General features: G+C 44.9%; 2 protein-coding genes and 1 long non-coding RNA gene across 4 annotated transcripts in view; all 3 read left to right on the top strand.

Moving 5' to 3' along the window:
* Window positions 1–9,154: 9,154 nt before the first annotated feature.
* Window positions 9,155–17,219, top strand: LOC142731985 (fibroblast growth factor 13-like). Its single transcript, XM_075849474.1, has 4 exons — window positions 9,155–9,260; window positions 9,856–9,959; window positions 16,423–16,621; window positions 16,704–17,219. The coding sequence occupies exons 1-4, from the start codon at window positions 9,191–9,193 to the stop codon at window positions 16,802–16,804; spliced, it is 474 nt and encodes a 157-aa protein (XP_075705589.1). The 5' UTR covers window positions 9,155–9,190; the 3' UTR covers window positions 16,805–17,219.
* Window positions 17,220–22,055: 4,836 nt separating this feature from the next.
* Window positions 22,056–47,215, top strand: CHRNB1 (cholinergic receptor nicotinic beta 1 subunit). The gene is made up of 11 exons (XM_075849475.1): window positions 22,056–23,056; window positions 24,138–24,277; window positions 33,970–34,014; window positions 34,574–34,683; window positions 34,772–34,880; window positions 35,294–35,441; window positions 35,518–35,709; window positions 36,864–37,087; window positions 37,172–37,335; window positions 42,173–42,320; window positions 46,854–47,215. The coding sequence occupies exons 1-11, from the start codon at window positions 22,999–23,001 to the stop codon at window positions 46,992–46,994; spliced, it is 1,479 nt and encodes a 492-aa protein (XP_075705590.1). The 5' UTR covers window positions 22,056–22,998; the 3' UTR covers window positions 46,995–47,215.
* Window positions 47,216–70,078: 22,863 nt separating this feature from the next.
* The window catches only part of LOC142731984 (uncharacterized), a 5,126-nt gene continuing 3,115 nt past the window's right edge, over window positions 70,079–72,089 (top strand). For both annotated transcript variants that reach the window (XR_012879336.1, XR_012879335.1), the window contains exon 1: window positions 70,079–70,175. This is a non-coding gene — a long non-coding RNA (uncharacterized LOC142731984). The remainder of the gene's footprint in view (window positions 70,176–72,089) is intronic.

Here is a 72,089-nt window from a genome sequence, read left to right on the forward strand (position 1 = left end):
CTCCTGTCCTGTATCTCTACTATTCCTGTATTATATATATATACACAGCTCTACACTACATCCTCCTGTCCTGTATCTCTACTATTCCTGTATTATATATATATACACAGCTCTACACTACATCCCCCTGTCCTGTATCTCTACTATTCCTGTATTATATATATATATACACAGCTCTACACTACATCCCCCTGTCCTGTATCTCTACTATTCCTGTATTATATATATATACACAGCTCTACACTACATCCCCCTGTCCTGTATCTCTACTATTCCTGTATTATATATATACACAGCTCTACACTACATCCTCCTGTCCTGTATCTCTACTATTCCTGTATTATATATATACACACAGCTCTACACTACATCCTCCTGTCCTGTATCTCTACTATTCCTGTATTATATATATATACACAGCTCTACACTACATCCCCCTGTCCTGTATCTCTACTATTCCTGTATTATATATATATACACAGCTCTACACTACATCCCCCTGTCCTGTATCTCTACTATTCCTGTATTATATATATACACAGCTCTACACTACATCCCCCTGTCCTGTATCTCTACTATTCCTGTATTATATATACACACAGCTCTACACTACATCCCCCTGTCCTGTATCTCTACTATTCCTGTATTATATATATACACAGCTCTACACTACATCCCCCTGTCCTGTATCTCTACTATTCCTGTATTATATATATACACAGCTCTACACTACATCCCCCTGTCCTGTATCTCTACTATTCCTGTATTATATATATATACACAGCTCTACACTACATCCCCCTGTCCTGTATCTCTACTATTCCTGTATTATATATATACACAGCTCTACACTACATCCCCCTGTCCTGTATCTCTACTATTCCTGTATTATATATATATACACAGCTCTACACTACATCCTCCTGTCCTGTATCTCTACTATTCCTGTATTATATATATATACACAGCTCTACACTACATCCCCCTGTCCTGTATCTCTACTATTCCTGTATTATATATATATACACAGCTCTACACTACATCCCCCTGTCCTGTATCTCTACTATTCCTGTATTATATATATACACAGCTCTACACTACATCCCCCTGTCCTGTATCTCTACTATTTCTGTATTATATATATATACACAGCTCTACACTACATCCTCCTGTCCTGTATCTCTACTATTCCTGTATTATATATATATACACAGCTCTACACTACATCCCCCTGTCCTGTATCTCTACTATTCCTGTATTATATATATATATACAGCTCTACACTACATCCCCCTGTCCTGTATCTCTACTATTCCTGTATTATATATATATACACAGCTCTACACTACATCCTCCTGTCCTGTATCTCTACTATTCCTGTATTATATACACACAGCTCTACACTACATCCTCCTGTCCTGTATCTCTACTATTCCTGTATTATATATATATACACAGCTCTACACTACATCCCCCTGTCCTGTATCTCTACTATTCCTGTATTATATATATACACAGCTCTACACTACATCCCCCTGTCCTGTATCTCTACTATTCCTGTATTATATATATATACACAGCTCTACACTACATCCTCCTGTCCTGTATCTCTACTATTCCTGTATTATATATATACACAGCTCTACACTACATCCCCCTGTCCTGTATCTCTACTATTCCTGTATTATATATATATACACAGCTCTACACTACATCCCCCTGTCCTGTATCTCTACTATTCCTGTATTATATATATATACACAGCTCTACACTACATCCCCCTGTCCTGTATCTCTACTATTCCTGTATTATATATATATACACAGCTCTACACTACATCCCCCTGTCCTGTATCTCTACTATTCCTGTATTATATATATATACAGCTCTACACTACATCCTCCTGTCCTGTATCTCTACTATTCCTGTATTATATATATACACAGCTCTACACTACATCCCCCTGTCCTGTATCTCTACTATTCCTGTATTATATATATATACACAGCTCTACACTACATCCTCCTGTCCTGTATCTCTACTATTCCTGTATTATATATATACACACAGCTCTACACTACATCCCCCTGTCCTGTATCTCTACTATTCCTGTATTATATATATACACAGCTCTACACTACATCCCCCTGTCCTGTATCTCTACTATTCCTGTATTATATATATACACAGCTCTACACTACATCCTCCTGTCCTGTATCTCTACTATTCCTGTATTATATATATACACAGCTCTACACTACATCCCCCTGTCCTGTATCTCTACTATTCCTGTATTATATATATACACAGCTCTACACTACATCCTCCTGTCCTGTATCTCTACTATTCCTGTATTATATATATACACAGCTCTACACTACATCCCCCTGTCCTGTATCTCTACTATTCCTGTATTATATACACACAGCTCTACACTACATCCCCCTGTCCTGTATCTCTACTATTCCTGTATTATATATATATACACACAGCTCTACACTACATCCCCCTGTCCTGTATCTCTACTATTCCTGTATTATATATATATATACACAGCTCTACACTACATCCCCCTGTCCTGTATCTCTACTATTCCTGTATTATATATATATACACAGCTCTACACTACATCCCCCTGTCCTGTATCTCTACTATTCCTGTATTATATATATATACACAGCTCTACACTACATCCTCCTGTCCTGTATCTCTACTATTCCTGTATTATATATATATACACAGCTCTACACTACATCCCCCTGTCCTGTATCTCTACTATTCCTGTATTATATATATACACAGCTCTACACTACATCCTCCTGTCCTGTATCTCTACTATTCCTGTATTATATATATATACACAGCTCTACACTACATCCCCCTGTCCTGTATCTCTACTATTCCTGTATTATATATATACACAGCTCTACACTACATCCCCCTGTCCTGTATCTCTACTATTCCTGTATTATATATATATACACAGCTCTACACTACATCCCCCTGTCCTGTATCTCTACTATTCCTGTATTATATATATACACAGCTCTACACTACATCCCCCTGTCCTGTATCTCTACTATTCCTGTATTATATATATATACACAGCTCTACACTACATCCCCCTGTCCTGTATCTCTACTATTCCTGTATTATATATATACACACAGCTCTACACTACATCCCCCTGTCCTGTATCTCTACTATTCCTGTATTATATATATACACACAGCTCTACACTACATCCTCCTGTCCTGTATCTCTACTATTCCTGTATTATATATATATATATATACACAGCTCTACACTACATCCTCCTGTCCTGTATCTCTACTATTCCTGTATTATATATATACACAGCTCTACACTACATCCCCCTGTCCTGTATCTCTACTATTCCTGTATTATATATATATACACAGCTCTACACTACATCCCCCTGTCCTGTATCTCTACTATTCCTGTATTATATATATATACACAGCTCTACACTACATCCCCCTGTCCTGTATCTCTACTATTCCTGTATTATATATATATACACAGCTCTACACTACATCCCCCTGTCCTGTATCTCTACTATTCCTGTATTATATATATACACAGCTCTACACTACATCCCCCTGTCCTGTATCTCTACTATTCCTGTATTATATATATACACAGCTCTACACTACATCCCCCTGTCCTGTATCTCTACTATTCCTGTATTATATATATATACACAGCTCTACACTACATCCTCCTGTCCTGTATCTCTACTATTCCTGTATTATATATATACACAGCTCTACACTACATCCTCCTGTCCTGTATCTCTACTATTCCTGTATTATATATATATACACAGCTCTACACTACATCCCCCTGTCCTGTATCTCTACTATTCCTGTATTATATATATATACACAGCTCTACACTACATCCCCCTGTCCTGTATCTCTACTATTCCTGTATTATATATACACACAGCTCTACACTACATCCCCCTGTCCTGTATCTCTACTATTCCTGTATTATATATATACACAGCTCTACACTACATCCCCCTGTCCTGTATCTCTACTATTCCTGTATTATATATATATACACAGCTCTACACTACATCCTCCTGTCCTGTATCTCTACTATTCCTGTATTATATATATACACAGCTCTACACTACATCCCCCTGTCCTGTATCTCTACTATTCCTGTATTATATATATATACACAGCTCTACACTACATCCCCCTGTCCTGTATCTCTACTATTCCTGTATTATATATATATACACAGCTCTACACTACATCCCCCTGTCCTGTATCTCTACTATTCCTGTATTATATATATATACACAGCTCTACACTACATCCTCCTGTCCTGTATCTCTACTATTCCTGTATTATATATATATACACAGCTCTACACTACATCCCCCTGTCCTGTATCTCTACTATTCCTGTATTATATATATATATATACAGCTCTACACTACATCCCCCTGTCCTGTATCTCTACTATTCCTGTATTATATATATACACAGCTCTACACTACATCCCCCTGTCCTGTATCTCTACTATTCCTGTATTATATATATATACACAGCTCTACACTACATCCCCCTGTCCTGTATCTCTACTATTCCTGTATTATATATATATACACAGCTCTACACTACATCCTCCTGTCCTGTATCTCTACTATTCCTGTATTATATATATATACACAGCTCTACACTACATCCTCCTGTCCTGTATCTCTACTATTCCTGTATTATATATATATACACAGCTCTACACTACATCCTCCTGTCCTGTATCTCTACTATTCCTGTATTATATATATATACACAGCTCTACACTACATCCCCCTGTCCTGTATCTCTACTATTCCTGTATTATATATATATACACAGCTCTACACTACATCCTCCTGTCCTGTATCTCTACTATTCCTGTATTATATATATATATATATATATACACAGCTCTACACTACATCCCCCTGTCCTGTATCTCTACTATTCCTGTATTATATATATATATACACAGCTCTACACTACATCCCCCTGTCCTGTATCTCTACTATTCCTGTATTATATATACACACAGCTCTACACTACATCCTCCTGTCCTGTATCTCTACTATTCCTGTATTATATATATACACAGCTCTACACTACATCCTCCTGTCCTGTATCTCTACTATTCCTGTATTATATATATATACACAGCTCTACACTACATCCCCCTGTCCTGTATCTCTACTATTCCTGTATTATATATACACAGCTCTACACTACATCCTCCTGTCCTGTATCTCTACTATTCCTGTATTATATATATATACACAGCTCTACACTACATCCCCCTGTCCTGTATCTCTACTATTCCTGTATTATATATACACAGCTCTACACTACATCCTCCTGTCCTGTATCTCTACTATTCCTGTATTATATATATATACACAGCTCTACACTACATCCCCCTGTCCTGTATCTCTACTATTCCTGTATTATATATACACAGCTCTACACTACATCCCCCTGTCCTGTATCTCTACTATTCCTGTATTATATATATACACAGCTCTACACTACATCCTCCTGTCCTGTATCTCTACTATTCCTGTATTATATATATATACACAGCTCTACACTACATCCCCCTGTCCTGTATCTCTACTATTCCTGTATTATATATATATATACACAGCTCTACACTACATCCTCCTGTCCTGTATCTCTACTATTCCTGTATTATATATATATACACAGCTCTACACTACATCCCCCTGTCCTGTATCTCTACTATTCCTGTATTATATATATATATACAGCTCTACACTACATCCCCCTGTCCTGTATCTCTACTATTCCTGTATTATATATATATACAGCTCTACACTACATCCCCCTGTCCTGTATCTCTACTATTCCTGTATTATATATATATACACAGCTCTACACTACATCCCCCTGTCCTGTATCTCTACTATTCCTGTATTATATATACACACAGCTCTACACTACATCCCCCTGTCCTGTATCTCTACTATTCCTGTATTATATATATATACACAGCTCTACACTACATCCCCCTGTCCTGTATCTCTACTATTCCTGTATTATATATACACACAGCTCTACACTACATCCCCCTGTCCTGTATCTCTACTATTCCTGTATTATATATATACACAGCTCTACACTACATCCTCCTGTCCTGTATCTCTACTATTCCTGTATTATATATACACACAGCTCTACACTACATCCCCCTGTCCTGTATCTCTACTATTCCTGTATTATATATATATACACAGCTCTACACTACATCCTCCTGTCCTGTATCTCTACTATTCCTGTATTATATATATATACACAGCTCTACACTACATCCCCCTGTCCTGTATCTCTACTATTCCTGTATTATATATATATACACAGCTCTACACTACATCCTCCTGTCCTGTATCTCTACTATTCCTGTATTATATATATATACACAGCTCTACACTACATCCTCCTGTCCTGTATCTCTACTATTCCTGTATTATATATATATATACAGCTCTACACTACATCCCCCTGTCCTGTATCTCTACTATTCCTGTATTATATATATACACAGCTCTACACTACATCCCCCTGTCCTGTATCTCTACTATTCCTGTATTATATATATACACAGCTCTACACTACATCCTCCTGTCCTGTATCTCTACTATTCCTGTATTATATATATATACACAGCTCTACACTACATCCTCCTGTCCTGTATCTCTACTATTCCTGTATTATATATATATATACACACAGCTCTACACTACATCCTCCTGTCCTGTATCTCTACTATTCCTGTATTATATATATATACACAGCTCTACACTACATCCCCCTGTCCTGTATCTCTACTATTCCTGTATTATATATATATACACAGCTCTACACTACATCCCCCTGTCCTGTATCTCTACTATTCCTGTATTATATATATACACAGCTCTACACTACATCCCCCTGTCCTGTATCTCTACTATTCCTGTATTATATATATACACACAGCTCTACACTACATCCTCCTGTCCTGTATCTCTACTATTCCTGTATTATATATATATACACAGCTCTACACTACATCCCCCTGTCCTGTATCTCTACTATTCCTGTATTATATATATACACAGCTCTACACTACATCCTCCTGTCCTGTATCTCTACTATTCCTGTATTATATATATACACAGCTCTACACTACATCCCCCTGTCCTGTATCTCTACTATTCCTGTATTATATATATATACACAGCTCTACACTACATCCTCCTGTCCTGTATCTCTACTATTCCTGTATTATATATATATACACAGCTCTACACTACATCCTCCTGTCCTGTATCTCTACTATTCCTGTATTATATATATACACAGCTCTACACTACATCCCCCTGTCCTGTATCTCTACTATTCCTGTATTATATATATACACAGCTCTACACTACATCCCCCTGTCCTGTATCTCTACTATTCCTGTATTATATATATATACACAGCTCTACACTACATCCTCCTGTCCTGTATCTCTACTATTCCTGTATTATATATATACACAGCTCTACACTACATCCCCCTGTCCTGTATCTCTACTATTCCTGTATTATATATATACACAGCTCTACACTACATCCTCCTGTCCTGTATCTCTACTATTCCTGTATTATATATATACACAGCTCTACACTACATCCCCCTGTCCTGTATCTCTACTATTCCTGTATTATATATATATACACAGCTCTACACTACATCCCCCTGTCCTGTATCTCTACTATTCCTGTATTATATATATATACACAGCTCTACACTACATCCCCCTGTCCTGTATCTCTACTATTCCTGTATTATATATATACACAGCTCTACACTACATCCTCCTGTCCTGTATCTCTACTATTCCTGTATTATATATATATACACAGCTCTACACTACATCCCCCTGTCCTGTATCTCTACTATTCCTGTATTATATATATATACACAGCTCTACACTACATCCCCCTGTCCTGTATCTCTACTATTCCTGTATTATATATATATACACAGCTCTACACTACATCCCCCTGTCCTGTATCTCTACTATTCCTGTATTATATATATATACACAGCTCTACACTACATCCCCCTGTCCTGTATCTCTACTATTCCTGTATTATATATATATACACAGCTCTACACTACATCCTCCTGTCCTGTATCTCTACTATTCCTGTATTATATATATATACACAGCTCTACACTACATCCCCCTGTCCTGTATCTCTACTATTCCTGTATTATATATATACACAGCTCTACACTACATCCCCCTGTCCTGTATCTCTACTATTCCTGTATTATATATATACACAGCTCTACACTACATCCTCCTGTCCTGTATCTCTACTATTCCTGTATTATATATATACACAGCTCTACACTACATCCTCCTGTCCTGTATCTCTACTATTCCTGTATTATATATATATACACAGCTCTACACTACATCCTCCTGTCCTGTATCTCTACTATTCCTGTATTATATATATATACACAGCTCTACACTACATCCCCCTGTCCTGTATCTCTACTATTCCTGTATTATATATATACACAGCTCTACACTACATCCCCCTGTCCTGTATCTCTACTATTCCTGTATTATATATACACAGCTCTACACTACATCCTCCTGTCCTGTATCTCTACTATTCCTGTATTATATATACACAGCTCTACACTACATCCTCCTGTCCTGTATCTCTACTATTCCTGTATTATATATACACAGCTCTACACTACATCCTCCTGTCCTGTATCTCTACTATTCCTGTATTATATATATATACACAGCTCTACACTACATCCCCCTGTCCTGTATCTCTACTATTCCTGTATTATATATACACAGCTCTACACTACATCCCCCTGTCCTGTATCTCTACTATTCCTGTATTATATATATATACACAGCTCTACACTACATCCCCCTGTCCTGTATCTCTACTATTCCTGTATTATATATATACACAGCTCTACACTACATCCCCCTGTCCTGTATCTCTACTATTCCTGTATTATATATATACACAGCTCTACACTACATCCCCCTGTCCTGTATTTCAGAGCCGCCGGTGAAGGGAATAGTGACGCGTTTGCTCGGCCGCATGGGCTTCTACCTTCAGTTCCTTCCTGATGGGACTATTTCGGGATCCGTGGATGAGCAGAGCCGTTACAGTGAGTATATAGCGTATTAACCCCCAGGTTGCTGGCTTGGTTTTTCTCTTGGACCTCTTGTTATTGGGAGGTCCCAGGTCCTGGACGTGAAGTTGTTCTCATCGTTCTCTCTTGATGTTCTGTGGGGTTTATCATGTGATTCTCCTCCTGATCGTCCCCTAGATCTGACCTTGTCCTTCCCTCTAGAGCTTCTATATTTGGATCTGTGCCTCATCAGATTCCCTTGGGCTTCATCCTTAGACCTCTCTCGTAGACCTGTCCTCCTATCACGAGGCAGAGAGAGTAGGTCACACAGTCCAGACTATAAGACCAGGTATAGGGGCGGTGAGGCTGGGGCTCTATGTAGGGTATGTATTTGGAGGGTCACAGTCCAGACTATAAGACCAGGTATAGGGACGGTGAGGCTGGGGCTCTATGTAGGTTTGTATTTGGAGGGTCACCGGCCATAGATCCTCTTTGCTCCTCTCGTATCTCGGGACTTGTTATTCACAGCCATGTTTTATGATCTGTTTTTCCTGCCTGTAGGATCTGATCTTCCATGAACCTTCTCTTAGGTCTGATCTCTGTACTTCTCTTTCTTCTCTCCGGTTCTAAGCCGTCTTTAATGTTATTCCTGTGGGTCTCCGAGTTGTTGCCATCCAGAGTTCAGCCTGTGGTCAGTATGTGGCCATGAATTCAGAGGGACGTCTCTACAATTCAGTGAGTAGTTTTTATTTCCTAGGCCACTGATGGTGGATCCACGTGAGGGTCGCCCACTCTGCAGCATCTTCTTACTTCGGGGAGATTAGGAAACCCCAGAGGTTAGATTAATGGAAAGAGATGGAAGTTTTGTTTTTTCTGCGGTTTGACGTATATACTGGGAAAAAGCTCCTGACGTATGCGGTAAAAGTAATCTGTGACCAATGCCCAACAGTGACCGTCATAGAAATGAATAATATCTCTTAAATGGATAAGTCAAGAACTGGGGTCATGAGAGGTTATGAAGTATCCATCAAAGCGATATTGTTTATGGGTAATGGATAATACTAATAGGTATCCATCACCCATAGACTATATAGGTATCCATCGCCCATAGACTATATAGGTATCCATCGCCCGTAGACTATGTAGGTATCCATCGCCCATAGACTATATAGGTATCCATCGCCCGTAGACTATATAGGTATTCATCACCCGTTGACTATATAGGTATCCATCGCCCATAGATTATATAGGTATTCATCACCCGTAGACTATATAGGTATCCACCGCCCATAAACTATATTGGTACCCATCGCCCATAGACTATATAGGTATCCATTGCTTATAGACTATATAGGTATTCATCACCCATAGGTATCTATCGCCCATAGACTATATAGGTATCCATTGCCCATAGACTATATAGGCATCCATTGCCCGTGGACTATGACTATATAGTTATCCATCACCCGTAGACTATGACTATATAGGTAGCCATCGCCCGTGGACTATATAGGTATCCATCACCCATAGACTATATAGGTATCCATCACCCATAGACTATATAAGTATCCATCACCCGTAGACGATATAGATATACATCACCCATAGACTATATAGGCATCCATCGCCCGTAGACTATATAGGTATCGACCGCCCATAGACTATATAGGTATCCATCGCCCATAGACTATATAGGTATCGATCGCCTATAGACTATACAGGTATCGATCGCCCGTAGACTATATAGGTATCGATCGCCCGTAGACTATATAGTTATCCATCGCCCGTAGACTATATAGGTATCCATCTCACATGGACTTTGACTATATAGGTATCCATCGCACGTGGACTATATAGGTATCCATCGCACGTGGACTATATAGGTATCCATCACCCATAGACTATATAGGTATCCATCACCCATACTCTATATAAGTTTCCATCGCCCGTTGACTGTATAGGTATCGATTACCCATAGACTATATAGGTATCCATCGCCCATAGACTATATAGGTATCCATCATCCGTAGACTATATAGGTATCCTTCGCCCATGGACTATATAGGTACCCATCGCCCATAGGCTATATAGGTATCCATCGCCCGTATAATATATAGGTATCCATCGCCCGTAGAATATATAGGTATCCATCGCCCATAGACTATATAGGTATCCATCGCCCGTAGACTATATAGGTATCCATCTCACATGGACTTTTACTATATAGGTATCCATCGCCCGTGGACTATATAGGTATCCATCACCCATAGACTATATAGGTATCCATCCACCCATACACTATATAAGTATCCATCGCCCGTTGACTGTATAGGTATCGATTGCCCAGAGACTATATAGGAAGCCATCGCGTCGTAAACTATATAGGTATCCATCGCCTGTAAACTATATACGTATCCATCGCCTGTAAACTATATAGGTATCCATTGCCCGTAGACGATATAAGTATCCATTGCCCGTAGACTATATAGGTATCCATCGCCCATAGACTATATAGGTATCCATCACCGATAGACTATATAGGTATTGATCACCCGTAGACTGTATAGGTATCCACCGCCCGTAGACCATATAGGTATCCATCGCTTATAGACTATATAGGTATTCATTGCCCATAGACTATATAGGTATCCATTGGCCGTAGGTATCGATTGCCTGTAGACTATATAGGTATCCATCGCCGATAGACTATATAGGTATCCATCGGCCGTAGGTATCGATTGCCTGTAGACTGTATAGGTATCCATCGCCCATAGACTATATAGGTATCCATCGCCCGTGGACTATATAGGTATCCATCACCCATAGACTATATAGGTATCCATCACCCATACACTATATAAGTATCCATCGCCCGTTGACTGTATAGGTATCGATTGCCCATAGGCTATATAGGTAGCCATCGCCCGTAAACTATATAGGTATCCATCGCCCGTAAACTATATACGTATCCATCGCCCGTAAACTATATAGGTATCCATTGCCCGTAGACGATATAGGTATCCATTGCCCGTAGACTATATAGGTATCCATCGCCCATAGACTATATAGGCATCCATCACCGATAGACTATATATGTATTGATCACCCGTAGACTGTATAGGTATCCACCGCCCGTAGACCATATAGGTATCCATCGCTTATAGACTATATAGGTATCCATTGGCCATAGACTATATAGGTATCCATTGGCCGTAGGTATCGATTGCCTGTAGACTATATAGGTATCCATCGCCCATAGACTATATAGGTATCCATCGGCCGTAGGTATCGATTGCCTGTAGACTGTATAGGTATCCATCGCCCATAGACTATATAGGTATTCATCGGCCGTAGGTATCGATCGCCCGTAGACTATATAGGTATCCATCACCCATAGACTATATAGGTATCTATCGTCCGTAGGCTATATAGGTATCCATCGCCCGTAGACTATATATGTATCCATCGCCCGTAGACTATATAGGTATCTATCACCCATGGACTATTACTATATAGGTATCCTTCGTCCATGGACTATATAGGTATCAATCACCCATGGACTATATAGGTATCCATCGTCCGTAGGCTATATAGATATCAATCGCCCGTAGACTATACTGGTATCCATCGCCGATTGACTATATAAGTATTCATAGCCCATAGACTATATAGGTGTCACGGTCTGTGGGTATGTGGACCCACTATGCCGCACTGCAGCTGGCCAAACAACAGAGCACCCAATCAATACAAAGTCCCACACAAGGGTACCTGAATAGTCCAGACAGTGGCCGAGGATTTAGCATGGATTGAGGTGGGTGCAGCAGGTTACGTCAGACGTGGCGGATGACAGCAGGTGCAGCAGGTTGCGCCAGACATGGCGGGCGACAACAGGAGCAGCAGGACACGACTCCAATCACTAACGGGCTCAGAAACAATAACACAACACGGCCTACAGGTAGCAGGGCACAGGAACACAATAACACTCAGAGACCATTTGCAAAGACCAACATGGGAATTACTAACAACACTCAAGGAGTGAAGGGGCAGAGCCCTTCTTATAATCCAGGGTGATCTAGGAATAATTAGTCAATTCTTAACATGTGTGCATGCTAGCCCTTTAAGGCCGGGAATGAGCTTGTGCGCGCACACTAGTGGTCACTGCAGGACAGGACGGCCGCATGTGCTGGCATCCTCGGGGAGGAAGACGTCAGCAGGATGGAAGGGGTCTGCGACCGTTACAATAGGTATCCATTGCCCATAGGCTATATAGGTACCCATCGCTTATAGACTATATGGGTATCCTTCACTGATAGATTATTTAGGTATCCATCGCCCATAGAATATATAGGTATCCATCTCCTATAGACTATAGCACGGTGGCTCAGTGGTTAGCATTGTTGCCTTGCAGCACTGGGGTCCTGGGTTCAACCAAGGACAACATCTGCATGGAGTTTGTATGTTCTCCGTGGGTTTCTCCCGGGTACTCCGGTTTCCTCCCACACTCCAAAAACATACCAGTAGGGAATTTAGATTGTGAGCCCCAATGGGGACAGTAAAAGAGGACCTCTGTACAGCGCTGCATAATATGTTGGCGCTATATAAGTAACTGAAATAAATAATAAATATGTATCCATAGACTATATAGGTATCCATCTCCCATAGACTATATAGGTATCCATCGCCCATATACTATATAGGTATCCATCACCCATAGACTATATAGGTATCCATCACCCATATGCTATATAGGTATCCATCACCCATATACTATATAGGTATCCATCACCCATATACTATATAGGTATCCATCGCCTGTTGACTATATAGTCATCCATCACCCATAGACTGTGTAGGTGTCTGTCGCCCATAGACTATAGGTATCCATCACCCATAGACTATATACGTATCCACCACCCTTAGACTATATAGGTATTCATCATCCATAGACTGTGTAGGTATCTGTGACCCATAGACTATAGGTATCCATTGCCCATAGACTATAGTGGTACCTGTTTAACGTACATGTCATGAAAGGCAATTGTAAAATCCCTGACGTGTATTTTAGACTTAAACATACACCACCCATGGTATAACTTTCTTTGAGGGATGTAATAGCATATTCTACTAAGAGGCCATTAGGATATATTTTTATACTCTGTCAGGATAATAGACCCCTATGGACATGTTTAGTGTATGTGGGAGCTTTCCTGATGTACACGCTAAACTCAGGGCAAAAATATGATGTGAAGAGGGCGTTAACTTGTACAAGTAGGTGGGTTTGAGCTTTGTGCGATCAGGTCATATCTGGTCCGACTTAACTACCTGGGTCATCAGATTTTCCGATAGAATTGATGTTTCTATCTGAAAACTGTGCACAGATAAAAATAAAGGTGACTTAGCCTGACTTGGTGGAGGCTCTTTGGAAATGTCTTGTCTTGAACTTTTGAAGAATGTTTTGTGTTCTTCTCGTGTGGTATGTGTTACAAAACAGAGGCTCTGGTACAATGCCTAAGACTTAGGCTCATGTGGAATGTCTTGTTGTGGGCTCAGTGTTTTGGTGGAGGCTCATGTTGAATGTCTTGGACTCTGTGTTTTGGTGGAGGCTCATGTTGAATGTCTTGGGCTCAGTGTACTGGTGTAGGCTCATGTTGATTGTCTTGGGCTCAGTGTTTTGGTGGAGGCTCATGTTGAATGTCTTGGACTCCGTGTTTTGGTGGAGGCTCATGTTGAATGTCTTGGACTCCGTGTTTTGGTGGTGGCTCATGTTGAATGTCTTGGGCTCAGTGTTTTGGTGGAGGCTCATGTTGAATGTCTTGGGCTCAGTGTTTTGGTGGAGGCTCATGTTGAATGTCTTGGACTCCGTGTTTTGGTGGTGGCTCATGTTGAATGTCTTGGGCTCAGTGTTTTGGTGGAGGCTCATGTTGAATGTCTTGGGCTCAGTGTTTTGGTGGTGGCTCATGTTGAATGTCTTGGGCTCAGTGTTTTGGTGGAGGCTCATGTTGAATGTCTTGGGCTCAGTGTTTTGGTGGAGGCTCATGTTGATTGTCTTGGGCTCAGTGTTTTGGTGGAGGCTCATGTTGATTGTCTTGGGCTCAGTGTTTTGGTGGAGGCTCATGTTGAATGTCTTGGACTCCGTGTTTTGGTGGAGGCTCATGTTGAATGTCTTGGACTCCGTGTTTTGGTGGAGGCTCATGTTGAATGTCTTGGACTCCGTGTTTTGGTGGAGGCTCATGTTGAATGTCTTGTGGGCTCAGTGTTTTGGTGGAGGCTCATGTTGATTGTCTTGGCCTCAGTGTTTTGGTGGAGGCTCATGTTGAAGGTCTTGGGCTCTGTGTTCTGGTGGTGACTCATGGTAAAGGTCTTGGCCTCAGTGTTTTGGTGGAGGCTCATGTTGAAGGTCTTGGGCTCTGTGTTCTGGTGGTGACTCATGGTAAAGGTCTTGGGCTCAGTGTTTTGGTGGAGGCTCATGTTGAATGTCTTGGACTCAGCATTTAGGTGAAGAACCATGTGGACTGTCTTGCACTTAGCGTGTTGAATGTCTAGTCTTAGATTCAGTGTATTGCTGAAGCTTATTTTGAATGTCTTGGGTTCTGCGTTTTGATGAAGGTTCATGTTGCATGTCTAGTCTTGGACTCTGCATTTCGGTGATGGCTTGTGGTGAACATGTTAATGGGAACAGTCAGGAAGTCCATATAAATTCAGACAATGAAGATGGGTGTTTCCTTGTCTTTAAACACTGGGTGCAGGTCTCCAGGAGATGGGTAGACCCAACCGAAAGGAACTTTCTCTCTCTAGGTTTGGAGGTAACTAAGTTGGGACATCTGGAAGTCTATGGGGTCATGCACTCTTTTCTCTGTTGCTCACTCTCCATACCTTCTTGTCCAGTCTCCGGCTGGGGCCGTTTCCTTCTGTTCGGAGCTCTCACGTCTTTATTGATGTCTTAAGCTTTTCCACATCTTCCTTCCTAAATCTCCTCTGCCGGATAAGTCTATTAGTGGTTATAACCAATGTTCATGTAACGTTCAATGGCTTCTAATAGTTCATTACCTTCTGATGTAGCAGAGTGCAATTTGTCCTCACACGGTTTAGAGATGTTTTATTCATGAAACCTGCAGTCCTATGTAACACCACAGCAAACACATTCTAATAACTCTATGAATCGGTATTATCGAGTTCCCCCCTCTTTTTTTCCTTCCAGATTTATTTTACAGCTGAGTGTCGATTCAAAGAGAGTGTTTTTGACAATTACTTTGTCACCTACTCCTCCACACTCTACCGCCAGTGCTGCTCCGGACGGGGATGGTACCTGGGCATTAACAAAGACGGAAGGGCCATGGAGGGAAACCGGGTGAAGAAACACAGACCGGCTGGTCACTTTCTACCAAAACTGAGTGAAGGTAATGAATGGACGGGTGGTGGTGAGGTGGGACGTACAGGAGGACATCTATGTGACTATAAACCTCTTCTTCTGACCTGCAGTAGCTCTCTACAAGGAGCCATCTCTACATGATGTCATCAAAATGTCCCCCAAGAGAAAACTCACTCAAAAACCCAGTGCTCGGCTACGAGGGGCCCGATGAAAAAGTCGAAAGATGAGGACGGACAATGCAATAAATGTTGGTGCGTCGTGGAGAGACTGGAGGAGAACTTGTGAGGAGGACTTGGAGGAGCAGGTTCTCCTCTATGGAGTGAACGTTCTTCAGACTTCTTGGACTTCTTTAGCATCTTGATTTGAGTAAAGGACCCACCGTGCTGTATCTGAGGTGGCAATAATCTCCTAATACCTCTAGGACCAGGGATAGACATGTGGACGCTCCATCACCGGAGAATAGTCCGCACCTCAGGAAGCCTAAAACCATCATCTATGTAATACAATGTTATCTGCCTATAGTATATACTCTTGTATCTATATACACTGCACTAACCTGATATCCTTATAGATGAAGACCCCAAATCATGAGACCCTCAATGTACAGGGAGAGCCACTTGTCTGCTAACCGATTATATGCAAATAAATGACTAAGTGCAAACTGGGGGCTGGAGAGTTGTGACTGATCAGGTCTGAGGTGGGCGTCATGAGCATAGTACAAGATTATATACATGTAAAGTGAGGAGAGTCCTGACCACAGGAGCTTACACTCTATTAAACAGTAGCTCGGTTCCCCCCTCAACCAGGGCAAAGATTCAGTTTGACGCTCCCCGAACCACTTTCCTGATATCTACTTCCACCTCTCCATGTTTGTTTTCTCTAACAATTAATAAGGTGTCATTTTTTTTCTACTTTTTTTTGTGCAACTCGAGCATAAAACCATTTGTACATTTTACAAGCAATATAGTTTTATATACAACACCAAAACCAAGCTCAGTACATATAGACAGCACCAGGACCAAGCTCGGCACATGTATACAGCACCAGGACCAAGCTCAGCACATGTATACAGCACCAGGACCAAGCTCAGCACATGTATACAGCACCAGGACCAAGCTTAGCACATGTATACAGCAACAGGACCAAGCTTAGTACATATATACTGCACCAGAACCAAGCTCAGTACATATATACAGCACCAGGACCAAGCTCAGCACATGTATACAGCACCAGGACCAAGCTTAGTACATATATACTGCACCAGAACCAAGCTCAGTACATATACAGAACACCAGAACAAAGCTCATACATATGTACAACACCAGAACAAAGCTCAGTAGATATATACAGCACCAGAACAAAGCTTAGTATATATATATATAGCCCCCCTCTAGATAGTGCCCCCATATAGCCCACCACCCCTGTAGATAGTGCCCCACATATAGCTCCACCTGTATATAGTGCCCCACATGTAGCCCCCCTGTAGATAGTGCCCACATATAGCCCCCTGCAGATAGTGCCCTACATATAGCCCCCCTCTAGATAGTGCCCACATATAGCCCACAACCCATGTAGATAGTGCCCCACATATAGCTCCACCTGTAGATAGTGTCCCACATATAGCCCCTGTAGATACTGCCCCACATGTAGCCCCCTTTAGATAGTGACCACATATAGCCCCCCTGTATATAGTGCCCACATATAGCCCCCCTGTAGATAGTGACCACATGTAGCCCCCTGTAGATAGTGCCTTACATATAGCCCCCTGTAGATAGTGCCCCACATATAGCCCCCTATATTAATAGTGCCCCACATATAGCCCCCTATAGATGGTGCCCTACATATAGCCCATCCCTGTAGATAGTGCCCCACATATAGCTTCCTCTGTAGATAGTGATCCCCACATAGCCCCCACTGGAGATAGTGCCCAAAATATAGATCCCCTGTAGATAGTGCCCACATATAGCCCCCCGTAGATAGGGACCACATATAGCCCCCTGTAGATAGTGCCTCACATATAGCCCCCTCTAAAAATAGTGGCCCACATATAGCTCCCCCTGTAGATAGTGCTCCACATATAGCCCAGCCCTGTAGATTGTACCCCACATATAGCCCACACCTGTGGATAGTGCCCCACATATAGCTCCCCCTGTAGATAGTGCTCCACATATAGTCCACCCTTGTACTTAGTGCTCCACATATAGCTCCCCCTGTAGATAGTGTCTCACATATAGCTCCCCGTATAGTGCTCCACTCATGGTCCACCCCTATACATAGCACTCCACATATAGCCCCCCCTGTAGATTGTGCCCCACATATAGTCCACCCCTGTAGATAGTGCCCCACATATAGCTCCCCATGTAGATAGTGCCCCACATATAGCTCCCAATATAAAGTGCCCCACATATAGCTCCCCTGTAGATAGTGCCTCACATATAGCTCCCCCTATAGACAGTGCTCCACATATAGCCCAACCCTGTAGATAGTGCTCCACATATCGCTCTCCCTGTAGATAGTGCTCCACATACACCCCACCCCTGTAGATAGTGATCACATATACCCCACCCCTGTATATAGTGTCTCACATATAGCTCCCCTATAGTGCTCCAAATATAGTCCCCCTGTAGATAGTGCCTTACATATAGCCCACCCCTCTAGATACTGCCCCACATATAGCTCCCCCTGTAGGTACTGCCCCACATATAGCTCACCTGTAGATAGTGCTTCACATATAGCCCCCTGTAGATAGTGCCCCACATATAGCCCCCTTGTAGATAGTGCCCCACATATAACTCCCCCAGTAGATAGTGCCCCACAAATAGCCCACCCCTGTAGATAGTGCCCCACATATAACTCCCACTGTAGATAGTGCCCCACAAATAGCCCACCCCTGTAGATAGTGCCCCACATATAACTCCCCCTGTAGATAGTGCCCCACATGTAGTCCACCCCTGTAGATATTGCCCCACATATAGCTCACCTGTAGATAGTGCTTCACATATAGCCCCCTGTAGATAGTGCCCCACATATAGCTCCCCCTGTAGATAGTGCCCCAGAAATAGCCCACCCCTGTAGATAGTGCCCCACATATAGCTCCCTCTGTAGATAGTGTCTCACATATAGCTCCCCGTATAGTGCTCCACTCATGGTCCACCCCTATACATAGCACTCCACATATAGCCCCCCCTGTAGATTGTGCCCCACATATAGCCCACCCCTGTAGATAGTGCCCACATATAGCCCCCTTGTAGAAAGTGCCCCACATATAGCTCCCCTTGTATATAGTGCCCCACAAATAGCCCACCCCTGTAGATATTGCCCCACATATAACTCCACCTGTAGATAGTGCCCCACATATAGTCCATCCCTGTAGATAGTGCCCCACATATAGATCCCCCTGTAGATAGTGCCCCACATATAGATCCCCCTGTAGATAGTGCCCCACATATAGCTCCCCCTGTAGATAGTGCTCCACATATAGCTCTCTCTGTAGATAGTGCTTACAATCTATAAGAGGAGATACAAGAGGTGGGGGAGAGGTAAGTGTCCTGACCATAGGAGCTTACACTCTATAAGGACTGCGGTCAGTGTAGTTGCGTGATCAGTGATTGGTTGAAGGATTGGATAATGTTGGGTAGGATTAGGCAGGGAGCTTCACAGTATAGGGGAAGCACAAGAGTAGTATTGTATGTAGAGTGCAGAGAGTTGGGTTCAGGATCGATGACTCCCCGAGTCGTGTTTTGGTGTGATCCTCCATCTCGTCTCCTCGGGGCTGTGATGTGGTGTGATCCTCCGTTTAGTCTCCTCGGGGCTGTGTTGTGGTATGATCCTCCGTCTCATCTCCTCGGGGGCCGGGTTGTGTTGTGATCCTCTGTCTTGTCTTCCCGGAGCCGTGTTGTGGTGTGATCCTCCATCTCGTCTCTCCGTCGCAGTGTTGTGATCTTCCATCTCATCTCCCCGGGGCAGCGTTGTGGTGTGATTCTTAGTCTCCCCGGGGCAGTGTTGTGGCGGGATCCTCCGTCTTGTCTCCCCAGCGCAATGTTCTGGTGTGATCCTCCCTCTCGTCTCCCCGGGGCCGTGTTGTGGTGTGATCCTCTGTTTCGTCACCCCGAGGCCCAGTTCTGGTGTGATCCACCGTTTCGTCTCCCCGGTGCAGTGTTGTGGTGTGATCCTCCGTCTCGTCTCCCCGGGGCCGTGTTGTGGTGTGATCCTCCGTCTCATCTCCCCGGGGCCATGTTGTGGTGTGATCCTCCGTTTCGTCTCCCCGATGCAGTGTTGTGGCGTGATCCTCCGTTTCATCTCCCCGGTGCAGTGTTGTGGTGTGATCCTCCGTTTCGTCTCGCCGTGTTGTGGTGTGATCGTCCGTTTAGTCTCCCCGATGCAGTGTTGTGGTGTGATCCTCCGTTTCGTCTCCCCGTGGCTGTGTTGTGGTGTGATCCTTCGTCTCGTCTCCCCGGGGCAGTGTTGTGGTGTGATCCTCCGTTTCGTCTCCCCGGGGCCGTGTTGTGGCGTGATCCTCCGTCTCGTCTCCACGGTGCAGTGTTGTGGTGTGATCCTCCGTTTCGTCTCCCCGGGGCAGTGTTGTGGTGTGATCCTCCGTCTCATCTCCCCGGGGCCGTGTTGTGGTGTGATCCTCCGTCTCGTCTCCCCAGGGCAGTGTTGTGGTGTGATCCTCCGTCTCATCTCCCCGGGGCCATGTTGTGGTGTGATCCTCCGTTTCGTCTCCCCGGTGCAGTGTTGTGGCGTGATCCTCCGTTTCATCTCCCCGGTGCAGTGTTGTGGTGTGATCCTCCGTTTCGTCTCGCCGTGTTGTGGTGTGATCGTCCGTTTAGTCTCCCCGATGCAGTGTTGTGGTGTGATCCTCCGTTTCGTCTCCCCGTGGCTGTGTTGTGGTGTGATCCTCCGTCTCGTCTCCCCGGGGCAGTGTTGTGGTGTGATCCTCCGTTTCGTCTCCCCGGGGCCGTGTTGTGGCGTGATCCTCCGTCTCGTCTCCACGGTGCAGTGTTGTGGTGTGATCCTCCGTTTCGTCTCCCCGGGGCAGTGTTGTGGTGTGATCCTCCGTCTCATCTCCCCGGGGCCGTGTTGTGGTGTGATCCTCCGTCTCGTCTCCCCGGGGCCGTGTTGTGGTGTGATCCTCTGTTTCGTCTCCCCGGTGCAGTGTTGTGATCCTCCGTCTCATCTCCCCGGGGCAGTGTTGTGGCGTGATCCTCTGTTTCGTCTCCCCGGGGCTGTGTTGTGGTGTGATCCTCCGTCTCATCTCCCTAGTGCAGTGTTGTGGTGTGATCCTCCGTTTCGTCTCCCCGGGGCCGTGTTGTGGTGTGATTCTCCGTTTCGTCTCCCCGGGGCCGTGTTGTGGCGTGATCCTCCGTCTCGTCTCCCCGGTGCAGTGTTGTGGTGTGATCCTCCGTTTCGTCTCCCCGGGGCAGTGTTGTGGTGTGATCCTCCGTCTCATCTCCCCGGGGCCGTGTTGTGGTGTGATCCTCCGTCTCGTCTCCCCGGGGCAGTGTTGTGGCGTGATCCTCTGTTTCGTCTCCCCGGTGCAGTGTTGTGATCCTCCGTCTCATCTCCCCGGGGCAGTGTTGTGGCGTGATCCTCTGTTTCGTCTCCCCGGAGCTGTGTTGTGGTGTGATCCTCCGTCTCATCTCCCTAGTGCAGTGTTGTGGTGTGATCCTCCGTTTCGTCTCCCCGGGGCCGTGTTGTGCTGTGATTCTCTGTTTCGTCTCCCCGGGGCCGTGTTGTGGTGTGATCCTCCGTTTCGTCTCCCCGGGGCAGTGTTGTGGTGTGATTATCTGTCTCGTCTCCCTGGTGCAGTGTTGTGGTGTGATCCTCCGTCTCGTCTCCCCGGTGCAGTGTTGTGGTGTGATTCTCCGTCTCGTCTCCACGGGGCCGTGTTGTGGCGTGATCCTCCGTCTCGTCTCCCTGATGCAGTGTTGTGGTGTGATTCTCTGTCTCGTCTCCACGGGGCCGTGTTGTGGTGTGATCATCCGTCTCGTCTCCCCGGTGCAGTGTTGTGGTGTGATTCTCCGTCTCGTCTCTCCCCGGGGCCGTGTTGTGGTGTGATCCTCCGTCTCGTCTCTCCCCGGGGCCGTGTTGTGGTGTGATCCTCCGTCTCGTCTCCACGGGGCCGTGTTGTGGCGTGATCCTCTGTCTCGTCTCCTCATACATTATTTCCAGGCGGTGATAAGACAGAACATGTCACATACAACATGCGTGTTTTAAATCATGAGATGGGAGGGTAAATATGTGACATACATGGGGAGGAATGTCTGGCATGGATCGCGGTCTCATGTAACAGCTGCCAGGGGATTTCTGAATGACACCACCAGACCCCCTGTACTGTCTGTCACTGACACGTCCGGCAGCTGCGGCCAGAGACCGCCCCAAGCAGAATAGACGACCCCAGACATGGAGGAGATGTGGAGACTGCTCACCATTATACTGCTGCCGGCGACACTTCTTCAAGGTGAGAGGGCTGAGATCTGAGGAGAGACTGACGAGAGACTGACCCTAATATATACACACACTATATGGAGAAAAGTATGTGACCCCCTCCACATTACACTGCAGGAGCTCATATTACATCCCATTCTTCATCCATAGACATTCATATGGTGCCCCCCCCCCCCCGGTTGCTTCCACTCTTCTGGGGTTTTCTATAAGATTTTGGGGTTGTTGGGACTTTTTGCCCCTTTATCCAGAAGATCATTTGTGAGGTCAGACGCTGATGTTGGGGGAGGGGGCCGGGCTCGTAATCTCTGTTCTAGATCATCCCAAAGGTGTTGGATGGGGTTGAGGTCAGGACTCTGTACAGCCAATCAAGATCTTACTCCCCCAACCAACCAACCAACCAAACTCCCCCAACCAACCAACCAACCAAACTCCCCCAACCAACCAACCAACCGACCATCCAAACAACCAATCATGTCTTTATGGACCTTGTGCACTATGGCGACTTAGTGGCAGAGTTGCTGCGGTTCCTCCTACTTTACAATAATATCAGTCACAGGTGATGGGGGGGGGGGGGGAGGATATCGAGGAGGGAAGACATTTCCGGAACTGACGTGTTCCCCCGGTGACGTCCTATTACAGGACCGCGCTGGAGGTCACTGATCTCTTTATAACGACCCGTCCTGTCACTAATGTCTGTAAAGTGACTGCAGGGCGAGTCCTGGACATTATACACTGGGGGGAATGGGTGAAACGCCCAAATTCACTGACTAAGGATTGGGGCACATACTTTTCTCCATATAGTGTGTCCTACAGTATAAAGAGCCGTGGAATACAACCCCCAACATGACCCAACCACTAAACATGTTCATAATACAATTCTATGATATTTTATACATAGACAACTACAACTCCCAACATCACCCACCACTGGACATGATCATAACACAATTCTATTATACTCTCCATAAAGAACACTACAACCCCCAACATCACCCGACCACCGGACATGACCATATTACTGCTCAGCGTACAATGTTGGTATTTTTTAACCCCTGGCGTTCTTGGCCTCATCATGTGACATTTCTTACTGACAGGGGTCAGAGCTGTGAACAATGAGGGGTCCCTGAGGGACAAATTGTTTGAAGATTACAATGTTCATGTCCGTCCTACGAGGACCCACCAGCAGAAGGTGACAGTCCAAGTGGGGATGGTCCTCTCCCAACTCATCAGCCTGGTAAGCTGGAGATATAGGCCCGGGTATCATGTATTAAAGAGCTGCCAGTAGAGGGCGTCACACCAAGAGAAGCCCCTTACTGCCCCCTAGTGTGCCTGCCCCTCCTCCTCCTACTTAGGGTTTAGAGAACGTCTGACGTTTAGGACTCGTCCACACGTAACGGAATTGCTGCAGAAAATGGTGCGACTTTTCCTGCATTTTTCCCAATGTTGGGGGATGGTGACAATTCAGTGCACTTTCCGCAGCAGGAATTGACTTGTTGCAGTACGAAGAATACGCAACGCAGGTCGACTTCTGGTGGCAAATTGTCTGCAGCGTCTCACTCACGTTGCTGCTACTGTATTCTGCTGCGTATTTTCCATCCGCAATTCCGTTACGTGTGGACGAGTCATTATTGTAACCAATGCAGAACGAACTGCTGACCGCAGCAAAAAAGTAACAAAGTAACAAAGCAGAATGAGCCGCTGACAGCAGCAAGTAACAAAGTAACAAAGTAACAAAGCAGAATGAGCCGCTGACAGCAGCAAGTAACAAAGTAACAAAGTAACAAAGCAGAATGAACCGCTGACAGCAGCAAGTAGCAAAGTAACAAAGCAACAAAGCAGAATGAGCCGCTGACAGCAGCAAGTAACAAAGCAACAAAGTAACAAAGCAGAATGAACCGCTGACAGCAGCAAGTAGCAAAGTAACAAAGCAGAATGAGCCGCTGACAGCAGCAAGTAGCAAAGTAACAAAGCAGAATGAGCCGCTGACAGCAGCAAGTAACAAAGTAACAAAGTAACAAAGCAGAATGAACCGCTGACAGCAGCAAGTAGCAAAGTAACAAAGCAGAATGAGCCGCTGACAGCAGCAAGTAACAAAGCAACAAAGCAGAATGAGCCGCTGACAGCAGCAAGTAACAAAGCAACAAAGTAACAAAGCAGAATGAGCCGCTGACAGCAGCAAGTAACAAAGCAACAAAGCAGAATGAGCCACTGACAGCAGCAAGTAACAAAGCAACAAAGCAGAATGAGCCGCTGACAGCAGCAAGTAACAAAGTAACAAAGCAGAATGAGCCGCTGACAGCAGCAAAAAAGTAACAAAGTAACAAAGCAGAATGAGCCGCTGACAGCAGCAAGTAACAAAGTAACAAAGTAACAAAGCAGAATGAACCGCTGACAGCAGCAAGTAACAAAGCAACAAAGCAGAATGAGCCGCTGACAGCAGCAAGTAACAAAGCAACAAAGTAACAAAGCAGAATGAACCGCTGACAGCAGCAAGTAACAAAGCAACAAAGCAGAATGAGCCACTGACAGCAGCAAGTAACAAAGCAACAAAGCAGAATGAGCCGCTGACAGCAGCAAGTAACAAAGCAACAAAGCAGAATGAGCCGCTGACAGCAGCAAGTAACAAAGCAACAAAGCAGAATGAGCCGCTGACAGCAGCAAGTAACAAAGCAACAAAGTAACAAAGCAGAATGAGCCGCTGACAGCAGCAAGTAACAAAGCAACAAAGTAACAAAGCAGAATGAGCCGCTGACAGCAGCAAGTAACAAAGCAACAAAGTAACAAAGCAGAATGAGCCGCTGACAGCAGCAAGTAACAAAGCAACAAAGCAGAATGAGCCACTGACAGCAGCAAGTAGCAAAGTAACAAAGTAACAAAGCAGAATGAGACACTGACAGCAGCAAGTAGCAAAGTAACAAAGCAGAATGAGCCGCTGACAGCAGCAAGTAACAAAGCAACAAAGTAACAAAGCAGAATGAGCCGCTGACAGCAGCAAGTAACAAAGTAACAAAGCAGAATGAGCCGCTGACAGCAGCAAGTAACAAAGCAACAAAGCAGAATGAGCCGCTGACAGCAGCAAGTAACAAAGCAACAAAGCAGAATGAGCCACTGACAGCAGCAAGTAGCAAAGTAACAAAGCAGAATGAGCCGCTGACAGCAGCAAGTAACAAAGCAACAAAGTAACAAAGCAGAATGAGCCGCTGACAGCAGCAAGTAACAAAGCAACAAAGTAACAAAGCAGAATGAGCCGCTGACAGCAGCAAGTAACAAAGCAACAAAGTAACAAAGCAGAATGAGCCGCTGACAGCAGCAAGTAACAAAGCAACAAAGCAGAATGAGCCACTGACAGCAGCAAGTAACAAAGCAACAAAGCAGAATGAGCCGCTGACAGCAGCAAGTAACAAAGCAACAAAGCAGAATGAGCCGCTGACAGCAGCAAGTAACAAAGCAACAAAGTAACAAAGCAGAATGAGCCGCTGACAGCAGCAAGTAACAAAGCAACAAAGTAACAAAGCAGAATGAGCCGCTGACAGCAGCAAGTAACAAAGCAACAAAGCAGAATGAGCCACTGACAGCAGCAAGTAGCAAAGTAACAAAGTAACAAAGCAGAATGAGACACTGACAGCAGCAAGTAGCAAAGTAACAAAGTAACAAAGCAGAATGAGCCGCTGACAGCAGCAAGTAACAAAGCAACAAAGTAACAAAGCAGAATGAGCCGCTGACAGCAGCAAGTAACAAAGTAACAAAGCAGAATGAGCCGCTGACAGCAGCAAGTAACAAAGCAACAAAGCAGAATGAGCCACTGACAGCAGCAAGTAACAAAGCAACAAAGCAGAATGAGCCACTGACAGCAGCAAGTAGCAAAGTAACAAAGTAACAAAGCAGAATGAGCCGCTGACAGCAGCAAGTAACAAAGCAACAAAGTAACAAAGCAGAATGAGCCGCTGACAGCAGCAAGTAACAAAGCAACAAAGTAACAAAGCAGAATGAGACACTGACAGCAGCAAGTAACAAAGCAACAAAGTAACAAAGCAGAATGAGACACTGACAGCAGCAAGTAACAAAGCAACAAAGTAACAAAGCAGAATGAGCCGCTGACAGCAGCAAGTAACAAAGCAACAAAGTAACAAAGCAGAATGAGCCGCTGACAGCAGCAAGTAACAAAGTAACAAAGCAGAATGAGCCGCTGACAGCAGCAAGTAACAAAGCAACAAAGTAACAAAGCAGAATGAGCCGCTGACAGCAGCAAGTAACAAAGTAACAAAGCAGAATGAGCCGCTGACAGCAGCAAGTAACAAAGCAACAAAGTAACAAAGCAGAATGAGACACTGACAGCAGCAAGTAACAAAGCAACAAAGTAACAAAGCAGAATGAGCCGCTGACAGCAGCAAGTAACAAAGTAACAAAGCAGAATGAGCCGCTGACAGCAGCAAGTAACAAAGCAACAAAGTAACAAAGCAGAATGAGCCGCTGACAGCAGCAAGTAACAAAGCAACAAAGTAACAAAGCAGAATGAGCCGCTGACAGCAGCAAGTAACAAAGCAACAAAGTAACAAAGCAGAATGAGCCGCTGACAGCAGCAAGTAACAAAGTAACAAAGCTGCATAGTATCAGTGGTAACATAATAAATAACAAGCTAAAATGCAGAATACAAGGATACAAATAAAAAAATAAATACATAGATAAAACATGTTTAAGGGGTTGTCCACTATCGGACAACTGATGACCGATCCACCGGACCCCGCACCGATCAGCTGCTCCGGGAGCCTGCGGACACCGGATATCATGGCCCATTATGCGATGTACGGAGCTGGCATTTGGCTCCATACACTACACAGTGCGGCGCTCCCGAACTGCAGCTCTGCAGCTCCTATTCACTTGAACATTGCAGCTCGTCCGCTATTCCGTGACCAGAGCCATCTGCTTCCAGCATGCCCGGAGGCAGCCAGGGCGGCTTAATTGTGCGGGGTCCGGGTGTCGGACCCCCACAGATCAAATACTGGTGACCTATCCGGTTGTGGACAACCCCTTTAAACAAGCCGGCACATTGAGGTCATTGGATGACGCAGGTTACACAGCGGATGAAACGTAACGGAGCCAAGAGCAGAATGGATGTGACGCCACAGAGAGTAACATAGGAGCGCCGGGCGCAATACACTGAAAGCCGCGAATACGGGAAACAGCGGCGGACAGCGAGCAGAATGTAACTGATGTACTAAGTAATGAGATGTGAAGCGGGATATATAGTCCGGAGCCGGCAAACTGAGCGTTGCCGGAGACTGCGGAGAACACGGGACATGCAAAGGAAGAAGCGGGGGAGGTGGAAAGAAGGAAATAAAAGCGCAAATTATGAGAATTGGGCACAAGAGGACATAGAGAATGACAGAGGGAGTGGAGAAGAGACGGAGGGAGAACAAGAGGGGGAGGCACAAAGGACATGGACCACTGCACAGGTGAGGGGAGGGGGGCAAAGGACATAGACAACTGCAGAGGGGAGGGGAGGGGGGCAAATGACATAGACAACAGGGGAGGGGGGCAAAGGACATAGACAACTGCGGAAGGGAGGGGAGGGGGGCAAATGACATAGACAACTGCATGGGGGAGGGGCAAAGGGCATAGACAACAGCAGAGGGGAGGGGGCAACAGACATAGGCATATGCAGAGGGGAGGGGGCAAAGGACAAAGAGAACTGCAGGGAGAGGCAAGAGGGGCAAAGGACATGGACAACTGCAGGGGAGGGGATAGGGGAAAAAACATAGACACCTGCAGTGGGGAGGGGGCAAAGGACATAGACAATTGCAGGGGGAGGGGGGCAATGGACATAGAAAACTGCAGGGGGAGGGGAGGGGTCAAAGGACATAGAGAACTGCAGGGGGAGGGGAGAGGGGCAAAGGACATAGACAACTGCATGGGGGAGGTGGGCAAAGGACATAGACAACTGCATGGGGGAGGTGGGCAAAGGACATAGACAACTGCAGGGGGGAGGAGGACAAAGGACATAGACAACTGCAGGGGGAGGGGAGGGGGAAAAGGACATAGACAACTACAGGGGGAGGGGGTAAAGGATATAGACAACTGCAGGGGGTGGGGAGGGGGGCAAATTGCAAGATAAGAAGGGGGGGCGATGGGAAGACATGGTAAAGCAGAGATGAGTGAGGAGAAGCCGGTATAATCTGTAGTGACAGGAATATCACAGTGTCAGTGATGGAGGAGGAGGAAGAGGAGGAGGAGGCGGAGGGGGAGGAGGAGGAAGAGGAGGAGGCGGAGGAAGAGGAGGAGGAGGAGGAAGAGGAGGAGGAAGAGGCGGAGGAGGAGGAGGAAGAGGCGGAGGAGGAGTAGGAGGAGGCCGTGTGATGAGAAGTCTCCATAATATCGCTGAGCCCATTGGGATGTAATGTCGACAGCTCATATATCCAATCACGGCCGCAGCATCTGAGGCGTTATATATGGGAGGGGGGCCCACGGTTTAACAGAATCGATAAGAATGACGATATACAGCAATACATTAGCATTTCAGTGTATTGTACCAGCGATTCAAAGATTGCCGCTTCAAGCCCCCTAGGGGGAAAATACAATGTGTAAAAAAAAGTTAAATAAAGTTTTTAGTAGTGATTTTTTTTTTTAAATATAAAGTTAAAAAAACAAAAACCTTTTCCCATTTTTCCTCTGAAGTAATGTGAAAAAAAAAATTGCCATCACTGCATCCGTAAAAGTCTGAACTATTACAATATAGTGTTATTTAATGCGCACGGTGAAAACCGTAAAAAGAAAAAATATCTATCGCTGTTTTTTGGTCAATTTAGCGGTGAAAAAAAATTTAATAAAAAGTTAGCAAAAGTCGTAAGTACTAAAAAATACAACCAATAAAATCCACAGCTCGTCCCGCAGAAAATAATCCCTCACTCCACTCAATCCATGAAAAATAATCCCTCACACCGCTCAATCCACGAAAAATAATCCCTCACACCGCTCAATCCACGAAAAATAATCCCTCACACCGCTCAATCCACGAAAAAATAAAAAAGTTCTGTCCCTCCGAATATGAAAAAAAAACCTCTATAAATCTGGTATCACCGTAATCGTATTGACAGCAGAATAAAGTAAATTGGTCCTTCTTACCACACGATGAAAGACGTAAAAACGAAACCAAAAAGAAAATGGAGGCATCACAGTTTTCCCCATTCCATCACACATATAATTTTTGTCAATTTCCCGTTACATTATTTGGTACTTTAAATGGCACCAATAGAAACTACAACTCCTCCTGCAAAAAACAAGCCTCAAACCGCGCCACGGACGGAACAATTAAAAAGTTATGGCTCATAGAAGACGGGGAGTCAAAAAGGAAACCGAAAAAAAAAAATGCCGGCGACTGTAAGGGGTTAAACCGAATACTGGGTATTCCACATTGTTTTTGGACGATGACGTCATCAGAACAATTTTTCCAGATTTTTTTTTAACTGACCACAGGGGACATTTTTAAGCCGTAGTGCGTAATGGACGCTACGGAAATCCAAGAAGCTGGTGACCCCTAGTAATTGCTGGACAATCCTTGGCCATTACTGGGTCGAATAATTCAATTTTGTCACTGGAAAATTGGCGTAAATTTTAGTTCAAACTCGTTTACGTTAAGGAACTCAGTCAATTCAAGGGCTTCATTCTCACTCCCTCGCCAAAAAAAAAACGTCGTCGATATACCTATAGTATATGTTTACTGTAAATATGGGGGCACTGGATAAATTGGCTTTCAAAGGGTCCTATATACATATTGGCATAGGCCGGTGAGAACCGTCACCCCATGGCACACCCTTTAACCCCTTCACACACCCCGACGTGCTATTACATCCTGGTGTGGGGGGAGAAGTATAGAGCGGGTTTACGGGCTGAGCGCGCTCCATACTCAGCGGGTGTCAGCTGTGATTTACAGCCGACACCCGAGACTAACGTCCAGGAACATCGATCGCGCTGTTCCAGGCATTTAACCTTTCAATTGCTGTGGTCAATCGCGATCGCAGCATCTGAGGCGTTAAAAAGAGGGGGGCAGCTAATCGGAGCCCCCTCAACGCAATCGTGGGGTGCCGATGGTTGTCATTGTAGCCCAGTAACCTAATGTAGACCTCCAGGACTGTCCTCACTCTGCATCTGTTAAGCCTGTAAAAATGGCAATATACTGCAATACATTAGTATCTGACGATCGCTGGTTCAAGTCCCCGAGGGGGACAAATAAAATGTGTAAGAAAAAAGTGAAATAAAGTTTTGAGTAGTGAAAAAAGTAATGTAAAATAATAAAAAAGGACACAAAGTTGGTATCGCCGTGTCCGTAAAAGCCTGAGATATTATAATATAGCGTTATTTAACTCACACCGTGAACGCCGTCAAAAATAAAACATTTAAAACCCCAAAATCGCAGTTTTTTGGACAACTTAGCGGCGCCAAAAAATGTAATAAAAAGTGAGCAAAAAGTCGTCTGTACCAAATAAAATCTACAGCCGTCCCGCAAAAAATAAACCCTAACACCGCTCAATCAACGGAAAACTTCTGGCTCTCGGAATGTGGCGAAATATAAAAATGTTTTAACAAAAAGTTTTACTTTTTTAAATATAAAAAAAACCTATATAAACTTGGTATCACCGTAATCATATTTAGCCGCATTATAAAGTTACGTTGTTGTTTTTACTGCAAAAACGGAACCCAAAAAACAATGTAGGAATCGCGTTTTTTTCCAATTTCGGCCCGCAAATAATTTTTTTTCGGTTTCCCAGTACATTATATGGTACATTGAATGAAGCCAATAGAAACGACATCTCCTCCCGCAAAAAACAAGCGCTCACACCGCTCTATTGACGGAAAAATTAAAAAAGTTATGGCTCATGGAAGGCGGGGAGTGAAAAACAAAAATAAAAAAATGGCTTCGTCCCGAAGGGGTTCATTTTTGGGTAAATACATGAAAGTAATAAGTGACGGGATGAAATCTATACATTGTACTAGGAATTGTCCCTGATTGATGGACATATCTGAGTTGGAGCTCAGATAAAGGTCAGCTGCCTCCGTACCTCGAGTGCGGGGATGGTTTTGTATAGGGCGGAGACGTCCGCAGGGAGAAATATCCCATTGATGGTTTGAAGTTCCTATATGGGTTGTGTCAAATCTTTAAGGTAGGACCAGTACATATTGCTGGAGCTGTAGGTCTCTATAGTGGGAGAGGCCACTGGTTAGGTAGTCAATGCCGGACATAATGGGGTGACCACTATAGGTTGGTGAACCCCAGGGAAGTGGTAGAAGAAGGGTAAACGTGGCTCCTTTACATGTAGTAATTTTTCTCCCTCTCGAGAGTTGTTTTAGAGCCAAACGTTCTACCTTGGAGGAGAGATTGGTCTTTGTCACCTCGAGACCCTCAAGTGATCTGAACTCGCTGCTCACCAGTGAGAAGAAGACCTCGTAAAATGATGGGTCGGGTAAAAGGATGATTTGGCCCAAACATCAACATGGGAATGGCAGAACCAGTGGGTGCTGTAGGGTTGGCAGAAGTAGTAGGTTAGGGATATTGGTGGTGATGGCACAAAGAGGGAGAGTTTCCTTACAAAATTATTCAGGCCTAAATACAATTGAGAGCCGTCCGGGGGGGGGGGGGCGGAGGACAAGAAGGAAAGGCCTTGGTTTAATAATTCAGTTTCTTTAAGAATAGAACTAGAAAGATTTAATATTTTATCGGCCAATTCGGTTCTTTTTGGTGGAGTGGATCTGGTTTTTTGTATTTCCCCCTGATTCCCCCTCTTCTAGTTTTCTTCTCGTGGATGGCCTTTGTACTTTTGGAAAGAAGTGACTTATGGTCTGACTTTTTGGACTGGTTAGAACTGGTAGCGGTAGAGCTGATGACTGGTGTGTCTGTCCCAAGGGAATTATGGGGGCAATGGTAAGTTGGGATGGTAGTCCTAAAAGAAGACACGACGGAGTCGATGGTGGCCATCAGTGGACATAGGGTCAGTGGTGTTGATCTGATCCATAGAAATGACTGACGGCGTCTCGTAGGTAGGACAGGTATCATCGTCATCATATATGGATAGTTGAGAAGGTCTGGAGGAGACTGGGTGAAACGCGGTCACCCCTAGAGGCTGATTGATCACATCGGTAGCCCCATTAGATGTAGACATATTTCCTCATGGAGTTTTCCAGTGCTCTGAGATGTAAATCAAAATCTGCTGATCTGGAAGCATTCAAGGGGACAGCTCCTTAAACAGATGTGGAGGGTAGTGGTGCAGTTATGGTGGTCCGAGTGTGAGGACTACCACCTCTAGGTCTGGATGATGGGGTGCTAGAGCTTCTAGGGTGAGAATTTTTGAACATTAGAGGTTTGGAGGAAAGGATTGTTTTACCTCTAGTGACAGACGTGTTGGTCTTACCAGGAGGAACTACAGAAGGCAAGATCAGCGCAGAGGTTAAATCTCCCAAAGTAGGAGCGTTAAGGGGGCAGGTCCTGGTCTTACCTGATAGATAGTCAGAATGGGCACCAGTGAGCTTATTGACTGAAGATGTTTCCTAATAGGTTCTATCAGAGTCAGGATTTTCATATTGCGACAGACTGGCCGAGAGTGGTTGAGCTTCATTAGTCGTCCGTTGACTAAGAGCCTCCCTTTTGGCCATCACACGTTCGAGAAAACCAGAAGAGCAAAAATCCATGAAGGCAGTCCAATCATCATGAAACAAATTGTCATTCGGATAGGAGATGGAACAAGAACCCCGAGGCAATGTTCTCTCGGCCACATCAATTTCCAACAAAGGGCAGGGAGACCTCCATGATCCCGACTTTTCAGAGCTGTTGTGTGGCTTACACATAATCTCGAGGGGCACTTTAGAGAGTCTTCAAGGTCCAAGAAAATCTCAGAGACTCTGGATTATTAACACAAATGTTTCTATTCTCTCCTTTAGAATGAAAAGGATGAAGAGCTTACAACTAAGGGCTTCATGGATATGGTATGTAGGGGGCTTTAGGGGGAGGGGAGTCTATTCAGCACCAATACCACGTGTTCCCTGGTACTACTATAGGTTCTCCACCTTCCTGGCATTGGGATGTTCTGACCATAAACCCATAGATAAGGTTACACTACCTGTCGTGGGCACCATGTATGGTGCCATTCTGGTCTGTTATGGGGCATCAGCCTTGTCACCCCATGAGACTTCATGACACTCATTTGCTGCCTATTCTAGATGGTGTTTGGTGGATATTTTGATATGGGAAGTCATGGAGATGATTGACCAGAGTTCATCATCTTCTATCACCACCACTGACTAGCAGTAGATGAGTAGGACATTCGCACTACTTTCAATGGTCATGTAAGTGGTCCCCATGGATGCTCTGTGGCCCTTAAAATGTACAACCCCATCCTTCTACCCTACAGTGATTGAAATCTGTGTAGAACAGCCGCTCTCACAATGAGGGGTCCCCTAAAACATTCTACTCCTGAAGGGGGATCTGAGGTCACGTTGCTTCTTGTCTACGGTGCTGTATTTACTGTTCTTCTACTTTGTCCAGGCTTGGAATGATCTCCGACTGACTTGGAACCCCAAACAATATAATGGGATTGAGACCCTGAGGGTCCCATCTGAGCAGGTGTGGAAGCCAGATATTGTCCTCATGAACAAGTGAGTGTGTGTGTGATGGTGGCAGTACTGGTGGAGGTACCCCGGCTCCTCAACCCCTTCATTACCTCTTCCTTCCATATTTTGGCAGCAATGACGGTGAATTTGATGTTGCGTTAGAGGTCGAAGTCCTGGTTAATTGGCAAGGGAATGTCACGTGGCACCCACCAGCCTTATATCACAGCAGCTGCAGCATCGAGGTGAGGACACCTGGACCTCATGTCAAAGTGTAACCCTACCCCATTCTGCTGCCTTATTCAATGACTAGCCATCATTTATAGTCAGGTCCCTGGTCCCCTCTTAGATCTATTAAGATCAGGTCATCCAAGACACTCAAAGGGTTATTCAAAAACAGCACCACACCTGTCTGTAGGTTGTGTGTGGTATTGCAGCTCAGCTCCATTGAAGTGACTGGAACTTTTTTTGGAAGACTAAACAATCCTTTAAACCTCACCTAGATGACGTTGTCCACAACTGGTCCAGTCAGGGAACTGGTCACGCCATTGTTATCAGCCCGACCTGTAGATAATTGTCTGGCGATAACATCATAACCTATGTTCATCTTGACCCCAAGTTTCCAGGTTGTTGACCTTTCTGATTTCTCCATGTTTAGGTTCAGTACTTTCCTTTCGACTGGCAGAACTGCAGCATGGTGTTCCGATCTCAGACCTATGGAGCAGAGGAGATCACGCTGGAACATCCAAGAGACCCAAAAGGAAGGGAAATAACGCAAGTTGTCATCTTTCCGAACACCTTCACGGGTGAGGACATCTCCAGTGTGAGCTGAGACGTCGTTTGTGTATGTGCTGTGTGGTTACGAGACTCTTATTCTTGCAGAGAACGGCCAGTGGGAGATCCGTCATCGATCTTCTCGTAAGAACGTCCTACCCACAGACCCAACGTATGAAGACATAACATTCTACCTGGTGATTCGCCGGAAACCCTTGTTCTATATCGTCAATATCATCGTCCCTTGTATTCTCATTACCATTCTGGCCATCTTTGTTTTTTATCTTCCCCCGGATGCAGGTAATAATCTGTTTAGGAGGAAATATATATATATATATACACACTGATCAGACATAACATTAAAAGCAGTGACCGGATCTGGTTATAATGGCTGACCGGTCACCGTTTATGGCAGCGTTGTTCCCTAATGGCAGTGCCCCCTGTCGGCAGGATAATGCCCCCAACACATTGCAAACATTGTCCAGGAATGATGAGGAACATGACAAAGACTTCAAGATGTCTCCGAATTCCCCAGATCTCAATCCAATCGATCATCTGTGGGATGTGCTGGAGAACTGGAGAAATTAGTCCGATCCACGGAGGCCGCACCTCACAACTTACAGAATCTGCTGCTAATGTCTTGTGCCAGAGACCACAGGAACCTTCACACGTCTCCTACCAGAGACCACCGGAACCTTCACACGTCTTGTACCAGAGACCACCAGAACCTTCACTCGTCTTGTACCATTAACCACCGGAATCTTCAGACGTCTTGTGCCAGAGACCACAGGAACCTCCAAACGTCTTGTACCAGAGACCACAGGAACTTCCAGACGTCTTGTACCAGAGACCACAAGAACCTTTAGACGTCTTGTGGAGTCCATGACGACGGGTCAGAGATCTACGGGCGGCATGAGGGCGACTACACAATATTCGGACGGTGGTTATAATGTTATGGCTGATCGGTGTACATATAAAACATCATTGAGGAGAGAAGTGTTGTCCTTTTAATGTGTAGTTTGGCCTCTATAGACATCTGGTTGAGATATGATATAATCTTATAGATAACTATTGGAGATAAGCAAAATGTTAAACCGGAAAATTGAACAGCCAATCAGTGTTATATCAAGTCATGTGACATGCCACCCCCCACCTATGTACGTTAGTGCAGTGTCAACCTGGTGCCATTTTCAGCATTCATGCTTTTCCATCTGTGACACGGCCACGTACATAGCTGATGCACACCAGAGCTGCTGGTGAAAACCTCCACAGGTCTCTAGATAAACCAATAGGGCCAACCCAACCTGTCAAACCTCAAAAACTCCAATGTTCTGACCCACTCTGGTTGGCTGCCGTTTCAGCGTTAGAAGACGACCCTGTTAGTGGTGGTGGCCACATCTTAATAAGGAGCCTCGGTGACTTTCCGGTTGTAATTCTGTTTTTCTGCACTCCAGGTGAGAAGATGACCCTTTCCATCTTTGCTCTCCTCACACTCACTGTCTTCTTGCTACTTCTGGCCGATAAAGTCCCTGAGACCTCATTGGCCGTCCCCATCATTGTCAACTACCTCATGTTCACCATGATTCTCGTCACCTTCTCTGTCATCCTGAGTGTGGTTGTTCTGAACCTGCACCACCGGTCGCCCAACACACACAATATGCCCCAGTGGGTGCGGCAGGTAAAGTTTATTACACCGGGGAGAACATGGCGGCTGCTTCTTCTGTGGGGGGTGCGATTGTTATTTCACTGTGTTGTATTGTAGATTTTTATCCTTCTTCTGCCCCGGTATCTGGGGATTAGTCGTCCAAAACCTGAACCCCCTCTATCACCACCTCCACCTGTACGTACAGTAGCAGCTCCGCGACATGCCGACGAGTACTTTATACGCAGGCCGGAAAATGACTTCATCTTTCTGAAACAGGAGCGGTAAGTAATAACCAATGTGGTGTGGGAACCAAAATCCTCCCACATCACATGGAGAAAAGTCTCTTCTACTGTTGTCTCAAAGGGATGTGTGGATGTCATGTCTGATCACAATGTAATTATATTATATATCAGTGATGTCAGTAGCAGGGGGCGTGGCTGTGACAACCTCTCACACATGATGTACAGGCTGGTTGTCAGTAGTAATAGATGAATAGCTGTTACTGTATATAAGATGTGTGGATCTCATGTCTGACCACAATGTAATTATATTATATATCAGTGATGTCAGTAACAGGGGGCGGAGCTGTGACAACCTCTCACACATGATATACAGGCTGGTTGTCAGTAGTAATAGATGAATACCTGTTACTGTATATAAGATGTGTGGATCTCATGTCTGATCACAATGTAATTATATTATATATCAGTGATGTCAGTAACAGGGGGCGGGGCTGTGACAACCTCTCACACATGATATACAGGCTGGTTGTCAGTAGTAATAGATGAATAGCTGTTACTGTATATAAGATGTGTGGATCTCATGTCTGATCACAGTGTAATTATATTATATATCAGTGATGTCAGTAACAGGGGGCGGGGCTGTGACAACCTCTCACACATGATATACAGGCTGGTTGTCAGTAGTAATAGATGAATAGCTGTTACTGTATATAAGATGTGTGGATCTCATGTCTGATCACATGTAATTATATTATATATCAGTGATGTCAGTAACAGGGGGCGGAGCTGTGACAACCTCTCACACATGATATACAGGCTGGTTGTCAGTAGTAATAGATGAATAGCTGTTACTGTATATAAGATGTGTGGATCTCATGTCTGATCACAGTGTAATTATATTATATATCAGTGATGTCAGTAACAGGGGGCGGGGCTGTGACAACCTCTCACACATGGTATACAGGCTGGTTGTCAGTAGTAATAGATGAATAGCTGTTACTGTATATAAGATGTGTGGATCTCATGTCTGATCACAATGTAATTATATTATATATCAGTGATGTCAGTACAGGGGGCGGGGCTGTGACAACCTCTCACACATGATATACAGGCTGGTTGTCAGTAGTAAGAGATGAATAGCTGTGACTGTATATAAGATGTGTGGATCTCATGTCTGATCACAGTGTAATTATATTATATATCAGTGATGTCAGTAACAGGGGGCGGGGCTGTGACAACCTCTCACACATGATATACAGGCTGGTTGTCAGTAGTAATAGATGAATAGCTGTTACTGTATATAAGATGTGTGGATCTCATGTCTGATCACAGTGTAATTATATTATATATCAGTGATGTCAGTAACAGGGGGCGGGGCTGTGACAACCTCTCACACATGATATACAGGCTGGTTGTCAGTAGTGATAGATGAATAGCTGTTACTGTATATAAGATGTGTGGATCTCATGTCTGATCACAGTGTAATTATATTATATATCAGTGATGTCAGTAACAGGGGGCGGGGCTGTGACAACCTCTCACACATGGTATACAGGCTGGTTGTCAGTAGTAAGAGATGAATAGCTGTGACTGTATATAAGATGTGTGGATCTCATGTCTGATCACAGTGTAATTATATTATATATCAGTGATGTCAGTAACAGGGGGCGGGGCTGTGACAACCTCTCACACATGATATACAGGCTGGTTGTCAGTAGTGATAGATGAATAGCTGTGACTGTATATAAGATGTGTGGATCTCATGTCTGATCACATGTAATTATATTATATATCAGTGATGTCAGTAACAGGGGGCGGGGCTGTGACAACCTCTCACACATGATATACAGGCTTTTTGTCAGTAGTAATAGATGAATAGCTGTGACTGTATATAAGATGTGTGGATCTCATGTCTGATCACAATGTAATTATATTATATATCAGTGATGTCAGTAACAGGGGGCGGGGCTGTGACAACCTCTCACACATGATATACAGGCTGGTTGTCAGTAGTAATAGATGAATAGCTGTGACTGTATATAAGATGTGTGGATCTCATGTCTGATCACAGTGTAATTATATTATATATCAGTGATGTCAGTAACAGGAGGCGGGGCTGTGACAACCTCTCACACATGATATACAGGCTGGTTGTCAGTATAATAGATGAATAGCTGTTACTGTATATAAGATGTGTGGATCTCATGTCTGATCACATGTAATTATATTATATATCAGTGATGTCAGTAACAGGGGGCGGGGCTGTGACAACCTCTCACACATGATATACAGGCTGGTTGTCAGTAGTAATAGATGAATAGCTGTTACTGTATATAAGATGTGTGGATCTCATGTCTGATCACAGTGTAATTATATTATATATCAGTGATGTCAGTAACAGGGGGCGGGGCTGTGACAACCTCTCACACATGATATACAGGCTGGTTGTCAGTAGTAATAGATGAATACCTGTTACTGTATATAAGATGTGTGGATCTCATGTCTGATCACAGTGTAATTATATTATATATCAGTGATGTCAGTAACAGGGGGCGGGGCTGTGACAACCTCTCACACATGATGTACAGGCTGGTTGTCAGTAGTAATAGATGAATAGCTGTTACTGTATATAAGATGTGTGGATCTCATGTCTGATCACAGTGTAATTATATTATATATCAGCGATGTCAGTAACAGGGGGCGGGGCTGTGACAACCTCTCACACATGATATACAGGCTGGTTGTCAGTAGTAATAGATGAATAGCTGTTACTGTATATAAGATGTGTGGATCTCATGTCTGATCACATGTAATTATATTATATATCAGTGATGTCAGTAACAGGGGGCGGAGCTGTGACAACCTCTCACACATGATATACAGGCTGGTGGTCAGTTGTAATAGATGAATAGCTGTTACTGTATATAAGATGTGTGGATCTCATGTCTGATCACAATGTAATTATATTATATATCAGTGATGTCAGTAACAGGGGGCGGGGCTGTGACAACCTCTCACACATGATATACAGGCTGGTTGTCAGTAGTAATAGATGAATAGCTGTTACTGTATATAAGATGTGTGGATCTCATGTCTGATCACAATGTAATTATATTATATAGCAGTGATGTCAGTAACAGGGGGCGGGGCTGTGACAACCTCTCACACATGATATACAGGCTGGTTGTCAGTAGTAATAGATGAATAGCTGTTACTGTATATAAGATGTGTGGATCTCATGTCTGATCACATGTAATTATATTATATAGCAGTGATGTCAGTAACAGGGGGCGGGGCTGTGACAACCTCTCACACATGATATACAGGCTGGTTGTCAGTAGTAATAGATGAATAGCTGTTACTGTATATAAGATGTGTGGATCTCATGTCTGATCACAGTGTAATTATATTATATATCAGTGATGTCAGTAACAGAGGGCGGGGCTGTGACAACCTCTCACACATGATATACAGGCTGGTTGTCAGTAGTAATAGATGAATAGCTGTTACTGTATATAAGATGTGTGGATCTCATGTCTGATCACAGTGTAATTATATTATATATCAGTGATGTCAGTAACAGGGGGCAGGGCTGTGACAACCTCTCACACATGATATACAGGCTGGTTGTCAGTAGTAATAGATGAATAGCTGTTACTGTATATAAGATGTGTGGATCTCATGTCTGATCACAGTGTAATTATATTATATATCAGTGATGTCAGTAACAGGAGGCGGGGCTGTGACAACCTCTCACACATGATATACAGGCTGGTTGTCAGTAGTAATAGATGAATAGCTGTTACTGTATATAAGATGTGTGGATCTCATGTCTGATCACAATGTAATTATATTATATATCAGTGATGTCAGTAACAGGGGGCGGGGCTGTGACAACCTCTCACATGATATACAGGCTGGTTGTCAGTAGTAATAGATGAATAGCTGTGACTGTATATAAGATGTGTGGATCTCATGTCTGATCACAGTGTAATTATATTATATATCAGTGATGTCAGTAACAGGGGGCGGGGCTGTGACAACCTCTCACACATGATATACAGGCTGGTTGTCAGTAGTAATAGATGAATAGCTGTTACTGTATATAAGATGTGTGGATCTCATGTCTGATCACAATGTAATTATATTATATATCAGTGATGTCAGTAACAGGGGGCGGGGCTGTGACAACCTCTCACACATGATATACAGGCTGGTTGTCAGTAGTAATAGATAAATAGCTGTGACTGTATATAAGATGTGTGGATCTCATGTCTGATCACAATGTCATTATATTATATATCAGTGATGTCAGTAACAGGGGGCGGGGCTATGACAACCTCTCACATATGATATACAGGCTGGTTGTCAGTAGTAATAGATGAATAGCTGTCACTGTATATAAGATGTGTGGATCTCATGTCTGATCACAATGTCATTATATTATATATCAGTGATGTCAGTAACAGGGGGCGGAGCTGTGACAACCTCTCACACATGATATACAGGCTGGTTGTCAGTAGTAATAGATGAATAGCTGTGACTGTATATAAGATGTGTGGATCTCATGTCTGATCACAGTGTAATTATATTATATATCAGTGATGTCAGTAACAGGGGGCGGGGCTGTGACAACCTCACACATGATATACAGGCTGGTTGTCAGTAGTAATAGATGAATGGCTGTTACTGTATATAAGATGTGTTAGATTTTTCTCAGCGGTATACAGGTGATATATCCTGTAGATTATTACAGATGATGGTTGTGGACTTTCAGTTTATCATATTTTGGGGTTGGTGGTGCGTGTCCCCCTTACCTGCATAGTACATTGATAGGGGTCTTATCTGCTTATTTTCTGCGGTCTTCTCCGTACAGGTATCAGGCAGAGTCTTTCTCTAGAGATATGAAATGGTTCCTGGATGGTCCCAGTCTGGGTCTCACTCTCCCTCCGGAGCTGCAGTCTGCGGTCAGTGCTCTCCGCTATCTCGCCCAGCAGCTGCAGGAACAGGAAGACTATGATGCGGTGAGTACTGGGCTTATGTTGGGGGCACTTACTACACTTATTGCATTTACACTACAACAAGTTATGACAAAAAGAATTGTCACATAAAGATCTGTCAGGAGAGTAATAATATGTGTTATAGTCCTATAGAGATCTGTCAGCAGAGTAATAATATGTGTTATAGTCCTATAGAGATCTGTCAGGAGAGTAATAATAGGTGTTATAGTCACATAGAGATCTGTCAGCAGAGTAATAATAGGCATTATAGTCCTATATAGATCTGTCAGCAGAGTAATAATAGGTGTTATAGTCCAATAGAGATCTGTCAGCAGAGTAATAATAGGTGTTATAGTCCTATAGAGATCTGTCAGCAGAGTAATAATAGGTGTTATTACTCTGCTGACAGATCTCTATGTGACTATAATAGGTGTTATAGTCATATAGAGATCTGTCAGGAGAGTAATAATAGGTGTTATAGTCATATAGAGATCTGTCAGGAGAGTAATAATAGGTGTTATAGTCATATAGAGAGAGATCTGTCAGCAGAGTAATAATAGGTGTAATAGTCTGATAGAGATCTGTCAGCAGAGTAATAATAGGTGTTATAGTCATATAGAGATCTGTCAGGAGAGTAATAATAGGCATTATAGTTCTAAAGAGATCTATCAGGGGAGTAATAATAGGTGTTATAGTCATATAGAGATCTGTCAGCAGAGTAATAATAGGTGTTATAGTCCTATAGAGATCTGTCAGGAGAGTAATAATAGGTGTTATAGTCATATAGAGATCTGTTAGCAGAGTAATAATAGGTGTTATAGTCATATATAGATCTGTCAGGAGAGTAATAATAGGTGTTATAGTTCTAAAGAGATCTGTCAGCAGAGTAATAATAGGTGTTATAGTCATATAGAGATATGTTAGGAGAGTAATAATAGCTGTTATAGTCATATAGAGATCTGTCAGCAGAGTAATAATAGGTGTTATAGTCATATAGAGATCTGTCAGGAGAGTAATAATAGGTGTTATATTCATATAGAGATCTGTCAGCAGAGTAATAATAGGTGTTATATTCGTATAGAGATCTGTCAGCAGAGTAATAATAGGTGTTATAGTCATATAGAGATCTGTCAGCAGAGTAATAATAGGTGTTATAGTCTGATAGAGATCTGTCAGGAGAGTAATAATAGGTGTTATAGTTCTAAAGAGATCTGTCAGCAGAGTAATAATAGGTGTTATAGTCATATAGAGATCTGTCAGCAGATTAATAATAGGTGTTATATTCATATAGAGATCTGTCAGCAGAGTAATAATAGGTGTTATATTCATATAGAGATCTGTTAGCAGAGTAATAATAGGTGTTAGTCATATAGAGATCTGTCAGCAGAGTAATAATAGGTGTTATAGTCATATAGAGATCTGTCAGGAGAGTAATAATAGGTGTTATAGTCATATAGAGATCTGTGAGCAGAGTAATAATAGGTGTTATAGTCATATAGAGATCTATCAGGAGAGTAATAATAGGTGTTATAGTCCTATAGAGATCAGTCAGCCGAGTAATAATAGATCTTACAGTCATATAGAGATCTGTGAGCAGAGTAATAATAGGTGTTATAGTCATATAGAGATCTATCAGGAGAGTAATAATAGGTGTTATAGTCCTATAGAGATCAGTCAGCCGAGTAATAATAGATCTTACAGTCATATAGAGATCTGTCAGGAGAGTAATAATAGGTGTTATAGTCATATATAGATCTGTCAGGAGAGTAATAATAGGTGTTATAGTCCTATAGAGATCAGTCAGCCGAGTAATAATAGATCTTACAGTCATATAGAGATCTGTCAGGAGAGTAATAATAGGTGTTATAGTCCTATAGAGATCAGTCAGCCGAGTAATAATAGATCTTACAGTCATATAGAGATCTGTCAGGAGAGTAATAATAGGTGTTATAGTCATATATAGATCTGTCAGGAGAGTAATAATAGGTGTTATAGTCATATAGAGATCTGTCAGCAGAGTAGTAATAGGTGTTATAGTCATATAGAGATATGTTAGGAGAGTAACAATAGGTGTTATATTCCTAAAGAAATCTGTCAGCAGAGTAATAATAGGTGTTATAGTCTGATAGAGATCTGTCAGGAGAGTAATAATAGGTGTTATAGTCATATAGAGATCTGTCAGCAGAGTAATAATAGGTGTTATAGTCATATAGAGATCAGTCAGCCGAGTAATAATAGGTGTTATAGTCATATAGAGATCTGTGAGCAGAGTAATAATAGGTGTTATAGTCATATAGAGATCTGTCAGCAGAGTAATAATAGGTGTTATAGTCATATAGAGATCTGTGAGCAGAGTAATAATAGGTGTTATAGTCCTATAGAGATCTGTCAGCAGAGTAATAATAGGTGTTATAGTCATATAGAGATCAGTCAGCCGAGTAATAATAGGTGTTATAGTCACATAGAGATCTGTCAGGAGAGTAATAATAGGTGTTATAGTCATATAGAGATCTGTCAGCAGAGTAATAATAGGTGTTATAGTCATATAGAGATCTGTCAGCAGAGTAATAATAGGTGTTATAGTCATATAGAGATCTGTCAGCAGAGTAATAATAGGTGTTATAGTCACATAGAGATCTGTCAGGAGAGTAATAATAGGTGTTATAGTCATATAGAGATCTGTCAGCAGAGCAATAATAGGTGTTATAGTCATATAGAGATCTGTCAGCAGAGTAATAATAGGTGTTATAGTCTGATAGAGATCTGTCAGGAGAGTAATAATAGGTGTTATAGTTCTAAAGAGATCTGTCAGCAGAGTAATAATAGGTGTTATAGTCATATAGAGATATGTTAGGAGAGTAATAATAGGTGTTATAGTCCTATAGAGATCTGTCAGCAGAGTAATAATAGGTGTTATATTCATATATAGATCTGTCAGCAGAGTAATAATAGGTGTTATAGTCATATAGAGATCTGTTAGCAGAGTAATAATAGGCATTATAGTCCTATAGAGATCTGTCAGGAGAGTAATAATAGGTGTTATAGTCATATAGAGATCTGTCAGCAGAGTAATAATAGGTGTTATAGTCATATAGAGATATGTTAGGAGAGTAATAATAGGTGTTATAGTCACATAGAGATCTGTTAGCAGAGTAATAATAGGTGTTATAGTCATATAGAGATCTGTTAGCAGAGTAATAATAGGTGTTATAGTCATATAGAGATCTGTCAGCAGAGTAATAATAGGTGTTATAGTTCTAAAGAGATCTGTCAGCAGAGTAATAATAGGTGTTATAGTCATATAGAGATATGTCAGGAGAGTAATAATAGGCATTATAGTCCTATAGAGATCAGTCAGCAGAGTAATAATAGGTGTTATAGTTCTAAAGAGATCTGTCAGCAGAGTAATAATAGGTGTTATAGTCATATAGAGATATGTTAGGAGAGTAATAATAGGTGTTATAGTCCTATAGAGATCTGTCAGCAGAGTAATAATAGGTGTTATAGTCATATAGAGATCTGTTAGCAGAGTAATAATAGGCATTATAGTCCTATAGAGATCTGTCAGGAGAGTAATAATAGGTGTTATAGTCACATAGAGATCTGTTAGCAGAGTAATAATAGGTGTTATAGTCATATAGAGATCTGTTAGCAGAGTAATAATAGGCATTATAGTCCTATAGAGATCTGTCAGCAGAGTAATAATAGGTGTTATAGTCCTATAGAGATCTGTCAGCAGAGTAATAATAGGTGTTATAGTCATATAGAGATATGTTAGGAGAGTAATAATAGGTGTTATAGTCATATAGAGATCTGTCAGCAGAGTAATAATAGGTGTTATAGTCCTATAGAGATCTGTCAGCAGAGTAATAATAGGTGTTATAGTCCTATAGAGATCTGTCAGCAGAGTAATAATAGGTGTTATAGTCATATAGAGATCTGTCAGGAGAGTAATAATAGGTGTTATAGTCATATAGAGATCAGTCAGCCGAGTAATAATAGGTGTTATAGTCATATAGAGATCTGTCAGCAGAGTAATAATAGGTGTTATAGTCACATAGAGATCTGTCAGCAGAGTAATAATAGGTGTTATAGTCCTATAGAGATCTGTCAGCAGAGTAATAATAGGTGTTATAGTCATATAGAGATCTGTCAGGAGAGTAATAATAGGTGTTATAGTCATATAGAGATCTGTCAGCAGAGTAATAATAGGTGTTATAGTCATATAGAGATCTGTCAGGAGAGTAATAATAGGTGTTATAGTCATATAGAGATCAGTCAGCAGAGTAATAATAGGTGTTATAGTCATATAGAGATCTGTCAGCAGAGTAATAATAGGTGTTATAGTCATATAGAGATCTGTCAGCAGAGTAATAATAGGTGTTATAGTCATATAGAGATCTGTCAGCAGAGTAATAATAGGTGTTATAGTCATATAGAGATCTGTCAGGAGAGTAATAATAGGTGTTATAGTCATATAGAGATCTGTCAGCAGAGTAATAATAGGTGTTATAGTCCTATATGTTACGTCTGACTTCGCCCGTTTTCCTCCGGCAGCTGAAGGAGGACTGGCAGTACGTAGCCATGGTGGTGGACCGCCTCTTCCTCTGGACATTCATTGTTTTCACCACTCTGGGGACCCTCTCCATCTTCTTGGACGCCAGCTTTCACCGTACACCCGACGCCCCGTTTCCCTGATTCTATAAGATTATGACAAATGGCAGATCAGAGCCCAGTGCTGCTTATTATAGGGGAGCGCTGACGTCACCCACAATTTACCCGTGTGTCAGACAATGCCCATATATCGCCCTCCAGCGCCACGTTGTGTCACACATCGCTCAGGTACGGCACGGGCCACGGAGACACCTTTATAGCGCTGACGACTCTTCATTTAATAAAGAATTTTTATTACTTTTTAATTCTTTTTATGTCATTTTATTTGTTTCGGCACAAACCCGTAAGAAATCAGAGGACGCAACACCCGACAACGGGCGCAGGGCGATATAATGACAATGCAAACATGTATACAGCTCTATCGAAAATGTCACACTCAGTATACAGCACTGTCACTCACGGTATATAGAAGTGATCACACTCAGTATACAGCACTGTCACACCCGGTATATAGAAGTGATCACACTCAGTATACAGCACTGTCACTCACGGTATATAGAAGTGATCACACTCAGTATACAGCGCTGTCACACCCGGTATATAGAAGTGATCACACTCAGTATACAGCGCCGTCACACCCGGTATATAGAAGTGATCACACTCAGTATACAGCGCTGTCACACCCGGTATATAGAAGTGATCACACTCAGTATACAGCGCTGTCACACCCGGTATATAGAAGTGATCACACTCAGTACACAGCGCTGTCACACCCGGTATATAGAAGTGATCACACTCAGTATACAGCACTGTCACACCCGGTACATAGAAGTGATCACACTCAGTATACAGCGCCGTCACACCCGGTATATAGAAGTGATGACACTCAGTATACAGCGCCGTCACACCCGATATATAGAAGTGATCACACTCAGTATACAGCGCTGTCACACCCGGTATATAGAAGTGATCACACTCAGTATACAGCGCTGTCACACCCGGTATATAGAAGTGATCACACTCAGTATACAGCGCTGTCACACCCGGTATATAGAAGTGATCACACTCAGTATACAGCGCCGTCACACCCGGTATATAGAAGTGATCACACTCAGTATACAGCGCTGTCACAGCCGGTATATAGAAGTGATCACACTCAGTATACAGCGCTGTCACACCCGGTATATAGAAGTGATCACACTCAGTATACAGCGCTGTCACACCCGGTATATAGCAGTGATCGCACTCAGTATACAGCGCTGTCACACCCGGTATATAGCAGTGATCGCACTCAGTATACAGCGCTGTCACACCCGGTATATAGAAGTGATCACACTCAGTATACAGCGCTGTCACACCCGGTATATAGAAGTGATCACACTCAGTATACAGCGCCGTCACACCCGGTATATAGAAGTGATCACACTCAGTATACAGCGCTGTCACACCCGGTATATAGAAGTGATCACACTCAGTATACAGCACTGTCACAGCCGGTATATAGAAGTGATCACACTCAGTATACAGCGCTGTCACACCCGGTATATAGAAGTGATCACACTCAGTATACAGCGCTGTCACACCCGGTATATAGAAGTGATCACACTCAGTATACAGCGCTGTCACACCCGGTATATAGAAGTGATCACACTCAGTATACAGCGCCGTCACACCCGGTATATAGCAGTGATCACACTCAGTATACAGCGCCGTCACACCCGGTATATAGAAGTGATCACACTCAGTATACAGCGCTGTCACACCCGGTATATAGAAGTGATCACACTCAGTATACAGCGCTGTCACACCCGGTATATAGAAGTGATCACACTCAGTACACAGCGCTGTCACACCCGGTATATAGAAGTGATCACACTCAGTATACAGCGCCGTCACACCCGGTATATAGAAGTGATCACACTCAGTACACAGCGCTGTCACACCCGGTATATAGAAGTGATCACACTCAGTATACAGCGCTGTCACACCCGGTATATAGACGTGATCACACTCAGTATACAGCGCTGTCACACCCGGTATATAGAAGTGATCACACTCAGTATACAGCGCTGTCACACCCGGTATATAGAAGTGATCACACTCAGTATACAGCGCTGTCACACCCGGTATATAGAAGTGATCACACTCAGTATACAGCGCTGTCACACCCGGTATATAGAAGTGATCACACTCTATATACAGCGCAGTCACACCCCGTATATAGAAGTGATCACACTCAGTATACAGCGCTGTCACACCCGGTATATAGAAGTGATCACACTCAGTATACAGCGCCGTCACACCCGGTATATAGAAGTGATCACACTCAGTATACAGCGCCGTCACACCCGGTATATAGAAGTGATCACACTCAGTATACAGCGCCGCCACACCCGGTATATAGAAGTGATCACACTCAGTATACAGCGCTGTCACACCCGGTATATAGAAGTGATCACACTCAGTATACAGCGCTGTCACTCCCGGTATATAGAAGTGATCACACTCAGTATACAGCGCCGTCACACCCGGTATATAGAAGTGATCACACTCAGTATACAGCGCTGTCACACCCGGTATATAGAAGTGATCACACTCAGTATACAGCGCTGTCACACCCGGTATATAGAAGTGATCACACTCAGTATACAGCGCTGTCACACCCGGTATATAGAAGTGATCACACTCAGTATACAGCGCTGTCACACCCGGTATATAGAAGTGATCACACTCAGTATACAACGCTGTCACACCCGGTATATAGAAGAGATCACACTCAGTATACAGCGCTGTCACACCCGGTATATAGAAGTGATCACACTCAGTATACAGCGCCGTCACACCCGGTATATAGAAGTGATCACACTCAGTATACAGCGCCGTCACACCCGGTATATAGAAGTGATCACACTCAGTATACAGCGCTGTCACACCCGGTATATAGAAGTGATCACACTCAGTATACATCGCTGTCACACCCGGTATATAGAAGTGATCACACTCAGTATACAGCGCTGTCACACCCGGTATATAGAAGTGATCACACTCAGTATACAGCGCCGTCACACCCGGTATATAGAAGTGATCACACTCAGTATACAGCGCTGTCACACCCGGTATATAGAAGTGATCACACTCAGTATACAGCACTGTCACTCCCGGTATATGGAAGTGATCACACTCAGTATACAGCGCTGTCACACCCGGTATATAGCAGTGATCACACTCAGTATACAGCGCTGTCACACCCGGTATATAGAAGTGATCACACTCAGTATACAGCGCCGTCACACCCGGTATATAGCAGTGATCACACTCAGTATACAGCGCCGTCACACCCGGTATATAGAAGTGATCACACTCAGTATACAGCGCTGTCACACCCGGTATATAGAAGTGATCACACTCAGTATACAGCGCTGTCACACCCGGTATATAGAAGTGATCACACTCAGTATACAGCGCTGTCACGCCCGGTATATAGAAGTGATCACACTCAGTATACAGCGCTGTCACACCCGGTATATAGAAGTGATCACACTCAGTATACAGCGCTGTCACACCCGGTATATAGAAGTGATCACACTCAGTATACAGCGCCGTCACACCCGGTATATAGAAGTGATCACACTCAGTACACAGCGCTGTCACACCCGGTATATAGAAGTGATCACACTCAGTATACAGCGCCGTCACACCCGGTATATAGCAGTGATCACACTCAGTATACAGCGCTGTCACACCCGGTATATAGAAGTGATCACACTCAGTATACAGCGCTGTCACACCCGGTATATAGCAGTGATCACACTCAGTACACAGCGCTGTCACACCCGGTATATAGAAGTGATCACACTCAGTATACAGCGCTGTCACACCCGGTATATAGAAGTGATCACACTCAGTATACAGCGCCGTCACACCCGGTATATAGAAGAGATCACACTCAGTATACAGCGCCGTCACACCCGGTATATAGAAGTGATCACACTCAGTATACAGCGCCGTCACACCCGGTATATAGAAGTGATCACACTCAGTATACAGCGCCGTCACACCCGGTATATAGAAGTGATCACACTCAGTATACAGCGCCGTCACACCCGGTATATAGAAGTGATCACACTCAGTATACAGCGCCGTCACACCCGGTATATAGAAGTGATGACACTCAGTATACAGCGCCGTCACACCCGGTATATAGAAGTGATCACACTCAGTATACAGCGCTGCCACACCCGGTATATAGCAGTGATCACACTCAGTACACAGCGCTGTCACACCCGGTATATAGAAGTGATGACACTCAGTATACAGCGCCGTCACACCCGGTATATAGAAGTGATCACACTCAGTATACAGCGCTGCCACACCCGGTATATAGCAGTGATCACACTCAGTATACAGCGCTGTCACACCAGGTATATAGAAGTGATCACACTCAGTATACAGCGCTGTCACACCCGGTATATAGAAGTGATCACACTCAGTATACAGCGCTGTCACACCCGGTATATAGAGGTGATCACACTCAGTATACAGCGCCGTCACACCCGGTATATAGAAGTGATCACACTCAGTATACAGCGCCGTCACACCCGGTATATAGAAGTGATCACACTCAGTATACAGCGCCGTCACACCCGGTATATAGCAGTGATCACACTCAGTATACAGCGCCGTCACACCCGGTATATAGCAGTGATCACACTCAGTATACAGCGCTGTCACACCCGGTATATAGAAGTGATCACACTCAGTATACAGCGCCGTCACACCCGGTATATAGCAGTGATCACACTCAGTATACAGCGCCGTCACACCCGGTATATAGCAGTGATCACACTCAGTATACAGCGCTGTCACACCCGGTATATAGAAGTGATCACACTCAGTATACAGCGCTGTCACACCCGGTATATAGAAGTGATCACACTCAGTATACAGCGCCGTCACACCCGGTATATAGAAGTGATCACACTCAGTATACAGCGCTGTCACACCCGGTATATAGAAGTGATGACACTCAGTATACAGCGCCGTCACACCCGATATATAGAAGTGATCACACTCAGTATACAGCGCCGTCACACCCGGTACATAGAAGTGATCACACTCCGTATACAGCGCTGTCACACCCGGTATATAGAAGTGATCACACTCAGTATACAGCGCCGTCACACCCGGTATATAGAAGTGATGACACTCAGTATACAGCGCCGTCACACCCGATATATAGAAGTGATCACACTCAGTATACAGCGCCGTCACACCCGGTACATAGAAGTGATCACACTCCGTATACAGCGCTGTCACACCCGGTATATAGAAGTGATCACACTCAGTATACAGCGCTGTCACACCCGGTATATAGAAGTGATCACACTCAGTATACAGCGCTGTCACACCCGGTACATAGAAGTGATCACACTCAGTATACAGCGCTGTCACACCCGGTATATAGAAGTGATCACACTCAGTATACAGCGCTGTCACACCCAGTATATAGAAGTGATCACACTCAGTATACAGCGCTGTCACACCCGGTATATAGAAGTGATCACACTCAGTATACAGCGCTGTCACACCCGGTATATAGAAGTGATCACACTCAGTATACAGCGCTGTCACACCCGGTATATAGAAGTGATCACACTCAGTACACAGCGCTGTCACACCCGGTATATAGAAGTGATCACACTCAGTATACAGCGCTGTCACACCCGGTATATAGCAGTGATCACACTCAGTATACAGCGCTGTCACACCCGGTATAAAGAAGGGATCACACTCAGTACACAGCGCTGTCACACCCGGTATATAGAAGAGGTCACACTCAGTACACAGCGCTGTCACACCCGGTATATAGAAGTGATCACACTCAGTATACAGCGCTGTCACACCCGGTATATAGAAGTGATCACACTCAGTATACAGCGCTGTCACACCCGGTATATAGAAGTGATCACACTCAGTATACAGCGCTGTCACACCCGGTATATAGAAGTGATCACACTCAGTATACAGCGCTGTCACACCCGGTATATAGAAGTGATCACACTCAGTATACAGCGCTGTCACACCCGGTATATAGAAGTGATCACACTCAGTATACAGCGCCGTCACACCCGGTATATAGCAGTGATCACACTCAGTATACAGCGCCGTCACACCCGGTATATAGAAGTGATCACACTCAGTATACAGCGCTGTCACACCCGGTATATAGAAGTGATCACACTCAGTATACAGCGCTGTCACACCCGGTATATAGACGTGATCACACTCAGTATACAGCGCTGTCACACCCGGTATATAGAAGTGATCACACTCAGTATACAGCGCTGTCACACCCGGTATATAGAAGTGATCACACTCAGTATACAGCGCTGTCACACCCGGTATATAGAAGTGATCACACTCTATATACAGCGCTGTCACACCCGGTATATAGAAGTGATCACACTCAGTATACAGCGCTGTCACACCCGGTATATAGAAGTGATCACACTCAGTATACAGCGCTGTCACACCCGGTATATAGAAGTGATCACACTCAGTATACAGCGCCGTCACACCCGGTATATAGAAGTGATCACACTCAGTATACAGCGCTGTCACACCCGGTATATAGAAGTGATCACACTCAGTATACAGCGCTGTCACACCCGGTATATAGAAGTGATCACACTCAGTATACAGCGCTGTCACACCCGGTATATAGAAGTGATCACACTCAGTATACAGCGCTGTCACACCCGGTATATAGAAGTGATCACACTCAGTATACAACGCTGTCACACCCGGTATATAGAAGAGATCACACTCAGTATACAGCGCTGTCACACCCGGTATATAGAAGTGATCACACTCAGTATACAGCGCCGTCACACCCGGTATATAGAAGTGATCACACTCAGTATACAGCGCCGTCACACCCGGTATATAGAAGTGATCACACTCAGTATACAGCGCTGTCACACCCGGTATATAGAAGTGATCACACTCAGTATACATCGCTGTCACACCCGGTATATAGAAGTGATCACACTCAGTATACAGCGCTGTCACACCCGGTATATAGAAGTGATCACACTCAGTATACAGCGCCGTCACACCCGGTATATAGAAGTGATCACACTCAGTATACAGCGCCGTCACACCCGGTATATAGAAGTGATCACACTCAGTACACAGCGCTGTCACACCCGGTATATAGCAGTGATCACACTCAGTACACAGCGCTGTCACACCCGGTATATAGAAGTGATCACACTCAGTATACAGCGCTGTCACACCCGGTATATAGAAGTGATCACACTCAGTATACAGCGCCGTCACACCCGGTATATAGAAGAGATCACACTCAGTATACAGCGCCGTCACACCCGGTATATAGAAGTGATCACACTCAGTATACAGCGCCGTCACACCCGGTATATAGAAGTGATCACACTCAGTATACAGCGCCGTCACACCCGGTATATAGAAGTGATCACACTCAGTATACAGCGCCGTCACACCCGGTATATAGAAGTGATCACACTCAGTATACAGCGCCGTCACACCCGGTATATAGAAGTGATGACACTCAGTATACAGCGCCGTCACACCCGGTATATAGAAGTGATCACACTCAGTATACAGCGCTGTCACACCCGGTATATAGAAGTGATGACACTCAGTATACAGCGCCGTCACACCCGATATATAGAAGTGATCACACTCAGTATACAGCGCCGTCACACCCGGTACATAGAAGTGATCACACTCCGTATACAGCGCTGTCACACCCGGTATATAGAAGTGATCACACTCAGTATACAGCGCCGTCACACCCGGTATATAGAAGTGATCACACTCCGTATACAACGCTGTCACACCCGGTATATAGAAGTGATCACACTCAGTACACAGCGCTGTCACACCCGGTATATAGAAGTGATCACACTCAGTATACAGCGCTGTCACACCCGGTATATAGAAGTGATCACACTCAGTATACAGCGCAGTCACACCCGGTATATAGAAGTGATCACACTCAGTATACAGCGCTGTCACACCCGGTATATAGAAGTGATCACACTCAGTATACAGCGCCGTCACACCCGGTATATAGAAGTGATGACACTCAGTATACAGCGCCGTCACACCCGATATATAGAAGTGATCACACTCAGTATACAGCGCCGTCACACCCGGTACATAGAAGTGATCACACTCCGTATACAGCGCTGTCACACCCGGTATATAGAAGTGATCACACTCAGTATACAGCGCTGTCACACCCGGTATATAGAAGTGATCACACTCAGTATACAGCGCTGTCACACCCGGTACATAGAAGTGATCACACTCAGTATACAGCGCTGTCACACCCGGTATATAGAAGTGATCACACTCAGTATACAGCGCTGTCACACCCAGTATATAGAAGTGATCACACTCAGTATACAGCGCTGTCACACCCGGTATATAGAAGTGATCACACTCAGTATACAGCGCTGTCACACCCGGTATATAGAAGTGATCACACTCAGTATACAGCGCTGTCACACCCGGTATATAGAAGTGATCACACTCAGTATACAGCGCCGTCACACCCGGTATATAGAAGTGATCACACTCAGTATACAGCGCCGTCACACCCGGTATATAGCAGTGATCACACTCAGTATACAGCGCTGTCACACCCGGTATATAGAAGTGATCACACTCAGTATACAGCGCCGTCACACCCGGTATATAGCAGTGATCACACTCAGTATACAGCGCTGTCACACCCGGTATATAGAAGTGATCACACTCAGTATACAGCGCTGTCACACCCGGTATATAGAAGTGATCACACTCAGTATACAGCGCTGTCACACCCGGTATATAGAAGTGATCACACTCAGTATACAGCGCTGTCACACCCGGTATATAGAAGTGATCACACTCAGTACACAGCGCTGTCACACCCGGTATATAGAAGTGATCACACTCAGTATACAGCGCTGTCACACCCGGTATATAGCAGTGATCACACTCAGTATACAGCGCTGTCACACCCGGTATATAGAAGTGATCACACTCAGTATACAGCGCTGTCACACTCGGTATATAGAAGTGATCACACTCAGTATACAGCGCTGTCACACCCGGTATAAAGAAGGGATCACACTCAGTACACAGCGCTGTCACACCCGGTATATAGAAGTGATCACACTCAGTATACAGCGCTGTCACACCCGGTATATAGAAGAGGTCACACTCAGTACACAGCGCTGTCACACCCGGTATATAGAAGTGATCACACTCAGTATACAGCGCTGTCACACCCGGTATATAGAAGTGATCACGCTCAGTATACAGCGCTGTCACACCCGGTATATAGAAGTGATCACACTCAGTATACAGCGCTGTCACACCCGGTATAAAGAAGGGATCACACTCAGTACACAGCGCTGTCACACCCGGTATATAGAAGAGGTCACACTCAGTACACAGCGCTGTCACACCCGGTATATAGAAGTGATCACACTCAGTATACAGCGCTGTCACACCCGGTATATAGAAGTGATCACACTCAGTATACAGCGCTGTCACACCCGGTATATAGAAGTGATCACACTCAGTATACAGCGCTGTCACACCCGGTATATAGAAGTGATCACACTCAGTATACAGCGCCGTCACACCCGGTATATAGAAGTGATCACGCTCAGTACACAGCGCTGTCACACCCGGTATATAGAAGTGATCACACTCAGTATACAGCGCTGTCACACCCGGTATATAGAAGTGATCACACTCAGTATACAGCGCTGTCACACCCGGTATATAGAAGTGATCACACTCAGTATACAGCGCTGTCACACCCGGTATATAGAAGTGATCACACTCAGTATACAGCGCTGTCACACCCGGTATATAGAAGTGATCACACTCAGTATACAGCTCTGTCACACCCGGTATATAGAAGTGATCACGCTCAGTATACAGCGCTGTCACACCCGGTATATAGAAGTGATCACGCTCAGTATATAGCAGTGATCACACTCAGTATACAGCGCCGTCACACCCGGTATATAGAAGTGATCACACTCGGTATACAGCGCCGTCACACCCGGTATATAGAAGTGATCACACTCGGTATACAGCGCCGTCACACCCGGTATATAGAAGTGATCACACTCAGTATACAGCGCTGTCACACCCGGTATATAGAAGTGATCACACTCAGTATACAGCGCTGTCACACCCGGTATATAGAAGTGATCACACTCAGTATACAGCGCTGTCACACCCGGTATATAGAAGTGATCACACTCAGTATACAGCGCTGTCACACCCGGTATATAGAAGTGATCACACTCAGTATACAGCGCTGTCACACCCGGTATATAGAAGTGATCACACTCAGTATACAGCGCTGTCACACCCGGTATATAGAAGTGATCACACTCAGTATACAGCTCTGTCACACCCGGTATATAGAAGTGATCACGCTCAGTATACAGCGCTGTCACACCCGGTATATAGAAGTGATCACGCTCAGTATACAGCGCTGTCACACCCGGTATATAGCAGTGATCACACTCAGTATACAGCGCCGTCACACCCGGTATATAGAAGTGATCACACTCGGTATACAGCGCCGTCACACCCGGTATATAGAAGTGATCACACTCAGTATACAGCGCCGTCACACCCGGTATATAGAAGTGATCACACTCAGTATACAGCGCCGTCACGCCCGGTATATAGAAGTGATCACACTCAGTATACAGCGCTGTCACGCCCGGTATATAGAAGTGATCACACTCAGTATACAGCGCTGTCACACCCGGTATATAGAAGTGATCACACTCAGTATACAGCGCCGTCACACCCGGTATATAGAAGTGATGACACTCAGTATACAGCGCCGTCACACCCGGTATATAGAAGTGATCACACTCAGTATACAGCGCCATCACACCCGGTATATAGAAGTGATCACACTCAGTATACAGCGCTCTCACACCCGGTATATAGAAGTGATCACACTCAGTATACAGCGCTGTCACACCCGGTATATAGAAGTGATCACACTCAGTATACAGCGCCGTCACACCCGGTGTATAGAAGTGATCACACTCAGTATACAGCGCCGTCACACCCGGTATATAGAAGTGATCACACTCAGTATACAGCGCTCTCACACCCGGTATATAGAAGTGATCACACTCAGTATACAGCGCTGTCACACCCGGTATATAGAAGTGATCACACTCAGTATACAGCGCTGTCACACCCGGTATATAGAAGTGATGACACTCAGTATACAGCGCCGTCACACCCGGTATATAGAAGTGATCACACACAGTATACAGCGCTGTCACACCCGGTATATAGAAGAGATCACACTCAGTATACAGCGCTGTCACACCCGGTATATAGAAGTGATCACACTCAGTATACAGCACTGTCACACCCGGTATATAGAAGTGATCACACTCAGTACACAGCGCTGTCACACCCGGTATATAGAAGTGATCACACTCAGTATACAGCGCTGTCACACCCGGTATATAGAAGTGATCACACTCAGTATACAGCGCCGTCACACCCGGTATATAGAAGTGATCACACTCAGTATACAGCGCTGTCACACCCGGTATATAGAAGTGATCACACTCAGTATACAGCGCTGTCACACCCGGTATATAGAAGTGATCACACTCAGTATACAGCGCTGTCACACCCGGTATATAGAAGTGATCACACTCAGTACACAGCGCCGTCACACCCGGTATATAGAAGTGATCACACTCAGTATACAGCGCTGTCACACCCGGTATATAGAAGTGATCACACTTAGTATACAGCGCTGTCACACCCGGTATATAGAAGTGATCACACTCAGTATACAGCGCTGTCACACCCGGTATATAGAAGTGATCACACTCAGTATACAGCGCTGTCACACCCGGTATATAGAAGTGATCACGCTCAGTATACAGCGCTGTCACACCCGGTATATAGAAGTGATCACACTCAGTATACAGCGCTGTCACACCCGGTATATAGAAGTGATCACACTTAGTATACAGCGCTGTCACACCCGGTATATAGAAGTGATCACACTCAGTATACAGCGCTGTCACACCCGGTATATAGAAGTGATCACACTCAGTATACAGCGCTGTCACACCCGGTATATAGAAGTGATCACGCTCAGTATACAGCGCTGTCACACCCGGTATATAGAAGTGATCACACTCAGTATACAGCGCTGTCACACCCTGTATATAGAAGTGATCACACTCAGTATACAGCGCTGTCACACCCGGTATATAGAAGTGATCACACTCAGTATACAGCGCTGTCACACCCTGTATATAGAAGTGATCACACTCAGTATACAGCGCTGTCACACCCGGTATATAGAAGTGATCACACTCAGTATACAGCGCCGTCACACCCGGTATATAGAAGTGATCACACTCAGTATACAGCGCCGTCACACCCGGTATATAGAAGTGATCACACTCAGTATACAGCGCTGTCACACCCGGTATATAGAAGTGATCACACTCAGTATACAGCGCCGTCACACCCGGTATATAGAAGTGATCACACTCAGTATACAGCGCTGTCACACCCGGTATATAGAAGTGATCACACTCAGTATACAGCGCTGTCACACCCGGTATATAGAAGTGATCACACTCAGTATACAGCGCCGTCACACCCGGTATATAGAAGTGATCACACTCAGTATACAGCGCTGTCACACCCGGTATATAGAAGTGATCACACTCAGTATACAGCGCCGTCACACCCGGTATATAGAAGTGATCACGCTCAGTATACAGCGCTGTCACACCCGGTATATAGAAGTGATCACACTCAGTATACAGCGCTGTCACACCCGGTATATAGCAGTGATCACACTCAGTATACAGCGCTGTCACACCCGGTATATAGAAGAGATCACACTCAGTATACAGCGCTGTCACACCCGGTATATAGAAGTGATCACACTCAGTATACAGCGCCGTCACACCCGGTACATAGAAGTGATCACACTCAGTATACAGCGCCGTCACACCCGGTATATAGAAGTGATCACACTCAGTATACAGCGCCGTCACACCCGGTATATAGAAGTGATCACACTCAGTATACAGCGCTGTCACACCCGGTATATAGAAGTGATCACACTCAGTATACAGCGCTGTCACACCCAGTATATAGAAGTGATCGCGCTCAGTATACAGCGCTGTCACACCCGGTATATAGAAGTGATCGCACTCAGTATACAGCGCTGTCACACCCGGTATATAGAAGGGATCACACTCAGTATACAGCGCCGTCACACCCGGTATATAGAAGTGATCACACTCAGTATACAGCGCTGTCACACCCGGTATATAGAAGTGATCACACTCAGTATACAGCGCTGTCACACCCGGTATATAGAAGTGATGACACTCAGTATACAGCGCCGTCACACCCGGTATATAGAAGTGATCACACTCAGTATACAGCGCTGTCACACCCGGTATATAGAAGTGATCACACTCAGTATACAGCGCCGTCACACCCGGTATATAGAAGTGATCACACTCAGTATACAGCGCTGTCACACCCGGTATATAGAAGAGATCACACTCAGTATACAGCGCCGTCACACCCGGTATATAGCAGTGATCACACTCAGTATACAGCGCTGTCACACCCGGTATATAGAAGTGATCACACTCAGTATACAGCGCTGTCACACCCGGTATATAGAAGTGATCACACTCAGTATACAGCGCCGTCACACCCGGTACATAGAAGTGATCACACTCAGTATACAGCGCCGTCACACCCGGTACATAGAAGTGATCACACTCAGTATACAGCGCTGTCACACCCGGTATATAGAAGTGATCACACTCAGTATACAGCGCTGTCACACCCGGTATATAGAAGTGATCACACTCAGTATACAGCGCTGTCACACCCGGTATATAGAAGTGATCACACTCAGTATACAGCGCTGTCACACCCGGTATATAGAAGTGATCACACTCAGTATACAGCGCTGTCACACCCGGTATATAGAAGTGATCACACTCAGTATACAGCGCTGTCACACCCGGTATATAGAAGTGATCACACTCAGTATACAGCGCCGTCACACCCGGTATATAGAAGTGATCACACTCAGTATACAACGCTGTCACACCCGGTATATAGAAGTGATCACACTCAGTATACAGCGCCGTCACACCCGGTATATAGAAGTGATCACACTCAGTATACAGCGCTGTCACACCCGGTATATAGAAGTGATCACACTCAGTATACAGCGCTGTCACACCCGGTATATAGAAGTGATCACACTCAGTATACAGCGCCGTCACACCCGGTACATAGAAGTGATCACACTCAGTATACAGCGCTGTCACACCCGGTATATAGAAGTGATCACACTCAGTATACAGCGCTGTCACACCCGGTATATAGAAGTGATCACACTCAGTATACAGCGCTGTCACACCCGGTATATAGAAGTGATCACACTCAGTATACAGCGCCGTCACACCCGGTATATAGAAGTGATCACACTCAGTATACAGCGCCGTCACACCCGGTATATAGAAGTGATCACACTCAGTATACAGCGCCGTCACACCCGGTATATAGAAGTGATCACACTCAGTATACAGCGCCGTCACACCCGGTATATAGAAGTGATCACACTCAGTATACAGCGCCGTCACACCCGGTATATAGAAGTGATCACACTCAGTACACAGCGCTGTCACACCCGGTATATAGAAGTGATCACACTCAGTATACAGCGCTGTCACACCCGGTATATAGCAGTGATCACACTCAGTATACAGCGCTGCCACACCCGGTATATAGAAGTGATCACACTCAGTATACAGCGCTGTCACACCCGGTATATAGAAGTGATCACACTCAGTATACAGCGCTGTCACACCCGGTATATAGAAGTGATCACACTCCGTATACAACGCTGTCACACCCGGTATATAGAAGTGATCACACTCAGTACACAGCGCTGTCACACCCGGTATATAGAAGTGATCACACTCAGTATACAGCGCTGTCACACCCGGTATATAGAAGTGATCACACTCAGTATACAGCGCCGTCACACCCGGTATATAGAAGTGATCACACTCAGTATACAGCGCTGTCACACCCGGTATATAGAAGTGATCACACTCAGTATACAGCGCTGTCACACCCGGTATATAGAAGTGATCACACTCAGTATACAGCACTGTCACACCCTGTATATAGAAGTGATCACACTCAGTATACAGCGCCGTCACACCCGGTATATAGAAGTGATCACACTCAGTATACAGCGCCGTCACACCCGGTATATAGAAGTGATCACACTCAGTATACAGCGCTGTCACACCCGGTATATAGAAGTGATCACACTCAGTATACAGCGCTGTCACACCCGGTATATAGAAGTGATCACACTCAGTATACAGCGCCGTCACACCCGGTATATAGAAGTGATCACACTCAGTATACAGCGCTGTCACACCCGGTATATAGAAGTGATCACACTCAGTATACAGCGCCGTCACACCCGGTACATAGAAGTGATCACACTCAGTATACAGCGCTGTCACACCCGGTATATAGAAGTGATCACACTCAGTATACAGCGCTGTCACACCCGGTATATAGAAGTGATCACGCTCAGTATACAGCGCTGTCACACCCGGTATATAGAAGTGATCACACTCAGTATACAGCGCTGTCACACCCGGTATATAGAAGTGATCACACTCAGTATACAGCGCTGTCACACCCGGTATATAGAAGTGATCACACTCAGTATACAGCGCTGTCACACCCGGTATATAGCAGTGATCACACTCAGTATACAGCGCTGTCACACCCGGTATATAGAAGTGATCACACTCAGTATACAGCGCTGTCACACCCGGTATATAGAAGTGATCACACTCAGTATACAGCGCCGTCACACCCGGTATATAGAAGTGATGACACTCAGTATACAACGCTGTCACACCCGGTATATAGAAGTGATCACACTCAGTATACAGCGCCGCCACACCCGGTATATAGAAGTGATCACACTCAGTATACAGCGCTGTCACACCCGGTATATAGAAGTGATCACACTCAGTATACAGCGCTGTCACACCCGGTATATAGCAGTGATCACACTCAGTATACAGCGCTGTCACACCCGGTATATAGAAGTGATCACACTCAGTATACAGCGCTGTCACACCCGGTATATAGAAGTGATCACACTCAGTATACAGCGCTGTCACACCCGGTATATAGAAGTGATCACACTCAGTATACAGCGCTGTCACACCCGGTATATAGAAGTGATCACACTCAGTATACAGCGCTGTCACACCCGGTATATAGCAGTGATCACACTCAGTATACAGCGCCGTCACACCCGATATATAGAAGTGATCACACTCAGTATACAGCGCTGTCACACCCGGTATATAGAAGTGATCACACTCAGTATACAGCGCTGTCACACCCGGTATATAGCAGTGATCACACTCAGTATACAGCGCTGTCACACCCGGTATATAGAAGTGATCACACTCAGTATACAGCGCTGTCACACCCGGTATATAGCAGTGATCACACTCAGTATACAGCGCTGTCACACCCGGTATATAGAAGTGATCACACTCAGTATACAGCGCTGTCACACCCGGTATATAGAAGTGATCACACTCAGTATACAGCGCTGTCACACCCGGTATATAGAAGTGATCACACTCAGTATACAGCGCTGTCACACCCGGTATATAGAAGTGATCACACTCAGTATACAGCGCTGTCACACCCGGTATATAGAAGTGATCACACTCAGTATACAGCGCTGTCACACCCGGTATATAGAAGTGATCACACTCAGTATACAGCGCTGTCACACCCGGTATATAGAAGTGATCACACTCAGTATACAGCGCTGTCACACTCGGTATATAGAAGTGATCACACTCAGTATACAGCGCTGTCACACCCGGTATATAGAAGTGATCACACTCAGTATACAGCGCTGTCACACCCGGTATATAGAAGTGATCACACTCAGTATACAGCGCAGTCACACCCGGTATATAGAAGAGGTCACACTCAGTACACAGCGCTGTCACACCCGGTATATAGAAGTGATCACACTCAGTATACAGCGCTGTCACACCCGGTATATAGAAGTGATCACACTCAGTATACAGCGCCGTCACACTCGGTATATAGAAGTGATCACACTCAGTATACAGCGCTGTCACACCCGGTATATAGAAGTGATCACACTCAGTATACAGCGCTGTCACACCCGGTATATAGAAGTGATCACACTCAGTATACAGCGCTGTCACACCCGGTATATAGAAGTGATCACACTCAGTATACAGCGCTGTCACACCCGGTATATAGAAGTGATCACACTCAGTATACAGCGCTGTCACACCCGGTATATAGAAGTGATCACACTCAGTATACAGCGCTGTCACACCCGGTATATAGAAGTGATCACACTCAGTATACAGCACTGTCACTCCCGGTATATGGAAGTGATCACACTCAGTATACAGCGCTGTCACACCCGGTATATAGCAGTGATCACACTCAGTATACAGCGCTGTCACACCCGGTATATAGAAGTGATCACACTCAGTATACAGCGCTGTCACACCCGGTATAAAGAAGGGATCACACTCAGTACACAGCGCTGTCACACCCGGTATATAGAAGAGGTCACACTCAGTATACAGCGCCGTCACACCCGGTATATAGAAGTGATCACACTCAGTATACAGCGCCGTCACACCCGGTATATAGAAGTGATCACACTCAGTATACAGCGCTGTCACACCCGGTATATAGAAGAGATCACACTCAGTATACAGCGCTGTCACACCCGGTATATAGAAGTGATCACACTCAGTATACAGCACTGTCACACCCGGTATATAGAAGTGATCACACTCAGTATACAGCGCTGTCACACCCGGTATATAGAAGTGATCACACTCAGTATACAGCACTGTCACTCCCGGTATATAGAAGTGATCACACTCAGTATACAGCGCTGTCACACCCGGTATATAGAAGTGATCACACTCAGTATACAGCGCTGTCACACCCGGTATATAGACGTGATCACACTCAGTATACAGCGCCGTCACACCCGGTATATAGAAGTGATCACACTCAGTATACAGCGCTGTCACACCCGGTATATAGAAGTGATCACACTCAGTATACAGCGCTGTCACACCCGGTATATAGAAGTGATCACACTCAGTATACAGCGCTGTCACACCCGGTATATAGAAGTGATCACACTCAGTATACAGCGCCGTCACACCCGGTATATAGAAGTGATCACACTCAGTATACAGCGCTGTCACACCCGGTATATAGAAGTGATCACACTCAGTATACAACGCTGTCACACCCGGTATATAGAAGAGATCACACTCAGTATACAGCGCCGTCACACCCGGTATATAGAAGTGATCACACTGAGTATACAGCGCTGTCACACCCTGTATATAGAAGTGATCACACTCAGTATACAGCGCTGTCACACCCGGTATATAGCAGTGATCACACTCAGTATACAGCGCCGTCACACCCGGTATATAGAAGTGATCACACTCAGTACACAGCGCCGTCACACCCGGTATATAGCAGTGATCACACTCAGTATACAGCGCTGTCACACCCGGTATATAGAAGTGATCACACTCAGTATACAGCGCTGTCACACCCGGTATATAGAAGTGATCACACTCAGTATACAGCACTGTCACACCCGGTATATAGAAGTGATCACACTCAGTATACAGCGCTGTCACACCCGGTATATAGAAGTGATCACACTCAGTATACAGCGCCGTCACACCCGGTATATAGAAGTGATCACACTCAGTATACAGCGCTGTCACACCCGGTATATAGAAGTGATCACACTCAGTATACAGCGCTGTCACACCCGGTATATAGAAGTGATCACACTCAGTATACAGCGCTGTCACACCCGGTATATAGCAGTGATCACACTCAGTATACAGCGCCGTCACACCCGGTATATAGAAGTGATCACACTCAGTATACAGCGCTGTCACACCCGGTATATAGCAGTGATCACACTCAGTATACAGCGCTGTCACACCCGGTATATAGAAGTGATCACACTCAGTATACAGCGCTGTCACACCCGGTATATAGAAGCGATCACACTCAGTATACAGCGCCGTCACACCCGGTATATAGAAGTGATCACACTCAGTATACAGCGCCGTCACACCCGGTATATAGAAGTGATCACACTCAGTATACAGCGTCGTCACACCCGGTATATAGAAGTGATCACACTCAGTATACAGCGCTGTCACACCCGGTATATAGAAGTGATCACACTCAGTATACAGCGCTGTCACACCCGGTATATAGAAGTGATCACACTCAGTATACAGCGCTGTCACACCCGGTATATAGAAGTGATCACACTCAGTATACAGCGCTGTCACACCCGGTATATAGAAGTGATCACACTCAGTATACAGCGCTGTCACACCCGGTATATAGAAGTGATCACACTCAGTATACAGCGCTGTCACACCCGGTATATAGAAGTGATCACACTCAGTATACAGCGCTGTCACACCCGGTATATAGAAGTGATCACACTCAGTATACAGCGCTGTCACACCCGGTATATAGAAGTGATCACACTCAGTATACAGCGCCGTCACACCCGGTATATAGCAGTGATCACACTCAGTATACAGCGCTGTCACACCCGGTATATAGAAGTGATCACACTCAGTATACAGCGCCGTCACACCCGGTATATAGAAGTGATCACACTCAGTATACAGCGCCGTCACACCCGGTATATAGCAGTGATCACACTCAGTATACAGCGCTGTCACACCCGGTATATAGAAGTGATCACACTCAGTATACAGCGCTGTCACACCCGGTATATAGAAGTGATCACACTCAGTATACAGCGCTGTCACACCCGGTATATAGAAGTGATCACACTCAGTATACAGCGCTGTCACACCCGGTATATAGAAGTGATCACACTCAGTATACAGCGCTGTCACACCCGGTATATAGAAGTGATCACACTCAGTATACAGCGCCGTCACACCCGATATATATAAGTGATCACACTCAGTATACAGCGCTGTCACACCCGGTATATAGAAGTGATCACACTCAGTATACAGCGCTGTCACACCCGGTATATAGAAGTGATCACACTCAGTATACAGCGCTGTCACACCCGGTATATAGAAGTGATCACACTCAGTATACAGCGCTGTCACACCCGGTATATAGAAGTGATCACACTCAGTATACAGCGCTGTCACACCCGGTATATAGAAGTGATCACACTCAGTATACAGCGCCGTCACACCCGGTATATAGAAGTGATCACACTCAGTATACAGCGCCGTCACACCCGGTATATAGAAGTGATCACACTCAGTATACAGCGCTGTCACACCCGGTATATAGAAGTGATCACACTCAGTATACAGCGCCGTCACACCCGGTATATAGAAGTGATCACACTCGGTATACAGCGCCGTCACACCCGGTATATAGAAGAGATCACACTCAGTACACAGCGCTGTCACACCCGGTATATAGAAGTGATCACACTCAGTATACAGCGCCGTCACACCCGGTATATAGAAGAGATCACACTCAGTACACAGCGCTGTCACACCCGGTATATAGAAGTGATCACACTCAGTACACAGCGCTGTCACACCCGGTATATAGAAGTGATCACACTCAGTACACAGCGCTGTCACACCCGGTATATAGAAGTGATCACACTCAGTATACAGCGCTGTCACACCCGGTATATAGAAGTGATCACACTCAGTATACAGCGCTGTCACACCCGGTATATAGAAGTGATCACACTCAGTATACAGCGCTGCCACACCCGGTATATAGAAGTGATCACACTCAGTATACAGCGCTGCCACACCCGGTATATAGAAGTGATCACACTCAGTATACAGCGCTGTCACACCCGGTATATAGAAGTGATCACACTCAGTATACAGCGCTGTCACACCCGGTATATAGAAGTGATCACACTCAGTATACAGCGCTGTCACACCCGGTATATAGAAGTGATCACACTCAGTATACAGCGCCGTCACACCCGGTATATAGAAGAGATCACACTCAGTATACAGCGCTGTCACACCCGGTATATAGAAGTGATCACGCTCAGTATACAGCGCTGTCACACCCGGTATATAGAAGAGATCACACTCAGTACACAGCGCTGTCACACCCGGTATATAGAAGTGATCACACTCAGTATACAGCGCTGTCACACCCGGTATATAGAAGTGATCACACTCAGTATACAGCGCTGTCACACCCGGTATATAGAAGTGATCACACTCAGTATACAGCGCTGTCACACCCGGTATATAGAAGTGATCACACTCCGTATACAGCGCTGTCACACCCGGTATATAGAAGTGATCACACTCAGTATACAGCGCTGTCACACCCGGTATATAGAAGTGATCACACTCAGTATACAGCGCTGTCACACCCGGTATATAGAAGTGATCACACTCAGTATACAGCGCTGTCACACCCGGTATATAGAAGTGATCACACTCAGTATACAGCGCTGTCACACCCGGTATATAGAAGTGATCACACTCAGTATACAGCGCCGTCACACCCGGTATATAGAAGAGGTCACACTCAGTACACAGCGCTGTCACACCCGGTATATAGAAGTGATCACACTCAGTATACAGCGCTGTCACACCCGGTATATAGAAGTGATCACACTCAGTATACAGCGCTGTCACACCCGGTGTATAGAAGTGATCACACTCAGTATACAGCGCCGTCACACCCGGTATATAGAAGTGATCACACTCAGTATACAGCGCTGCCACACCCGGTATATAGCAGTGATCACACTCAGTATACAGCGCTGTCACACCAGGTATATAGAAGTGATCACACTCCGTATACAGCGCTGTCACACCCGGTATATAGAAGTGATCACACTCAGTATACAGCGCTGTCACACCCGGTATATAGAAGTGATCACACTCAGTATACAGCGCTGTCACACCCGGTATATAGAAGTGATCACACTCAGTATACAGCGCTGTCACACCCGGTGTATAGAAGTGATCACACTCAGTATACAGCGCCGTCACACCCGGTATATAGAAGTGATCACACTCAGTATACAGCGCCGTCACACCCGGTATATAGAAGTGATCACACTCAGTATACAGCGCTGTCACACCCGGTATATAGAAGTGATCACACTCAGTACACAGCGCTGTCACACCCGGTATATAGAAGTGATCACACTCAGTATACAGCGCCGTCACACCCGGTATATAGAAGTGATCACACTCAGTATACAGCGCTGTCACACCCGGTATATAGAAGTGATCACACTCAGTATACAGCACTGTCACACCCGGTATATAGAAGTGATCACACTCCGTATACAGCGCTGTCACACCCGGTATATAGAAGTGATCACACTCAGTATACAGCGCTGTCACACCCGGTATATAGAAGTGATCACACTCAGTATACAGCGCTGTCACACCCGGTATATAGAGGTGATCACACTCAGTATACAGCGCTGTCACACCCGGTATATAGAAGTGATCACACTCAGTATACAGCGCTGTCACACCCGGTATATAGAAGTGATCACACTCAGTATACAGCACTGCCACATCGGCTGTGGTGTGAGGGGTTATCAGCTATCACTGTGCTGTGTTCTTAAATACACTGTGCTGCTGTGGACGACTGTTTTGTAATGTGAGATTTAAATACAATCTTCCGCCCAATGTCTGATAACAGAGAACAATAGAGTGGTTAGTGTACTGTTCCCTGTTATCAGCCCTGTCACGTGATGTAGTGTCACCAGTGGGCAGGGTGTATGTGCAGCTCCTACATTCAGTCTGTGGCTGCAGGTGGAGCGGTCTGTAGTGCCACCACCCTGTCATATACTGACAGCACAGTCACACACAGTGAACATTCCTTGCCTGGGGGGAGGGTGCAGAGGGGGGCGGGGCAGTGTCATGTGCAGGTGGAGCAGTGTGTAGTACAGCAGGGGGGGGATTTAGTGTGACAATGGCTGGATACAAGGTGCGAGCTGCAGAGGCGGGGGATTGTGAGGAGATTATCCGCATGATAAAGGTGATTGGGGGGGTCCTTGCAAACTGCAGACAGGAAGGAGCGAGCAGAACCCCCTCCCCCTCACAGCGGCCGAGCTCAGGTTCACACATAAAGGATTAGTTTCGGCCTCCTGCACACGACAGAGGTTTTTTTTTTATAACACGCTGAACCGTTCATTTCTCCGGGACGTGCGCACACCAGGCGTTTTATGTGCAAAATTATAGAACAGGTCCAATTCTTGTCCGCGATGGCGGTCCGTCTCACCTATGGGTCCGCAAGAAAAACGGACAACACGCAGAAGCCGCTAGGATCCATGTTTTGTGGTGCGGGCCTCTCAACCGTCCAGGTGACGTCCCACTGTCATCTGTATCTGCGTCCTCAGGACGCAGATACAGTTGAACCCAATTCTGAGGCGGGGAATCGGCAGCTCCCTGCTTCAGCATTAGTCCAGAGCGGAGGAGCAGAGGGAGCGCCTCCGCTCAGGGCCGTATTTAGAGTTGGTGCTGCCCTAGGGCTGACGACCCCGATAATGTAGCTTTTTAATTTTTTATTTTTTTTTTACACTTTCGGTCATTGGATTCGAGGACTACTGACTCCAAAAAACATCCCAAGAACTGACCGGCACTTCTTTTTCACGGGCGTCTTTTTACGTGCCGTTTTTGGAAAATGAGGCCTAAAAAAACGCCCCGTCGGAACAGAACGACGTATTTCCCATTAAAATCAATGGGCAGATGTTTGGAGGCTTCCGATTTTTCTGCCGTTTTTTGGGACGTTTACGGGCCGAAAAACGGCTGAAAACACTACGTGTGAGCATAGCCTCAGGCCTCATTTACACGAGAGTGTGCGTTTTGCGCGCGGAAAAAACGCAGCGTTTTGCGTGTGCAAAAGGCACTTGACAGCTCCGTGTGTCATCCGTGTATGATGCGCGGCTGCGTGATTTTCGCGCAGCCGCCATCATAGAGATGAGGCTAGTCGACGTCAGTCACTGTCCAGGGTGCTGAAAGAGTTAACTGATCGGCAGTAACTCTTTCAGCACCCTCGACAGTGAATTCCGATCACAATATCGAGTAACCTGTTTAAAAAAAAAAGAGGTTCGTACTTACCGAGAACTTCCCGGCCGTTGCCTTGGTGACGCATCCTTGGTGATGCGTCCTTTGTGACGCGCCTCTCTTGACATCTGGCCCCACCTCCCTGGATGACGCGGCAGTCCATGTGACCGCTGCAGCCTGTGCTTGGCCTGTGATTGGCTGCAGCCTGTGCTTGGCCTGTGATTGGCTGCAGCTGTCATTTGGACTGAATTGTCATCCCGGGAGGTCAGAATGGAGGAAGAAGCCGGGAGTTCTCGGTAAGTCAGAACTTTGTTTTTTTTTTACACGTTCACGTATATTGGGATCGGTAGTCACTGTCCATGGTGCTGAAACAGTTTAACTCTTTAAGCACCCTGGACAGTGACTATCTCCTGACGTCGCGTACCGCAACATTTTTTGCCGGGTTCGGTCAAAACGAGTTCGGCCGAACCCGGTGAAGTTCGGTTTGCTTGTCCGGGTTCGCTCATCTCTAAGACACTCCGTTTGGATGGTTGTAAACAGAAAAGCACGTGGTGCTTTTCTGTTTACATTCAGTTTGACAGCTCTTGCGCGAATCACGGAGTTCGCACGGAAGTGCTTCCGTGCGACCTTCGTGGTTTTCACGCACCCATTGACTTCAATGGGTGCGTGATGCGCGAAAAACGCACGATTATAGAACATGTCGTGAGTTTTACACAACGCACTCGCGCTGCGCAAAATTCACGCATCGTCTGCACTGCCCCATAGAGTAATATAGGTGCGTACGACACGCGTGAAAAGCACGCGCGTATATTACGCTCGTGTAAATGAGGCCTCACACTAATCCTCATTATTATCCCGGTACCCACCGCCACCAGGCGTACCGGGA

This window comes from Rhinoderma darwinii, unplaced genomic scaffold, assembly GCF_050947455.1.
Source record: "Rhinoderma darwinii isolate aRhiDar2 unplaced genomic scaffold, aRhiDar2.hap1 Scaffold_881, whole genome shotgun sequence".
Taxonomy (NCBI): domain Eukaryota; kingdom Metazoa; phylum Chordata; class Amphibia; order Anura; family Rhinodermatidae; genus Rhinoderma; species Rhinoderma darwinii.

What these genes read in the sequence shown, in the direction of transcription:
- LOC142731985 (XM_075849474.1), top strand. Translation starts at nt 9,191, where the DNA reads ATGGGCTTCTACCTTCAGTTCCTTCCTGATGGGACTATTTCGGGATCC. An exon ending in GGATGAGCAGAGCCGTTACA is followed by an intron (nt 9,261 to 9,855) that starts GTGAGTATATAG and finishes TCCGGTTCTAAG; the next exon opens with CCGTCTTTAATGTTATTCCT. An exon ending in AGGGACGTCTCTACAATTCA is followed by an intron (nt 9,960 to 16,422) that starts GTGAGTAGTTTT and finishes TTTTCCTTCCAG; the next exon opens with ATTTATTTTACAGCTGAGTG.
- CHRNB1 (XM_075849475.1), top strand. Translation starts at nt 22,999, where the DNA reads ATGGAGGAGATGTGGAGACTGCTCACCATTATACTGCTGCCGGCGACA. An exon ending in TCTCCCAACTCATCAGCCTG is followed by an intron (nt 24,278 to 33,969) that starts GTAAGCTGGAGA and finishes TCTCTCCTTTAG; the next exon opens with AATGAAAAGGATGAAGAGCT. An exon ending in TGCCCCAGTGGGTGCGGCAG is followed by an intron (nt 37,088 to 37,171) that starts GTAAAGTTTATT and finishes GTTGTATTGTAG; the next exon opens with ATTTTTATCCTTCTTCTGCC.